The following is a 72,089-nucleotide window of genomic DNA, read 5'->3' on the forward strand; positions in this document are numbered from 1 at the left end:
TGTAAAGAATTAGACGGATGGTCTAATGAATACACGAAATTAGACGCAAGTCTAATAGAATTAGACGTACAGTCTAACTCATCGGAGTTAGACGTGTAAGTCTAATAGACGTGTAAAGAATTCGACGGATGGTCTAATGAATACACGGAATTAGACGTCAGTCTAATAGAATTAGACATACAGTCTAACTCATCGGAGTTAGACGTGTAAGTCTAATAGACGTAAAGAATTAGACGGATGGTCTAATGAATACGCGGAATTAGACGGGTTGTCTAATTAATTGAAAGTTAGACGTGATTCTAACTCCTTCAGACAAGTCTGAGGTAGAACCGGAATTAGACGTGGTAGTCTAACTCAATGGAGTTAGACGTACCGGTCTAATGGTTATTATAATTAGTCGGGTTGTCTAATTAATTGAAAGTTAGACGTGGGTCTAACTCCTTCAGATAAGTCTGAGGTAGAACCGGAATTAGACGTGGTAGTCTAACTCAATGGAGTTAGACGTACCGGTCTAATGGTTATTATAATTAGACGGGTTGTCTAATTAATTAAAAGTTAGACATGGGTCTAACTCCTTCAGATAAGTCTGAGGTAGAACCGGAATTAGACGTGGTAGTCTAACTCAGTGGAGTTAGACGTACCGGTCTAATGGTTATTATAATTAGACGGGTTGTCTAATTAATTGAAAGTTAGACGTGGGTCTAACTCCTTCAGACAAGTCTGATGTAGAACCGGAATTAGACGTGGTAGTCTAACTCAGTGGAGTTAGACGTACCGGTCTAATGGTTATTATAATTAGACGGGTTGTCTAATTAATTGAAAGTTAGACGCGGGTCTAACTCCTTCAGACAAGTCTGAGGTAGAACCGGAATTAGACGTGGTAGTCTAACTTAGTGGAGTTAGACGTACCCGTCTAATGATTATTGAAATTAGACGCGAGTCTAATTATATTAGACCAGGCGGTCTAATAGACGCTTTTCATTAGAAGGAGTTGACTTATTTCATTAGATCCGTCTAACTGAAATACGTCTAATACTCTGTTCAAGCAGTACGCTTGAATCTAGCATTTCTCCTACCCACGTGCTATAGCTGTACCCTACTCCTGCTCCACTTTCCTGTGAAGATTAGTACAACAGTTATATGCATCCAATCAAGGAATGCCACGTAAGAGAATTTTCCTCACATTACCCGTTTTGTAGGTACATCCCTGATGGAATATTCGGCACACTACTAGTTCGGTACGGCCACGATCCTTGTACTCAGAACCTGCTGTGTACAATGAAGGCTTTCCAATAGAAGAGCGTCACGTATCATTCTTGAAGATTCGACCGTTAGCTCCTGATCAGTATTTAACCAACCCTTAGAGCATGGACGAAGCAGAAGCAACCTAGCTAATTTCCGAACAACCAAGCATTCTGATTTTGCAGAGAGAGACTACTCAATCATCTTGCTTACTAAACCCATTCTTGAAGCTTCTTTCTAATTGTACTGTGTGTAAATCAAGAGAGAGAGCTAGAATCAAAACACCATTAGCTGAGTGATATTTTTCATTTTCTTGTAATTGAACAGAAAGTGTTCTGTTCAATATTGAGCTAAGTGTGTGTGTAAACTGTATTTGATTCTCATCATATAGTGAATCCTTCCGGTGGTTGAAAGAAGGGGTGACGTAGGAGAGTTTCTCCGAACATCCATAAACAAACTGTTGTGTTCTTTATTTTCTGTCATCTTTTCATATTTCGTCTTGTGCTTCAAACCCAAGTAAACAATTCCGCCTTGAATCTGTTTCAAGTGTTTACACAAGTTTGCGTAGAATAGAAAGCGAATTAAATCCCTAACAGGATTTCTTTCAAACCGTTTTCATAAGCCTTCATCCTTAGCCAGACCCCGTCTCTAACGATAAAGCCGATCCTATCAATTCAGGTTCCTTTTTCTTTCTAATTGCGAATTTAGGGCTTTTTCTTTCTCATTCATTCTAGGGTTAATCATATGTAGAATTATCTGATTATATAAGACTAAACTGATCTGATTTCTTTGTGAATGGTGTACTTATGGACATCAGATTCACCCCTTGCGCTTGCTGTTACCAAGATCTTTTTTTAGTATATGTTTTTACTGGAATTCTGTATTATAATTTGAAAGTGATTTGTATATAGTTTTTCAATTTCATTTTGTGAGACATTGATATTCAAATCTTCCACATTATTTTTGAAAAATTGCTACTCAATTGTAGGCAACTAGGTGAAGATAAAATTGTATAAGATTATCCATGATAGGAAATAAAGTGATTTTAAGTAATTCATTCTCTTTTTTCTATATGGAGATTGTAACATTGGTATCAATGCTATCGATTCTCTACTTGTAGAGTTTGATGTATTTGTACCAACTACCAACCAATTGTGGTCGCCCACTTTACTGAAAGTCGTTGATCTTTGACAAGCAAAAAATATCAATACGACAAGATACAACCATGGTGGAAACGATGAACAAATTGTGATTACTATGATAAAAGCTCTTCCTTCAATGAAATGTTAGTTGATTATGATGAAGTAAAAGAGACTTTCAAGCAATAAGATTACCAAAACTCTACATTACTTTCCTTTTTCTCAAATGAGAATTTTAGTAAAAACAGTCAACAAAACAGTTAATTGCATATGAATTAAGACAAACAAATACTTGTATTGTGTGGGCCGGGGAATGTATGGAGAGAATCTATTAGGTTACTGGCTGACTAGTCCTAATTAGAGAATGAAAGTCATGAATGAATTGGAAATTAAGCTTTAGTCACCTACTTTTCATTTCTATCCGCCATCAACTTTCTTACATAAATTGTTTTCTTTTTTAAATAGTAAAAGAATTTTATTAATTTATATTTATTGTTTTCTTTCTTGCATAAATTGTTTTCTAGGATCGTCTTCTATTTCGAGTCCTGCTTCTGTCATACCCAGGCAAAAAAATATGTCTATTTGTTGCTTTTATCTTTAAAATAATCTTTTGAACTTTTAGATTTTTTTTCGATCTCTAACTGTTTTCATCTTGACTTGTGTCAAATGTTACTGATATGTTCCAAAGAACTTGAATAATGTTTATTTCAAAAACTATTACTGGTTTGTAATGAGAGTATGATACTTTGATGTCCTCTGCTGCTATCAATTCTATGAAATTTGACAATCTATGATTTAATTAATCTTCTGCTTATCCGAATTGGATCAGATCTCCCTATGTCTGTTTTTTGTTGATTCCTCCTCCTTTTAGGCACTTGGAATTTCAAGTGTTAATGTATTTACATATGTTTGTCTTAGGGAATTTGCTTAAGCTGACATGCCATTTTGGTTATCCTTGTCTTTGATGAAAAAACAAATGGGTTCTTCATATAATTTCATAGATTTCACTACTTTCTAGATGTGATTCTTTAGCAAAATCATAATATAAAATTGTAATATATTGCAATATATATTAAATTAAAAAATATGTTATTAAAAATATATAATTTTATTGCATAATTTTTTGTTTTTTTTAAAATATTTTATAAACGGTGTCCCACTGGGATTCCCCGAAACTGAACGGCGCAGGAATGGTATTAAAAAAAATCCCAAAATAAAAATAGGGCGGGGATAGTAAATGCGTTCTCCGCACCGAACCACCCTATTATTATCCCTACTTTTATAATTAAAAACTAGAGAAGTAGTCAAGCTCAAACTCTAGCATGAGTGAAATGATATTTCAGGCGTCACACCCTAAAGAAATGACGTTGCATGCACAACCGACAAAGTTAGCCAATAAAATTTTCGGATGCAACCCTCTAGGAGTAGAAAAGAAGAAAACAAAATAGTGGTTATGATCCAAAGCTAACCATTTAATTCAACTAATGACCCTCAATAAAAAAGATTCAGAACCAACCAATCAAGACAACAACCCTTGGCCAAAGGGATTAGAGTCGGCAATATATCCTAGAATATGATAGTCCCCGACAAGGGAAATAAAAAAAAATCAATTAATTTATGAAGATTAGATAAAACTAAACGGTGATCCCCATAGTTAATTTCTGAATATTAGTTAACACCCAAACATCTTAGAAATAAGACAGAGCGTATGGGTGAAAGAGTCTATTGTCGACAATAGTGTCTTATACATAAAACAATCTAGCCAATAGCTTAGGTGTGAAAGAGTTTATGTCAAAAATATTATCTTGCAAAACAAGAAAGCATACATCATAGTGTGTGGACCGAAGGTCTGTGTCGAGGATGTGTCTTAGAAATATGACAACTTAGGTTGTGCATTAGGTGCAAAAGAGTCTACCTCGACCAAATCATCTTTCAATTGAAACGACATGTGTTGGGCTACATTAAAATCCCACCCCAATCAATGTTGCACGGATAGAAGGTGTAACATCAGTTAATTTTATGAGATTAGATAACATTAACGGTGACCCCAATGGTTAATTTATGGATGACCATTAACACCCAATCATCTTAGCAATAAGACAAAGCATACGGGCGGATGAGTCTATTATCAATATAAATGTCTTTTAAATAAAACGACTTAAGCAATGTCTTAGGAGTGCATGAGCTTATATCGAAAATATTGTCTTAGAAATAAGACAATGTATGTCATAGTATGTGGGCTGAAAAGTTTGTGTTAATAGAAGTATCTTAAAAAGAAGATAGCCTATGTGGTAACTTAGGTGTGAAAGAGTCTATGTCAAATATCGTCTTAGCAATAAGGACTAAAGGTGTAGCATCGATTAATTTATGAAGATTGGATAACACTAAACGATGATACTGACGATAAATTTATGAATATCAGCATAACACCCAACCGTCTATAAGTAAGACAAAGCGTATGGGAGGAAGATTCTACTATCGACAATAGTGTCTTACACATAAGATAACCTAAGCGATGACTTAGGCGCGAAAGAGTCTATGTCGACAAAAGTATCTTGGAGACGAGACATCATATATCATAATATGTTGACTGAAAAGTTTGTGTCGAGGAAGTGTCTTAGAAATATGACAACTTATACGACGACTTAGGTGCGAAAGAGTGAACATCATCCAAATTGTCATTGAAATAAGACGACCTATACTAGGCTACATTGGAATCTCAATTGTTGACCCTAAAACATACTATAAAGACTGAATGTGTAACATCAATTAATTTTTGAAGATAAGATAACACCGGACGGTGGGTGACCCCAACCGTTAGTTTTTGAATATCAACTAACACCCTACCTTATTAAAAATAAGATAAAGCATACGAGCAAAAGAATTTATTGTCGATAGAAATGTCTTTTGAATAAGACAACTTAAGCGATGACTTAGGAGGTATGAGCCCATGTTGACAAAAAATGTCTTGAAAACAAGACAACGTATGTCAAGTATGTGGACCAAAAGATGTATGTTGGTAGCGGTGTCCTATAAATAGGGTAGCCTAGGTGGCAACTTAGGTATGAAAATCTATATCAACTATCACCTTAGTAATAAGACGACACATGTTGGATTGCATCGAAAATCTCAAGTATTAGTTTATGAAAGTTAGTCAGTGCTGCAACGATAAAAGATATAGCATCAGCTAATTTCTGAAGATTAGATAGACAACAAGGATGGTTAATTTCTGAATATCATATTGTTAGAAATTAAAGTAATAATAATAATAATAATTAAGGAGTCTTTTGTTGTTAAAGAGGCTCTTGGATTGTCCAAGACTCTTGGTCTTATCTAGTAAATGAGACTCTTCATGTCTCATAGTTTAATATCTAAGTTATGTTTACTTTATATTAGTTATGTAATCGTGATCTTATCTAAAATAAGTTCAATAGACAGATTTTCATTAAGGTTATTTTCATTCTCTAAATTTTCTATTCACTTTCTAATATATTTCTTCACGGTTCGATAATCGAAGTCCTGATTGTGACTTTGTTACATGGTATTAGAGCTTTGGTAATATTGTTGAAGAAGATATCGTTGTTATTCGATATGGAAAGTAGTGGTCGTGTAGCTGGACTCGGTTTGGAGTTGTTAAACCCGTCAAACTACCGGATATGGAAAACCTGTATGGAATCGTACCTGGTTGGGGAAGATTTGTGGGACATCGTCGTAGACGATGATGATGTAGCTCCTGAGGATGTTGCTGAAAATGCGGAAGCATTGAAGAAGCGGAAGAGACTCAATGCAAAGACAGAATTTGTGTTGAAGAGGTCAATCTCCCACAATCTGTTCGAACACATCATCGTTTGTGGATCTGCTCGTGAGATCTGGGAAACGCTTGATCGTCTTTTCAATAAGAAGAAAGAGGCTCGTCTCCAGATGCTTGAAAATGAGTTGGAAGCCGCAAAGCAAATCGGATCTATCTCGGAGTTCATTCTTAAGGTAAAGAATATATGCTCAGAAATTTCTTTATTAAACCCAGAAGAGAAAATAAGAGACTCGAATAAAGAGGCATATTGTTCGAGGACTTCGGCCTGAATATACACCATTCATATCCTCGATTCAAGGTTGGGCTCAACACCCTTCACTCGAGGAGTTTGAAAATATCTTGTCATCTCAAGAGTTGTTGGCTGCACAAATGGCTGTAACGAGTATAAAGGAGGAGTCGAACAATGCGTTGTTCGTGAAGAAATCGAGCTGGAAAAAGGGAAAGTCGGAGAAGGAAGAAACAGGTCAGAATTCTTCAAATATTCCTAAAAAGCCCCTTAAGTGTTTCAAGTGTGGCAAGAATGGACACTTCAAGAGAGATTGTCGAGTAAATTTGAATAGAAATCTAGCTGGTTCAAATCTCGGAGAAAAGTCTGATCAACATGTTTAGGAGGACTGGGATAAGGCTTTTCATGTCGATGTGACGACTTCAAAGGAAAAGAAAATAGTGGCTTCTCATGGTAAACAGGAGATCGATCAAAGGTGGATCGTCGATTCAGGGTGCGGATATTATGTTACTAGAGATGATTATGTGTTCTCGTTGAGTCGAGTTCATAATGGGGGCGATGGCATTATCACGATAGATAACTCGGTTCACGAAGTTAAAAAGGAAGGATCGGTTGTCATTAATAACGACAAAGAAGAATATATTACCTTGAAGAATGTCTACCATATTCCAGGAATTCGAAAGAATCTCTTCTCGGTTGCAAATGTTGTAGATGCTGGAAATCTGGTATTGTTCGGTCCACATGATGTGAAGTTCTTAAGGAACGTGAAAGAAATCAAGTCGGATGTGGTTCATACTGAAACTCGGGTAAATGATCTCTTTATCCTTTCAGCTTCAAATTTGTACATAGAAAAGGTGAACGATAAAAGCACCTCTTTTCTATGGCATGCAAGACTTGGGCATGTAAATATGACTAAGATCAGTGTTATGTCTCGAAAGAAACTTGTCGAAGGTCTACCTGAAGATCTGAGAATTGAAGAGGGTAGTGTGTGAAGGATGTCAATATGGGAAGGCTCATCGACTTCCATTCGACAACTTTATATCAAGAATTAAGGGTCATTTGGATCGAATTCATAGTGACTTGATGGGACCAACTCGAACTGCCTCATACTCGGAAAGTAAATATATGTTGTTGTTTGTGGATGATTTCTCCAGATTCACTTGGGTGTACTTCGTGAAAGAGAAGTCCGAAGTGTTCTCTAAATTTCTCGAGTTCAAGGAGACGGTAGAAGGAGAACAAGAAAGGAAATTTGAGTATTGCGGACAGATAATGGTGGAGAATTTTGCTCAAAAGAGTTTGAATTGTTTTGTAGGAAAAATGACATAAAAAGAGAACTCTCCTTCCCTGAGACCCCGCAACAGAATGGGATAGCCGAAAGGAAGATTTGACACCTTATAGAGACTTGTAAGTCGTGGTTGCATATGAAGAATATACCAAAGCACTTATGGGCAAAAGGCATGAGTTGTGCTGCCCATGTCATCAATTGAGTTCTACTTAGCCCAAATGAGTTCAAATCTCCATTCGAGATGCTTTTTGGTTTTAAGCTAAATGTTAAGCATTTTCGAGTTTTTGGATCAACTTGTTATGTCCATATTCTAGACTCGAGAAGGAGTAAATTGGATCCGAAGGCAGTCAATTACGTGTTTGTCAGCTATGACCAGAGAAGGAAAGGGTGACGGTGTATGGATCCATCAACCCACAAATGCACTGTGTCGAGAGATGTTGTTTTGACGAAATTTCTTCGTACTACATGAAGGATGTTGAAGAAACTATTCAGACTGATCTTCTCATTCCCACGTCTACGGGAAGCTCTTGTAGTAGTGATAATAGTGACATGAGGAGCACTAACTTAGCTCAAGATACTTCAGTCGATGAAGGAGCCAAAGGTGAAAGATTACCAAGAAGTCCACATCAGGAAGAATCAAGTCAACAACAGAATGGGGAATCTCGACCAAAAAGGAACATTGTAAGGCCCTGTCGATTCAGGGATGATAATTTTGTAACAACCTTTTCTTGTTTCTTAGAAAACGCAATAGACGACGAGGAACCCACTTCCTATAATGAAGCAAAAAAATGTCAAGGAATGGGTGGCAGCAATGGAGGAGGAAATGCATGCTCTCAAGAAGAATGAGACATGGGACGTTGTTCCAAGCCTCTTGATATTCAAGCAGTCACATGTAAGTGGGTGTATCGAATCAAGCGAATGGCTGATGGAAACATAGATCGATACAAAACTAGATTGGTCGCTCGAGGATTCTCACAGAAGTATGGAGAAGATTACGAGGAGACATTCAGCCCAGTTACGAAGATGACATCAATTCACACTGTGTTGGCCTTAGTAGTAAGTTCTCGATGGAAGTTATGGCAATTAGACGTCAAGAATGCATTTCTGTACGGAGAACTTGATCGCCCAATATATATGGAACAACCACCTGGATTTGAGAAAAAAGATGGTGACCAGTTGGTTTGTAGACTTAAGAAGGCACTATATGGATTAAAGCAAGCCCCACGTGCTTGGTATGGAAATATTACAGAATATCTTCAATTTTGTGGGTATAAAGCTTCAGAATCTGACTCAAGTCTATTTATAAAGAAGAATCATGAACAGATAGTGGTGGTGCTTCTTTATGTGGATGACATAATCTTGACGGGCAGTAACTATGATGAGGTTGCCCGTCTACAAGATTAGCTCTCGCTTCGTTTTGAGATGAAGAAGCTTGGTGAACTTGGAACTTTCCTTGGTCTGCAAATCGAAAATTTCGATAAAGGTTTGTTTGTATCGCAGATCAAATACGCAAAGAAGTTGGTAGAAAATTTGGTATGACTGATGAAAAAAAGAGCTATACTCCTCTCGACGTAAATCCCAGACTTAGTCGAGACGAAGGAACATGTATACCAGATCCTCGTCCTTATCGTGCTCTTGTGGAAAGTCTGATTTATCTGACTATAACAAGGCCTGACATTGCTTATGTAGTTGGAGTGGTGAGTCGATACATACAGGAGCCAAGGAAACCACACCTTGAGGAAGTGAAGAAAATTCTGAAGTATATTAATACCTCACTAGATATTGGTCTACTATATGAGAAAGATGCAAAATTTGTTTTGCAAGGATATGCAGATGCTGACTTTGTTGGAGATCGAGACGATCGAAGGTCCACATCTGAGTTTATTTTTCTTTGTGGAAACACTAGTATATCTTGGAGTAGCAGGTAACAAGGATCTGTATCATTGTCTACAATAGAAGCGGAATATAAAGCATCAGCTCACGCAACACAGGAGTGCATATGGCTTCGTAGACTCTGGGGGATTTTCATGTCAAGTTTGATCAGCTGATTCATATCCATGGAGATAATTTGATTGCTATTAAATTGACTTCAAATCTAGTATTTCATGCGAGGACAAAACACATTGAGTTGGAGCATCACTTTATTCGTGAAAAAGTACTAGAGAGAATCATTGAGATGGTTGTAGTAAGGAGTGAAGACAATGTTGTTGATATCTTCACAAAAGCACTTCCTAAAGGTCCTTTCGAAGATCTACGATCTAAGTTGGGACTAGTTCATCAGACATCACTTTAAGGGGGGTGTTAGAAATAAAAGTAATAATAATAATAATTAAGGAGTCTTTTGTTGTTAAAGAGCATCTTGGATTGTCCAAGACTCTTGGTCTTATCTAGTAAATGAGACTCTTCCTGTCTCATAGTTTAATATCTAAGTTATGTTAACTTTATATAAGTTATGTAATCGTGATCTTATCTAAAACAAGTTCAATAGACAGATTTTCATTAAGGTTATTTTCATTCTCTAAATTTTCTATTCACTTTTTAATATATTTCTTCACGGTTCGATCATCGAAGTCCTGATTGTGATTTCGTTACACATATAACACTCATGCACATATCCTTTCGAGGGGTCTTGTACACATTATCGTGCACAAACCACCAGGTGGTTTAGGCACACAATTTCCCATAATACAGACCTCCATCGAGAGGTTTAGAAGACTTAATCAAATGTATAGGTCTCACCGAAGACTTGGAATATTTTATGGGATATGTCTTAGGATTTAGTAGTGATGGCCAACTGAGTATCAAATAATACTAAAAGGTGATTCTAACGGTTAATTTTAGAAGGTTAGATATACCCAAGATCATACTCAAGCCTCCCAAGAGGTTTTCTAGGTTCGATTTATTTTACATATCTTTTATAATAAATAAATAAATAAAATTAGTCCGAAGAAAGTCATGAGTCGAAGGGGTTTGAGTAGAGTGTCTATATCTCAAACTTGGATGAGCATTTTCCAAAACCGCATGACTTTCTCCAAACTGCATCCAAGAGGGCATTTTAATTTTATAGACACTTATATTTTGCATCTTTTCGTATTTATAAATTTAAAAATCTCGAGTCTATATTAAAAAAGATTTCTTAAAATTGTAAATAGGCTTATCATTTGAGATTTAAAATAAAATAATTAATTCGAGAAATTATGTCAAATCGAATCTTGAATTGGTTAAATACTAAAGACAAAATTAAATAAATAAACTCTAAAAAAAAAGATAAATAAGTATATTGTAATAAATAAATAACTAGATAGATATACTATATTTAATATAATGTTAATTTCGTGTTTTAATATTTATAGAAAAATAAAATATATAAATAAACTCACGGTACAAACGACACAAGTGACGGGGAGTTTTGAGGTAATTTAGGGATTTCGATATTAGAATCCTAGATTAAAATTTAGAAAATGGGAAACCCAAAAGGGGGTTTAAAAAATGCAAGAGAAAAAAAGAGGGGAGATTAGGGCAAAAAGAGAGTGCAAGAATACCTCCAACTCCAAGAAAGTCCTCCATTGAAGGCCAAGCTCCAAGTTCTTGATTTGTGAGAATTTTCAATTGTAAGTGCAAAGCTCAATTCTGGTCCACTATGAAGTTTTTAAGGACCTTTAGGAATCTTTATAAATCATTTATAAGTCCTCATTCGTTGTTGCAATACGAATTATCAATTCATTCACTTTCTACCTATTTGAGTTTTTACTTACCTATTTCTTGTTTGAGTTGTTTCATTTAATCACATAAGTGTGTTCTAGATGTGATAAAATAACATTTTCTCAAGTTAAAATCAAATAATTAGCTTAAACAAGATTCGCTCAATTTCGATTTAAAATCCAAAGTTTTTAGATCATTGTTCTTGGGCACTTGTCCAAGAATTTGTAGGATAAAAATAAATGTATGATAAATTATTTTTCCAATGCTTCCATTGTGGTTATCTAGCTCAAGTTTAATCAAAATACGATGCAGAATGATATTCCTAAAGATTAAATTAATGTTAAATAATTGATAAACTTTAGTGACAAATTATCTGGGTCAACCTCAAAGTCATTTCATCACATATTTTAAATATACAAATTATAAAAAATTGAATTTACAATTGGATTCTATATTAATTTCATTAAACTTGAATGTTTTAATTAATAATACTAATATATATGAAATTAATAATTTATAATCAGAGACATACTAATAGTTTCACGAATACGAATCCAATACAATAATATTCCTTTCGATTCGTTTACAACCTTAGACATACACATTAACTTTATATTTAACCATTATATTATATGTTAACTTAAAATATAATTATAATATAAGCGAACTTTTAAATTATATATATTATTGTATTTGATTCAAATTAAAATCTTAAGTTTTTATTCATATACATAAATAATTTTGTTTAATTTAATATAAATTTTAACTTTTATGTCAAATGCATAATTATAATTCTTTAATTAAACTTTTTAATTAATAAATTTTATCCATATAATATTATAATTAAGTATCATATAGACACTAACTTTTTACCCAGGCTAAACTGGAAAGACTCAACATAAGCAATTAGTTCGTAAAATTGGCCCTTCACGATACATTCTGAATTAATTCAAATACCACTTTCTTTTTTTTTAGAATTCAAATACCACTGTACACGACAACACATGACAGTCGTCATTGAAAAGTAGTGCCCACGCGCCGGGAGCAACGACAGTGCTCAAACAGGTCGAAACCGAGTCAACTCAGACGATTTAACCACGGTCAATGCGGGTCAATCCGATTGTCAATGTGTTCGCCTAGTCAACTACGCAAAAGACATCGAACGTCTATCACCGGTCTTCAACCGGATTTTGGGAAATGAAGAACTAGATGAAGGTGTTCTTTCATTTGGTTTCCAAGAATTTTGAAAGAAACCAGCCAAGCCAAGCCTCACTTTCTTTAAAAATTTGTCGAGAGCACGTTTCTTGATCAAAATTGATGATTCTAATTGGGATGGAAATGTCTGTTCAAACCAAAATCCAAATCAAGATCAAATTTTGCATAAGAATCAAAGGATGTCAACAACGTGAACTCCAAGTTCAAAAGTGACATTCCTTCACTAAAAAATTAATTATGGGAATTGAAGTCCACCGATTTGAGCCTATGAGGTATCAAATGAAAGGTAATATTACACATACAAGAGAATGTCATCGGTCTCAATCCCCAGATTTCGATTAAGGAATCGTGAGTGTCTACACAAGTTAATGCATGGTTACACTTCAAGCATAAGAGCTAATTGAAGGTAGGCTCCACTTACTATGGCCATAACTTTGGCAACAATAGATCAATTTGAGTCCATGACCCACTGTTGGAAGTTTTTACCTCTTATCTTTCATTTGATACTAAGTAGGCCACCTAATTTGGCCTACAATCCATGTAAGGTCGTTCGTAGCTAACTTGGTCTAAGACGAATAATATGCATTTAGTTAAAGACTGAAAGAGTTATAGTCCACTTCGTTTAATGAATTTGATATTGAAAGTGTATCAATTGAGCATACATTTCCAATGGTACAAAATTTAAAGTCCTATTCGGCATAAGTTAATTAGGAGGCTCACTTGAAGTTTAGTGCATGTCCGATTTAAATGAAAAATACTAAGGGTGTGTTTAGTAACCCTAGAATTGACATTGAAATTGGATTGGAGGGTCCAATTCCAATTCTTATGTTTGGTAGACACTTTAATATTAAGAATTGGAATTAGAATTTCAATGGAATTCGATATATTGTAATTTTATAATTCTTAATTTCAACATTTTTAGGTTAGAATTGCAATTCCAATTTTTTTTTACTTATTTAACACGTTTTTAACTCATTTAACAAATATTTTATTCATTTAACATGTGACTCGCTTAATACGTTTTTAGTTTTAACTAGCATGTATCCCGTGCATTTACACGAGTAACAATATAAAAAACGTGAAAAAATATTACGGTAAAATTTTTATGGGCGGGTAAACCCACAATCCGACCCAAATATCAATTTACTCTCACATATATCCAAATTAACCACAGCTCTCGACCAGGCAATCCGGACACTTTAAAAATTAAGCATCATTATATATATATAGATTAGTTAGTTAAAAAGTTGAACTTGTATTGTTAAAATGTCACACGTTTATCAAATTTTGGGTTGAATTTAAAATATAAAGTGTTATTAGCCTAGTTGGTTAAAAAGTTGTAATTGTTTTGTTAGGTTGCAAATTCGAACCATACTTATAGCATTTTTAATTTTATTTTTAACCGTTTTAAGTTTATGGGCGGATCAACCCATACTCCGACCCAAGTATCCATTTACTCTCACATATATCCAAATTAACCACAGCTCTCGACCTGGCAATCCGGACACTTTAAAAATTAAACATCATTATATATATAGAGAGAGAGAGATTAGTTAATTAAAAGGTTGAATTTATATTATTAAAATGTCACGCGTTTATCAAATTTTGGGTTGAATTTAAAATATAAAGTGTTATTAGCCTAGTTGTTAAAATGTTGTACTTGTTTTGTAAGGTTGCAAGTTTGAACCATACCTATAGCATTTTTAATTTTATTTTTAACCGTTTTAAGTTTATGGGCGGGTCAACCCACAATCCGACCCAAGTATCCATTACTCTCACATATATTCAAATTAACCACAGCACAATCCGGACACTTTAAAAATTAAGCATCATTATATATATATATATATATAGATTAGTTAGTTAAAAAGTTGAACTTATATTGTTAAAATGTCACGCGTTTATTAAATTTTGGGTTGAATTTAAAATATAAAGTGTTATTAGCCTAGTTGGTTAAAAGTTTGTACTTGTTTTTGTTAGGTTGTAAGTTTGAACCATACCTATAGCATTTTTAATTTTATTTTTAACCGTTTTAAGTTTATGAGCGGGTCAACCCACAATCCGACCCAAGTATCCATTTACTCTCACATATATTCAAATTAACCACAGCTCTCGACCCGGCAATCCGGACACTCTAAAAATTAAGCGTCATTATATATATATATATAGATAAGTATATAACTCGTTTTGATTAATTTCACACGTTTTTGAAACGTTTAATACATTTTAACACGCTTAACACGTTTAGGCCCGTTTAACACGTTTTTGACATGTTTAACACGTTTATAACACGTTTAACACATTTTTCACATGTTTAACACGTTTTTGGCACGTTTAACAAGTTTTCATATTTTTTACACATCTAACACGTTTAACACGTTTTTCACGTTTTTGACACGTTGAACGCATTTTTGATAAATTTTAACACGTTTAACATATTTTTCACGTTTTTGACACGTTTAACATATTTTTCACGTTTTTGGCACGTTGAACAAATTTTTGACACGTTTAACATGGTTTTCACGTTTTAAACACATTTTTCACGGTTTTGGCACGTTTAACACGTTTTTGACACGTTTAACACGTGTTTGACATGTTTAACATGTTTTCACACATTAAACACGTTTAACATGTTTTTAACACGTTTTTCACACATTTAACATTTTTATATGTTTTTGGCACGTTTAACATATTTTATACTTTTTTGGCACGTTGAACACGTTTTTGATACATTTTGACACGTTTAACATGGTTATCACGTTTTTGACACGTTTAACACGTTTTTTTCACGTTTAACACGTTTTTGGCACGTTTAACATGTTTTTGACGTGTTTAACAAGTTTTTGACATGTTTAACACGTTTTCACACATTAAACATGTTTAACATGATTTTTACACATTTAACACGTTTTCCACACGTTTAACATGTTTAACACATTTAACATGTTTTTGGCACATTTAACATATTTTTGATACGTTTAACACGTTTTTCATGTTTTTGACACGTTTAACACATTTTTCATATTTTTGACATATTTAACACATTCTTGACACGCTTAACACGTTTTGGTACGTTTTTCATGTATTGGCACGTTTAACACGTGTTAAACGTGCCATAAACGTGACAAATGTATTAAATGTGCCAAAACATATTTAATGTGCTAAAAATATGTTAAATGTGCCAAAAATGTGTTAAACTTGTCAAAATGTGTTAAACGCGCCAAAACGTGTTAAACGTGTCAAAAATGTATAAAACGTGTGAAAATTTTGTTAAACATAGTAAAAAGGTGTTAAACGTGCCAAAAATGTGAAAAATGTTAAACGTGTGAAAAAACATGTTAAAGTATCAAAAACGTGCCAAAAACGTGAAAAATGTGTTAAACGTGTCAAAAACGTGAAAACATGTTAAATGTGTCAAAACGTGTTTAATGTGCTAAAAATATGTTAAATGTGCCAAAAATGAGTTATAATTGTCAAAACGTGTTATACGTGCCAAAAACGTGTCAAATTGTTAAAAACGTGTTAAACATTCCAAAAATGTGTAAAACGTGTGAAAAATGTGTTAAATGTGCCAAAACGTGTTTAATGTGTCAAAATGTGAAAAACGTGCCAAAAACGTGTTAAACTTGTCAAAACATGTGAAAATATGTTAAACGTATTAAAAATATCAAAAACGTGTTAAACGTGTCAAAAACGTGAAAAACATATTAAACGTGTGAAAATGTGTTTTAATTGTGAAAACGTGTTAAACATGTCAAAAACGTGTTTAAACGTGCCAAAAACGTGTAAATATGTTAAACGTGTAAAAAACGTGTTGAACGTTTTTAATAAGTCAAAAACGTGTTAAACGTGCAAAAAAAAATGTAAAAACATATTTAAAAGGTTAACATTTTGAACTGATATTTTATTTTTGAATTTAAGAAATTAAAATGTCAAACATATATTTTTATTTTTAATATATTAGGTTAACATGTTAAACTGATATATTTTCAATGAAAATCGAAACTTAAAAAAAAATTGACATTGAGCTATCTTAATTAATTTTGTCAAACTAATATTTTAAAAAAATAAATAATATATTAAACTTATTTCTATTATATTCTATTTTACAAACCTATGAATTGAAATTAATTACAATTCTATAATTTTCCCAAACATATGAATTGAGATTATTTTCCAAAACATATGAATTAAGATTGAATTACAATTCTTTACTTTTCTCAAACATAAGTATTGAATTGTAATTTAATGACAATTCTCATGGAATTGGAATTGAGATTCCAATGCCAATTTCAATTCCAATTCCACTGATGTTTGGATGGGTGGAATTAGAATTGACATTGACATTGAAATTATAATTCCAATATCATGAAAATTGACATTTAATTACAATTCTATTATGTTTAGGAAAATTAGAGAATTTTAATTCAATCTCAATTCTTATGTTTGAAAAATTGAATATATAATAAAAATAATTTTAATATATATTATCTATTTTACTAAAATATTGATTTGACATAACCAATTAGGATAACTCAAGTGTTAAAATATTTTTTAAGTTACAATTTTTATTAAAAAAAATATCGGTTCAACATGTTAACTTCATAATTCTAAAAATAAAATGTATCGGTTCGACATTTTAACTTTCTAAATTCAAAAATAAAATATCGATTTAGTATATTAATTTCTTAAATTAATATATATATATATATATATATATATATATATATATATATATATATATATATATAATCAAAATGTTAACTTACTAAAAAAATACATCGGTAAGATATTTTAACATTTTAAATTAAAAAATATATATTATCAATTGAAAATTTTAATCTTATTTTAAATAATAAAATAATAAGTTACATAAACAAAAATAAAATTTGGAATTACAATTTTGACCTAAAAAGAATGGAATTGACATTTGAAGGTTGAATTCCTAAGTTTGGTAGACCCTTTAAAATTAAGAATTAGGATTGGAATTCTAATGGAATTCAATATAGTGTAATTTTATAGTTCTCAATTCTATTCTTTTTTATGTCGGAATTGTAATTCATTTATTTTTTATATTTTTTCAAACAAAAGAACTTATTATTTTATTATTTAAAACACGGTTAAAATTTTTAATTGTTAATATTCTTTTGGAATTTAGGATGTTAAAATATCGAACCAATGTTTTTTTAGTTTAATAAGTTAAGATTTTGAACTAATATATATATATATATATATATATATATATATATATATATATTAATTTAATAAGTTAATGTGTTGTACTTATATATATATATATTCTTTTTTTTTTTAATTTAGGAATTTAAAATGTCAAAATGATATTTTTATTTTTAATATATAAAGTTAACATGTTAAACCGATATTTTTTTTAATATAAATTAAAATTAAAAAAATCTTTTGAACCTTGAGCTATATTATTTGATGGTGTAAATTCAATATTTTAATAATATATATAATATATATTAAAATTATTTTTTTTATATTTTTTTTACAAACATAGAATTAAGATTGAATTACAATTTTATAGTTTTTCCAAATATAAGAATTGAATTGTTATTCAATGTCAATTTTCATGAAATTGGAATTAAAATTTGATTTTCAATTCCAAATCCATTTGTTTAAACGTATCCTAAATGAAGTCAATTTTCTTCATTTTCAAATGGCATGAACCAAGTTTGTTTACTCTATAAGTTTACAACTTAAGAGTTATAGGCCATGTCTCTAGAAAGCTTCCTGACACCCGAGCGCGTCCTTCATCCTTCCAGATGGGCTCATCTCGGCCCTAAACTTTTTCTTCGATTGATTTTTCATCAAATATTAAGTAAATCATTAGGTCTTTTTTAGTTTATTCTTTCCCTAAACGTTATTTTCTAATTAATTTATACCTCTAAATAATTTTAAAAATACAGTGTGGTCAAAAATATTGTTTTCTTCATAAATAAAAAAATTTCCACAAATTTTTGAACCTATTTGAAAATTTTTCTAACTTGGTGATACCCTAGCTTTGAGTTCCATAACTTCAAAAATCAAAAAATAAATTACTACATGCTCCTACAAATATTCTTGACCAGCATGGAAAATTTCATAATTTTTTGAACACTTTCGAAAAAACAATTCCTTTTTAGTACCACTAAAGAAGCTCTATCATCTCTAAAATCTCCAAAATTTTCAAAACTATTCCTTCATAAGGATCTGCAAATCGCAAATTTGTCTGCACTCTCATTTTTTGTTCGATATATGTTCATGGAAATTAAACGGACTCCTAGAATGATTTCTAGAAAAAAAAATAGGGCTAGCTCTTTTTTAGACACAAATTAAGATAATTACAAGATCAAATGAGTTCTGAACTCAGAATACAAGTGTAACAAATCCTTCAAACATCAATGCCAACTATATCGGAGTAGAGAATGTCCATTGGATGGGTGTGTGGATCATAACTCTAAGGTCTTTTCCCACACGTAGCCAAGCATCGACCCCTTAAACACGAATACTTTACTTTTCTTTCCTTAATTTCTTTCAGAAGCAAATTAAGGTGGCGACTCTCAAGTCAATTAAACCAGTATATTCAAACACACGATCGATTTAAAACCTATACAAGCCAATTTTGAAAGGCTTATGCTAAATAACTCTATTTTTAGTTCATCATCTCACATTTTTTACGAGATTCGAGAAGAATGTCATTCAAGGAGTTCATAACATAATCTAAATGACACGAAAACTCTTTTTTTCTAAAAATAGTACATGAGGTCAAGCTTACCATTTAAAACACATCGTGACTCCCCTAGCGATGTGGTATGAGAACAGGATAGATAATGCATGGGGCTCAAACTAACTGTCGTCGTACATACCGCCTTAAAGATGGGGGCATTCAAAAAAAAAATTACAAATAGATGTAATTATTTTAAAAATTTTAATTTATCATAAAATTTTAATCAATATTTCATAAATTTTAAAAATTACGTTAAGATCTAATTACTTTAAAATTTTAAATGAACCGAAATCACAAACACACAACTTTGTCGAGAAACATTTTGCAAGTAATTAACATATGTGACAATTAGGGATAGTTATGTGGCGCTTCAAGGTGGGGAATGTATTTATCATTTTCGTCCTATTTTATTTCGAGAAGTTTTTTTACTACCATCCCCGCGAGGCACTATTTATACCATATTCTCTAATAATAAAATTATATAAATGTATTTTTTAATTTAATATATATGTGATGTATTAAAATTTTATATTATTAAAAAAAATTAAACTTAAAATTCTTATAAAATATAATAAATAATAAAATATATTTAATTGTGTTTATAATATTCGGGTAAAATTAAGATGAGATCGAAACGGGGACACAAATATAATTAACTACCTATTAAATCGAGAAAAACTGTCTCAAACCGGTAAGCACCGGTTTCAAATTATCATCTTTAATGACAATAAATTTTTGAAAGTTATAGCCTATTGGTTTAGCTAATTAGGCAGAATTCCTCATAATATTTAGCTTATGTGTTATGTTTATACATGCAATATATTTATTTTTTATATTTTACTTTGTATATTTATAATAATATTTAATAAATTAATAATATATATGATGTTATATTTATTTTTAATATTAATTACTTTATTTTTTAATATTTTTTTATAAATTGTCATTAATATATAACTCACTATTTAATTATATATTTATAAAATTAATATTTTTATTTTAAAATTTTTGAATTTTTTATTAACTTTATTTTAAATATTAAAAACTTATGTAAATTAAAAAATAATTTATTTTAAAATAAATTATATGAATATATTAGGATCTATACATTTTTATATTATTTTTTTACTTTTGCTCATATATTATTGTTTTATGCATTATTTTTCATTATCTAATTTTTATTTGTTGTTTAATTTATTCCTTTAAAAAACTTAAAATTTAATTTATTAATTATTTAACCATTATAAAACTAAAAAACATTATATAATATTATTAATTTTTTTTATTCTTGGTGATACTCCTGGATTTTGTGACGTCTAAACTCACTCAAATGTTTCAAATTTATTCTTGGAGGTTGTTTGGTTGAATTTTAAAAAAAATCAATAGAGAGAAAAATTAAATAATGGGAGATGATTTTGAGAAGATAATGATTATTTTTTGTAAAAAGACTTAAAGGATATTGATATATATAAATAAAATATAAAATAATAATTTAAAATAAATAGTATTTTAATATTTTGGTTAATGATTTTGAGTGATGTGATAGATAATAGGGGAGTGAAGTGATATTTGATTTTGAATTAGTTTTTTTAATAACCCATAGCGAACCAGCCTTACTAATAATTTTTAATATTTGCGTATCTAAAAATTATAATTAATTATTTAGAAAATAATATACTATTATTTAAAATAACAAATATAAATAAGGCGAAAAGATATAGATTTAAAATTTGTGGCTTTATATAAATGTTTTTGTGTGTAAAATATATATATATATATATATTTAAATTATATTTATTATTTAATAATTTTAAATAAATTAATTTTATATATAATTAAATAAATAAGAAAAAAATGATAAAAAAAAAATTGTAAAAGAGAATAAAAAAGGTTTAAAAGGTGACGAGGAAGAAAAAAACGTTAAAATTATAAGTTTTAACATTAAAAAAAAAATTAGAAAGAAAATTGTGTTTAAATGCAAGATACGTTTTAATATAATATTTTGCGTTGTTTATTAGTTAAAATTACAATAACATATTACGCAGACACGAATAATCTCAGCTTATAAGTTGAATCAAACAAAATTAAAGACTAAAAATCTATAAATTATACTCAAGGGAAAACTCGAGTGCATAGTCCTCATATGCACTCATCATTTCTTAAAAGGGTCTTTTATCTTCTCATAGGAGGATTAGAGATCTATAATGTCAAATATATATGTATTATTCTTTGAATGATTTTGGTGAATACTCAAACTCATACCAATAAGAACAATAACTTTTGCCTTTTATCATTGAACTGTGAGTCTCCATACAGATTTTTAATTTATTAAAGTTCACATTTACATTTACGAAGATCATCGAACAAATACCTTAAAACCCAACTATAAGTATTAGTTTCATCCTCATGCAATCACTTTGCCCCAACTTGAGAGTTCTCTACAATTTCGAAAGGATTTGGACATTTTCTTTGCGCTTCAATCTCCATTCTAGTTATGTATATAACATTTCTTGTGTGGTATATATGATTTAAAACATTGTTGATTATGATTACGAATTGTCCTATCGTTTTGTCGGTTGTCCATTCAAATTGTATTATTCACTCATGTCATGTTAGTCTAGCCTATGGCCTACATTTGTCCAACCTCTATCGAAAGTGATAAGAATGGTCTAATGGTTTTGATGGGGTTTTTGGTTGTTTTGTTTACATGGTTATGAAGGAGTGAATGCTAGAGTTAGTACTCCACTTGAAGGACCAAATGCTTCCAAATACACATATGATCAATTATTGCAGTCAAATGTAGTACATGATATGATAATTTTGTTTAGGTGACAAGACAAGAAATTGCTTTTTAGGGCCGACAAGTGAAGTGGGATTTAGGGTAAAGGCCACTAAAGATTTTCACGAAAAGACCTTTGAATCTATACAATAATATTATTGTTATATTAGACAAACTCCTAGTCATAATAATTAATTATTCTTAAAGTGTTCCAACTACGAAAGAGTCCTAATCCAACAATCTCTCCCACTGTCGAACTCCTACTTTTTTTAATCACTAGCTTTTCTTAAAGCTTAGAAGACAAAAATAGTTTAAATGAAATTACTATACATGTATGTGTATATAGCATAATAGCCAAATGCATGTCAAACTCTTTTTATGATCTCATATCAATTTAGATTGTTGTTAGTAGAAAATGAACTTGAAACCTTTGTTCTTTTAGGCATAGACTTTTTTATCACATAAGTTATCTTAGTGGATTTTTTTTTTAATTTTTCGGTTTTATTTAGCTTGTTAACATTAAAATTTAAAGGTATTTGAACCATTCATTCAACTTCTAATTTTTCTTTTCAAACTGTTTATCATATATGTTATGTTACCTTTGTTTGAAAGGTCATATTCTCAAAAGTATATTATGTTCCTTAATTTCAAAGCTAATTAGTATAGCAAAATATCATTGGTAATTTTTGAAACATTTCTTAGCAAAACAAAATCATTAATGAATCAATAAATTCAGCATAAACATGTTTACAGAGTTCGAAAAGCTATTTTAAATCCTTTAAAATTCACCTATTGAATAAGTTAAAAAAATGGAAATTGAATCTAATAGACAATGTACAAGCATGTGATGAATATTCGACTAAAGATATTGAAAGGATCGGCTTTATCAATAGAGACGGGGTCTGGTGATTGATGAAGGCTTATGAAAAACTGTTTGAAAGAATCTTGTTAGGGATTTAATTCACTTTCTATTCTACGCAAACCCTTGTAAACATTTGAAACAGAATCAAGTGCGGAAATGTTTACTTGGGTTTGAAGCTTATGATCAAGAATGAGAAGATGACAGAAGTGAACAACACAACAGTTTGTTTATGGGTGTTCGAAGCAAACTCTCTACGTCACCCCTTTTTCCAACCACCGGAAGGATTCACTATGATATGATTTGAATCAAATACAGTTTGCACGAATATCTCACTATTGAACAGAACAGACTCTGTTCAACTTACAATATGATGAAGAATATCACTCAGATAATACAATACTTTGATTCTAACTCTCTCTTGATTAACACACGGTAAAGCAAGAAAGCATCTAATAGTTTCAGTGATCTTGATATCAAAATGATCGATTGAATTCTCTCTCTGCAATTTCGGCAGTTCGTCCATTGTCTTTAAGAATCTTTAAATATGAACGGGTACCAATGGTCGAATCTTCATAATGATATGTGTCACTCTTCCATTGGAACGCCTCCATAGTACACAGCAGACTCTGAATACAAGGATTGTGGCCGTACACAACAGGTAGTGCGCCGAATATTCTTCAGAGATTTGCCTGCAAAAAAAGTAGTGGGAAGGATATTCGCTTACGTGTCATTGGTTGATTGGTTGCATCGGGCTGTCGTACTGATCTTCACTAAAAGTGGAGCAGGAGTAGCGTACAGCTATAGCACGTGGGTAGGCGGGTACTAGCTTCAAGCAACTGCTTAAGCAAGGCATTAGACGTATTTCAATTAGACGACCTCGTCTAATGAAATCAATCATCTCCGTCTAATTATGAGTCCATTAGACTACACGTCTAACTACACGAGTTAGACTGCACGTCTAATTACGGATTCATTAGACTGCACGTCTAACTCCATGAGTTAGACTGCACGTCTAGTTACGGATTCATTAGACTGCACATCTAACTCCACGAGTTAGACTGCACGTTTAATTACGAATTCATTAGACTGTACGTCTAACTCCACGAGTTAGACTGCACGTCTAATTACTCTAGTTAGACTACACGTCTAACACCGCTTAGTTAGACTACACATCTAACTTCGCTAGTTAGACTGCACGTCTAACACCGTGCATCTAATACCAAATCGGTCTAATGAACCTCATTAGAACCAAGTCTAATGAAATCTGATTTCAATACACCTGTATTAAAAACAATTAGACACATATATAATCCATTTATCATTTCATCATCAAAATTCCAATAGTCAAACTATTTCAACACTTAGTCAAAATAATTTGACCAAACAGATATAATTTGGGCAACGAAGTTATAACGAAAGTAATGCCACGATTTTAATGTGATCTGTCACGTGAGCAGGATTGAGAAAAAAAATTATTTTTTTTTTGATAAAATTGTCATGTTCGGTAGATTTTTTTCCCGAACATGGCCATGTGCAGAAGAGAAAAAGAAATATTATTTTTAGGAAAATGATCATGTTCGGGAGATTTTTGTCCCGAACTTAGCCATGTGCATAAGAGATTTTTTTTATTTTTGCAAAATAACAATGTTTGGGAGATTTTTGTCCCGGACATAGCCATGTTCGAGAAATTTTTGTTCTAAACATGACCATATTCGAGATTTTTTTTTTATTTCTCTCATGTACTGTACAAGTGGGCAGACCACCCACGTCAAAATCGTGATCTTACTTTTGTTCGATTAAGTTATATATATACTTCAAATAAAGAGAATTTATTGAGAATTGAAATCAACTTCAAAGAATGGGACATGATACCTCATAACTGAGTTTAGAGAACTTAGATATCAGACCACGATTAATTAGTCACAACCAAACCTTGTTTATGTTATAAAAAGGTATATTATAAAATATTTTAAAAATAATTTTATTTTAAAAAATATTCATGTTTTATGATATAAACGAGGGTGGTTTAAAGATCATTATAAAATACGAGTGTTTAAAATTATCAACTAACCCAACTTAAGATATTATAATAATATAGAAAAAAATTATATAATCCAATCCAAATGTGGTTTATGGCACCACCATGCACTTTGGAATTTAGTTATTAATTTCCTAATGTAAGAAATATATATATATATATATATATATATATATATATATATATATATATATATATATATATATATATATATATATATATATATATATATATATATATATATATATATATATATATATATATTTGTTATTTACATGAATTGATTCAAAATGATACTATACAAGGAAAGTGTGAAAATATTTTGTGAAAATTAATATATATATTTTAGTTTATGAAACCTCCCTTGGTAATTTCAGTTATTAATTTCATGTAATGAAAAATATTAATAATTTAAAATGTTTCAAATAGTCATTAAAAATTATATGTTGGAGATTAAAGAATAGGGAAAATAAAGTAGAATCAATTATAGGAGGGATCAAATGGGGTCATGTATCCGACAATAACAAGGAACATCATCATTAACTTATCTCTAAGGAATTCCCTCCAAATTAAAACTTGTTTTTTTGTACCCAAAAAGCTTCCATCTCCAATTACAGACAAAGATAACTCCAGTCCACCCTTAAGGAAAAACAAAAAGAAAACATAGATGAATTCATTTTGAAAATGTTGACTCCCTTTTGATCGCGCTCTTAATGACCTTTTCGAACTAGGAATCGTTCCATGCAGCGAAAACCGGCAAGTTATTCCCCGATGAAATCCAAGAACCACCCCCATTAGAAACTTTAGCCCCAAAAAGTGAAGAACCACCTTCTTTGACTTGATCCATTGAGCTGCCCAACAAAGACATCGGATTAGTGTTAGTCTCAACCGAATCAAGCCCAATAAGGTCATGCATCATCGCCATGGAAAACGATGCAACAGGATAATTCTCAACATTTTTCCAATCCGATACTGTCCCATTTTCTGGCTTCTGATCACAACTGTTTCGGTTATGGTTATGGTTATGACCAGACGAGTCTTTATTAGTTTTACGAGCAAGTTCTGCTGATAACAAGTCAGGGCTGGCAATTATCTTTTCTACATCGTATTTGGATATGTCGAAATTGGTCACAGCATTCAATCCGCGGAATTTTATTGCAGCGATATCATAAGCCTCGGCTGCTTCCTCTTGAGTGCCTGAAATATTGCAAAATAATATTAAAAATAAAAAACTTTGTTATTTTACTTTTTGTTTTTACCATTTGTATCCACCACCACCACATCTTCAAAGAAACAGCCTTATGGAAAAGGTTCAATAGTGCCATTGGGAAGAATTCAAAAGTAAAAGGGTATTTGTTGTACAGCATTGATCAGCCTTAGTAAAAGGCATCAATCAACAAAATGGTAAAAGCTATTCATTCAAACAACAACAATAATAGTAAAAATTGATTCAAACATTAATAAAACTAGCCAAAAAATGATTGATTTTTAAAGGTTGAGTAAATATAAATGAAATTAGTGTTAACTGATTATGCTTACCAAAAGTTCCAAGGTAAAGATCCTTGTTTCCTGCTACTCGACCAATCCGAGCTTGCCACCTTCCATGTTGATGATGTCTGTAAATTCACCCAACAAATAAATATCAAAATTAATCCCTCTTTGAGTTAATGACAAATTTTAAGGATTTTACTGAAAAATAAACCTTGTCACCCCTCTGTAGATAGAAGCTCCCCTTGAAAAACCACTGCTTTTTCTGAAAAAAAAAATAAGAATAAGAATAATATGATTATTTTGCTTAATGACCCCTTTAAATAACTTAGGGTTCTTAATGAAAATCAAACCTAAAAGAATAAGGGGTTGCTTAATATGAATTCTATACAAGGGTTTGTGAGATCAGAATTGTTTGGGTTAATCATACTGGTTTGATGATAATATAAGATTATTTGAATCAATTTGTCAAAATTACATTATTATATGATATTTTAGAAGTGTTATAATACTCTATAATTAAAATGAAAAAAATTATAAGTTGGTGAGTTGATAAGATGTTAAATTATTTTCATTTAATCCCATATGAAACAAGCCTACAACTTTATCAACCAATCATCATTTTTTTTATCATCAAAATACCTTCTATTTCTGTCATTTATACATAGTCTTGAACATTTGAGCTTATTAGATATTATACTAAAACAATAACTAAAGAATTTATTATTTTACTAAAACTTTTCAAGACCTTGTTTGATGGGGGATTATATATGAATACCTTCTCAAATGTGCAACATATTCTTGACGGGTCATGTTCTTCATATCCTCAAGCTCTTGAGTGTAGTTCTCCAACTTAATAAGAATTATAAATAAATGTTAATTTTAGAACAAAAATCTTAACCAAATAATAATAAATATACCGGAAAGTTGATATGGGTTGAGGGTCCCCAATACTTAAGAGCAGCAAGATCATAAGCTCTTGAAGCTTTCTCTTCCATATCATAACCACCAAGATAAACTGATGAACAAGATGAAGAAGAAAACCATGTCAATAATAATTATTTGAATGAAATCAAACATTAATCATATTTACAAACAATACTAATTAACCTTGTCTCCCTTTTCTAGTCTGTCCTTCCTTCTTACAGCTGTTGTCCCATAAATGTGCTTCATATCTCCCTGTCCATCTATGCCTGTAATTGTTTTTCAAAACCCTTTCAGCTTTAGGGTTTAGGGTTATTTGATTTTAACACTTTCTGTTTGTTTCATATGGAGTATTATTAAGAGTTTTTATAGCTCAATCAAAAATACCAAAATATTTTAAAATATTAAATACAAATTATATTTTCCAAATACCTTGTAACACCTCTGAACTGAGAAGTTCTCTGGCCAAAAGTATCAATGGACTTCCTATGAACAGGTTGTTTATGAACAACTTTAGAGGAAGAAGAAGATGTTCTCTTCTTATTACATTGATCAATAACTGCAATGGACTCCATCACTGTAGGAGGAGGAGCTGGAATAGTTACGCAGCTTGATTCATGAGAACCAGGACTCATTGACAAACTCAAAGACTGCAAATCTCCATTATCATTAATACACATGTTCATTTGATTCTCCAAATCAAAAACTTGTTGATGTTCTTCATCTGAAACTACCCAGTTTCTGAAACCAACATCAGCTAAATGGGAATGCTGTTCATGTTTAGTATTGGTATGCCCTGCATCTTGATCTTGTTCATATAAAACATTACAGGCCATTAATGAAGAATGATAGAATCTGTTGTTCTCTTCTTCTTGTTCTTGTTGATGTTTTTGGTTCTGTTCTTGAAGAAGAAAGTTAAGGGCTTTTGGTTCATTATTGTAGTAAATATTACTGTCTAAACTTAGAGCCATTTCCATTGCTTCTCTATCATGATGAGATCCTCCTCCCAAGAAATCTTCTAGCTTTGGTACTGATCCATTTTCCACCAACCCTTTAAGAATGTTCATAAACCCAGATCAAATATTAAAAAAAAAAATCAAAATAGAATAGTTGATATATTCATACCTTGATGTTGGGATCTCGAGAGAGCTTCCATGATACAGAGAGAACCGTCGGATTTGAGAGGCATAACGGTTAAATGATCGGGAACTCCATAGTAAGGTGTAGGAAGAACAGAATCAACTTCCATTTTCAAATGGGATGAAAGAGAGAAGCCAAGCCAGTTGTTGTTATCATTCATTGACTTCATGATTCTCTGCAGTGAAAATGGATCTTGGGGGTGGGTTTAAAAGATGAGTCAATGATTGGTAAGAAAATGAACTTGTTTTGTAGTAATCATTTTCATCATACCTCTGTTCTTCCTCTTTTCAAAGAAACTTCAAAATCATCATCTTTCTCTTTCTCTCTCTTTTTAAGAAGGAGAAGAACACTTGAAAATCAACTGGTCACTTTAAACTATAACAAAGGGAATGATATATTCCAGTGTGCAATGCTGGCAACATCCCTGCATTAGAATTTTGAACTCCATAGGGATCTGTGTTTCTCAAATACTACACTTCTGCTTTTTTTTTTTATTATTATTATCACAACTAGTTTGATGTAGGTTTATTTGAAAGAAAAAAATGTTTTGATGTAAAAACAATTTGTGTTTGTTTGATTATTTGGCACGGACTGGAACTTAAATGAGTTGGTAAAGTAGTTTTGACGTATAATCTGAATTAAGTACATAAAACAAAAACAATCTCTATTTTTTCTTTTATTTTTCTAAAAATTGATGATTTACAAAGAAAATGTGACTTATCCGGGGAGTGTAGTGTGAGGGCAAGGACTTTGTTTTCTATATCACATATGATTTTATGTTCATATCACTTAAATGAATTGAAATATTTTCATATTTCGTCATATTTTATGGTTATTTGGCGACATGTACTATAGTCTACAAGTTAATATTGATAAATTTGTTATATATATATTTTTTGTTGAGGAAAACAATTAGGATGGCTAATATTTTGGATTTTGAAAATGGTGTCTTTACATCCTTGTACATTGAAATGTCATATGCTGCTAAAACTCGTTTTAATGTCTCTTGAAACCCAATCATCTCTAGGATGGAACGTAAATTATTTATTTATTTCATTAAGGTAGTTAAAGTGGTAAGAGTGGTTCTAAGAGAGCAAAGTTCACGAGTTTGGTTCTCATTTAGAACGTTTTAAATGAAAATGAAAGTCGTGATTATGGATGTCTTGATGTTTTCCTAAATTAAAAAATATATTATTTATTTTAAAAATAAATTAGAATGTAAGTTATATATTAAAAAAATGATCTCTTAAAATGGAGTCGTTTGATTCTCATCAAGATTGTTTTGACTTTTATGTCAATTTATATGATGTCTTTATTTGTTTTCCTCAAGTGTTTGGTGGTCAATTTTGAGAAAATATTTTGTAAATTCTTCTAGGAATTGTCTAATTCTTGTTTGGTCATTTTGTAAGTTGGAATATGGTCGAGCGATACAAGGATCGGATGGCCCGGGTATTCGAGATATTATTTATTTTAGCAAATTATTTTCTCAAGATGGTGTAGTGCATTTGAATCAGAGCATGATAATTGTAAGCACTAAAAGTCTACATCCCAATTTATAATATTAAAATAACTATTTTGACTTATTTTTAAATAAATAAAATCAAAACAATTAACCTAATGGCCAAATACCAATTAAAACAATTAATTATTGTGATAATTAAAGTCTAATTAATTAAAGAAAATGGTCAAAATAATAAAAAAAAAAATTATTTGAGATAATGTTATACTCATTTATTTTAAAATAATTTTAGAAAATTAAGGGACAAAAATAAATAATTTAAAATGATTTGTTGTATCAATTTTATCTAAAACAATTATTTATTTAACCCTAAAAATAAAAAATAAAAAAATTGGTAAAATATTTTCCATATTTATTTTAATATTTTGTGTAATTAAAAAGATCAAAATAAAAGTCAAAAGGGTAAAAGAAAATTCAATTTCAAACAAACCCTTAAGAATTTTAAAATAAAAATTAAATTAGTAATCGGGAGTCGACGAAATTATGTTGAATGGCTACAACCAAAACCACAGTCATCGGATGAGCGCTTGAATTCCATCCAGCACCTAGGAAGCAGTCGTGTACCCGTTGTAGTGGAAGGAAGCGTGTGTTCGGGCTATAGGGGATTAACTAATGCGGGCGTTAACTCCGTCTCTCAAAACGCTGACAGAATGCTAGCATTTGACGGATCACAGATGGAACACCCCGCAAACGTTGAATGCGCACAAAACGACGTTGTTTTGACCTCTGATCGTCTTCTTCATCGCGACGCCGCGAGAATAAGGATGAAAATCCATCTTCTCTTTTTGGAACTCCTTTGTTAGTCCACTTTTTCGGCTCATTTAAAGTCTGAAATCATCACCCTACGATGGTGATCATTTCTACCTATCAAAATAGGGATGATTCATCCCTATTTCGACGACTTAAGCCAAGAACAACCAAAAGCCATTAATGGCTTTTGGCCGATTAAAGCCACTAAAAGCCTCCACCGACTTAGGACAATTATAAATAGACCCCATGAGTCGTTCCCAAACCAGAGAATGCAATCTCCACTTTAAAATCATGATTTCATATAAATCCGCCATTCAAGCTCAAAGCTTCTAGATTTTTTGAAAATCCGTTTGAGGCCTTAAATCTTGGATTTGTGCATCCCAAAAGCTTCCCTAAGGGTCAAGGAGTGTTCTACAATTCTTAGTAAGGTTATAATCACCTTCTAATTCATATTTATAGTGTGAACATGAAATTTTTATTTTTCAAATTGCATAAGCTTGTATGCTTATTGTTTATGGTGTTTTATGGATGGAAATCGAATCCTAAGACCATTTAGAAACTATCTGAATAAGATAGAACCGATCAATCGATCTAAATAATAAAAACCCAAATTTGAATTTTAAAAATAAAAATAAAAGGGTTTGTTGTTCTTAGGTTAATTTTGTTTAATCACAGCCCAGAAAACATCCCAATATAATTGTAATGATGTTGGACAACTGTTTGGATCATTTTTTATCCTTCCCGATTATGTTTGATCGAAATTAAAATTTTCAAAATAAATTGAAAATTTTGAGTTCTTGAATAGGTCAAAACGCACTGACAATGTTCTTTTTTTGTACCAATCAAGTATATGTAGAATAAGGAAACTATTGGATAGCTCCTTACACTTCAAGACAACTTTAAAATCAAAAACCCGATTTTTTATCACAATTTTTTTGAACAAATTGATCATTATCTAGGTCGATTGACCTTGAGATGATGATCAACATGTTCCTATGAGTTTTATGAAGCTACCCAAGCTCTTAGATCAAAGAATAAGAGCTAAAAAAATGAATTTAAAAACATGCACTTTGGTGTTCTTGAGGATCGGGGCTTGTTAGTCTATGACTAAGGATCATTGGTCCACACTGAAATCTAGGACCGAGAAATTCAAACCTAGGACCGAGATATATGACCGATGTTCTTAAGCTAGGACTGGAGGTCCGACCGATGTTCTTGAGCTAGGACTGAGAGATCCAACTAAGGATTCTCACCTAGGACCAAGAGGTCCGACGTAGGACCTATAGGTCCGACTTAGGACCTATAGGTCCGGCCTTGGGGCCGAGAATCTCAAAACCTAGGACTAAGAGGTCCGACCTTAGGACCGAGAATCCCAAACCCTAGGACCGAGATGTCTGACCTTGGGACCGAGAGCTCCCGCACCTAGGACCGAGAGACTTAGCTAAGAGCTAGCATAAGACCGAGAGGTTTATACACCTCGACCGAGAAACTTAGCCCTAAGCTACGATGACCGATATGTTTATACACCTAAATCGGTAAGATCAGTCAAGGACCAATAGTCCTTAACACCTCATCCGAGGGACTTTGGCACCTAGATCGAAGATCCTCGAGCCTCGACTTAAAGGCTCCCCACACCTCGACCGAGATTCTTTTGACCTCGACCGATAAAAATGAATCTCAGGCTTAGAACTCCAGTCCTAAGGCCTGTTTGGTTCCACTTTTTAAAATCCAAAATTATTTTTGTAATTTTGGGACTCTAAATCATTTTCTTAAAATCCCGAAAAAATAGAAAATACTTTTAAAATATTTTTGGGATATTTCCACAAAAATATTTCGACAAATGTTTATTTGGCTTTTATTTCTAAACCCTAACGCCTTTAAAAATGGCTGATATTTTTCAGGTATTTCTTCTCTAGTTATTATTAACCACATGTACCAACATTATAAATATTGTTGTTTTAATATTTTAAATAACGCTAAAACCTAGAAGCATGACTATGATCGTATGATAATTGGTTAAAATTCAAACGTTATACAACTAATTTTTAAAAGTCAACTTTATATGTAAAGACTATTTTTCTATAAACGGGTACGAAAGATGAAATGTGGAAGCCTTTCTAGAGTAACACCAAACTATGAACTAAAAAAACTCTAGTCAATACGTTTTTCTACGTATGCCAACGTTTATTGATTTTCAAAAATCAATTGACGAATTTGTTTTAAAATAAATAATCATTTAAATTCATTATGTTTAATTAATTTAAACTAACGGATTTTTTAAAAATCAAATTGTGATTTAAGTATCATAAATCCCCAGATTATTTAAAATTAAACACCGAAATTAATTATTTTAATTAATTTCAAAAAAGTTGTTAAGAATCAATGAAATCATTTAAAAATAATGTTTTATTTTAAAATAAAATTCATGACACGCAAACTGATGTTGAAATCTCGAAGCTTAAGCTTTTCACGGGAACCCTATGCAAAGAGGTTTTTCCGGGGGTTATAGCTTTTTGGCGACTCTGTTAGGGATTAAATTTTTAACTCAAAAACATAAACTTGGCTTTTGAAATGTTTGTATCACGTTTTCAATTTAATAAGCTTGTCTTAAAAGGTACAACACCTTAAAAGACGCATAAGTTGTATCCTATTTAAATCCTTTATGTGTAAGGAGTACATCACCCTCTTCTTACTTACAAAAAAGTAATCGACCGGGATCGGTACTTCTACACCTATGTGAAAAGATTGTCAATGTGGAATGACAACTTGTTACAAACCGAGTGATGTTGCGAGATAAAAAACTAGAATGCACAGGATCGACCCCACTCTCTGGCGACCAGTCATCCAATATGACGCAAGCATTGTGGAGATGGGGGAAATTCCCAATTGAGTAGATATTCCCTGGTTTATGGCGACGGTTTTACCCACTCCACTATCGGTGAATGAAACTCTCTTATGATTCCCTTTAGAACAAAAAAACCTGGTTATTATCACTAAGTTGATTGTTTGTCGTGCCCAGACAACCTAAAGACCTCGTCACAACAACCATTTGTGTGACTACTATATATGTATTATGTGTATGCATGTATAGTCTATGTGAGCATTCTGAACATGTTCCTTCTTTTCAAAATAGATGCATGTTTGTAAATGTTTTGAATTTACAATCATAGATGATGTCCATGCTAACAGATGTCGTGTTGGTTCTCTAGATTGATAACTTTCACGCAAATGAGTGGAACTATCGATCTTATGACCTCATTCCTATCATGAGGTTCATAAATGTCAATGTAAACTCCACATTCATGATGGAAATGCAACGAAAGTGGAATTCTGTGAAATATGCTTATTTCCTCGGAGAGAGGTCTATGTGCCCAACCATAGAGGAATTATGAGCTATCCTAAGACAGACAATAAGAATGCTCTACATTTGAAGTCATTTGTGGAATCAATATCCTTAGGAAAGCTCTTGCAAGAGGAGTGCGGATACTCCAAAGTCACATCCGATACTTTCCTCGCAAGGACGTACATAAATTTGCAGACTTGGATTAAGATGGAAATAAGGAATGGAGAAATTCTTTTAACTTTAGGATCATCCATGATAACAATGACGATCCTACTGGCTCATTTCTTCTTAACACCAGCGAGGTAAACCCTCCTTAAGAATCATTGAGGTAGCACACCATATGCGAAGGGAAACAATGACCCCTCTGGTGTTATTCTGGCAGAAACACTATAGGCCTGAACAACTCATGAATATCTTCCACCATGAGCAAAAGGGGCTCACCCTTAATTCTCTATATCTGGTTACTTGATAAGCTCAAACGCTTGTCGCCAGTACTTCATGATGGAATCATGTCCCTTTCTATTCAATAACGAAGAATGAAGGAAGCTCTACATGGACTTCATGTACAGAGTAATGATGAAATCTGGGAGATCCTTCTACGGTACCCCATCAAGAAAATAACATTCATGATGGATGACAAACCATTGATCATACTTATGGGTCTGGAAAGGTTCATATACTATTACACTCATAGAATATTTAAGCATTTTGGTTACAATTTCATAGAAACTGTCTTTGTTGTGGATCGAAAAATCGACTGCATGACCTATGCATGACACCTAAAAAATGGCATGACGCATTCCAAATGAATATCATGCCAAAGAGAAGGAAGTACCTGATGTTGGAATTAAACTAATTCTATTAATTAAATGGAAATGATATTTGGGCTAATAAAATTCACATGAAATTCAAATGTGAATTAAAGTGAAATTAATCCAAATGAAATTCACATGAAATTTAAATGTGAATTAAAGTGAAATTAATCCAAATGAAATTCACATGAAATTAAAATGTGAATTAAAGTGAAATTAATCCAAATGAAATTCACATGAAATTCAAATGTGAATTAAGGTGAAATTTCATCCAAATGAAATTCACATCAAATTCATTGTGCATTAAATTTGTTAATTGTTACAATTAACATAAATGTCTTGAATGAGGTAATTAACAAATGGTGTTAATTGCCATTGTAACTACAAAATTTTTATTGTAGGATGTAACTTGCAAAGATGATGAAAAGGCAAGCAATGATAACCGTTTGATGAATGGATGATGGATTAGTGACCGTTGGATTAAAGAATTGATTATGAGTTTAATTTTCAACTATAAATATCCCTTCACATTGTATTCCTCTCCACAAATTATCTTATCACTTCTCACTCTAGAATTCAAAAGTCTTTTCTTGTTCTTGTGAGTATTCTTGTGAGTGTTCTTCGAGTTTCTTGACTCGATCATTTCTGTGCGAAACCCGGTGATTGTGATTCAGGTACTTTTGTTTAGTTCGCTGTTGTAGTGGTTTTTCTGTGCTAAATCATTGCAGGTTCCGTTATACCCTGGGAAACAGCCACCGACGAAACTCTCCAGCACAAACAGGAGACGGTGAAACTGTTTTAAGGGAACTGTGATTTCACAGGCCTCGGAGCAAACGAGAAGACTTTTCTTCATCTTATTACATAATCTGTTGTATCTGTTTTATTATCATTGTATTATTTTCATATATTATTTACGTGTAATTTTTACGAGATAAGATTACCAACAATCTTAAAACAGTCTCAAGTATTACTTATCTCAGATTCTCACACGTTTCTGGTTTAGTTTCAGAAATGACTACCGAAACACCTACTTATAACATGAGGATGCCGGTTCCAGCTAACCATCTGGATAAGCCAGAAAAGTTTGATGGTTCAAACTTTAAGAGATGGCAACAGAAGATGTTCTTCTACCTCATGACCCTGAGTCTTGCGCGATTCCTCACGGAGGATCCTCCCACTCCCAAAATTGATGAGCCAAACGTGGCTTCATCTTCGGATGCAAACGTGCATCCGAAAGTTGATGTGCAAGCGGCTTCGGCCATTGATGCTTGGCACCATTCAAATTTCTTATGTAGAAATTATGTGTTGAATGGTTTGTTAGATTCATTGTACAATGTGTACAGTGAAAAGAATACGGCCAAAGAACTATGGCAATCTCTTGAACGTAAGTACAAAACAGAAGATGCGGGCGCAAAAAAGTTTATGGTCGGTCGATTTTTGGCCTACAAAATGGTAGATTCAAGACCGGTCATTAAACAAGTTCAAGAGATCCAAGTTATTTTGCATGAAATTCATGCTGAGGGCATGAATTTGGGAGAAACTTTCCAAGTGGCTGCTATTATTGACAAGTTACCACCGTCTTGGAACGATTTCAAGAACTACCTTAAGCACAATCGAAAGGAGATGAACGTAGAAGAATTGGTGATTCGTCTACGCATTGAAGAAGAAAATAAAAGTGCCTCAAAGAAATACTTTAGTCAACATGTGGCTAAAGAAAATGTGGTTGAGCATGGTAAAGACAAGAAGAAACACAATTCTTTTGTCAAAAACCGGAGCCTTAATCTTAAAGGAGGAATCTCTAAGAAGTTCACGGGCAAGTGTTTCAATTGCAATGGCATGGGCCATAGACCTTCAGATTGCAAGAAGCCGAGAAGAGTTCGAGAGGCTAACTTGTCTCAAGGATTATCGGACATGGATCTATGTGCGATGATATCTGAGGTTAACTTGGTGGGGTCTAATCCACGAGAGTGGTGGGTTGACACAGGAGCTACAAGACATGTTTGCTCCAACAAAGAAGTATTTTCAAGCCTCGAAGAAGTGAAGAATGGTGAAAAGCTGTTCATGGGGAATTCTGCCACTTCTAACATACAAGGTAAAGGAAAAGTGGTGTTAAGGTTGTCTTCAGGGAAAGATTTAACATTGACTAATGTGTTGTATGTTCCGGAGATTCGGAAAAAAAATTCATATCCGGATCTCTTCTAAGTAAGCATGGTTTTAGAATTGTGATTGAGTCGGATAAAATTATTTTATCCAAAGGTGGAATGTTTGTAGGTAGAGGTTATGCTACTGATGGGCTTTTTAAGCTAAATGTAATGGCAGTTAAGCCAAGTATGAATGAAAAGAATAAGTCTTCTATTTATTTGTTGGAGTCTCCATTTTATGGCATTGTAGACTAGGTCATATTAATTATGATTCGATGCATCGATTAATAAAACTGAATAGTATACCTACATTCGAAATTAATAAGAAACACAAGTGTGAAATTTGTGTTGAAGCGAAATTGACGAGATCATCCTTTCGAAACTTTGAAAGAAGTAATAGACCACTTGATTTAATTCATAAAGATGTGTGTGATTTAAAAGAACACCAACACGCGGTGGAGGAAAATACTTCATTACTTTTATTGATGATAACACAAAATATTGTTATGTGTATATTCTTAAAAGCAAAGATGAAGCCATGGATAAATTTACTCTTTATAAAAACGAGGTTTAAAACCAACTTGGTAAAAAGATCAAGGTGTTAAGAAGTGATAGAGGAGGTGAATATGAATCACCTTTTGCCGAGTTATGTGCTCAACATGGTATAATCCATGAGACGACATCACCTTATTCTCCTCAGCAAAACGGTACAGCTGAGAGGAAAAATAGAACATTAAAAGAAATGATGAATTCACTTCTATTAAGTTCTGGTCTACCACAGAACATGTGGGGAAAAGCTATTTTGACAGCTAATTACCTTTTAAATAAGGTTCCACGAAAGAAACTAGATAAGAGTCCATATGAATTATGGCATGAAAGAAAACCATCATATGAATATTTACGAATGTGGGGGTGTCTATTTAAGGTAGCCGTACCATTACCTAAAAAGGTGAAAGTTGGACCAAAACTGTTGATTGTATATTTATTGGATATGCACATAACAGTAGTGCTTATCATTTTCTTGTGTTTAAATCGGACATTCCGGATATTCATAAGAATACGATAATGGAATCTAGAAATACATCGGTCTTTGAACATGTACTTCCATATAAGTCTAATGAAGAACAACGTTCTCCAAAAAGATTTCTTGAACTAGATGAACAAGAAAAGGAGAATGAAGTTGAGGTTGAACTTAGACGAAGTAAACGAGCTAGAACCGAAAAATCATTTGGTCCAGATTTTATTACTTTCATGATGGAAAGTGAACCTCAAACGTATAATGAGGCAATTAACTCGTCTGAAGGGCCTCAATGGAAAGAGGCAATTAATAGTGAGATATAATCTATCTTACAAAACCATACATGGGAACTAGTGGATCTGCCTCCGGGAAATAAACCACTAGGTTGCCGATGGATTTTCAAAAGGAAAATGAAAGTTGATGGATCAATTGATAAATATAAGGCAAGACTGGTGGTAAAAGGATATCGCCAACGAGAAGGTCTTGATTATTTTGATACATATTCTCTAGTTACGAGAATAACTTCTATTCGATTGATTCTTGCGATTGCTTCTTTGCGCAATCTAGAAGTTCATCAAATGGACGTAAAAACAGCTTTCTTAAATGGAGACTTGGAAGAAGAAATTTACATAGATCAACTTTAAGGCTTTTCTTCTTAAGGGAAAGAAAATAAAGTTTGTAAATTGGTTAAGTCATTGTATGACTTAAAATAAGCTCCAAAACAATGCCATGAGAAATTTCATCATGCTATGATCTCAAGTGGATTTAAGATCAATGAATGTGATAAATGTATTTATATTAAAGACACAACAAATGGTTACGTCATTTTATGTCTTTATGTAGATGACATACTTATCATTGGAAATAATGATAAAATGGTTAAATCCACTAAAGATATGTTAAACTCAAAATTTGACATGAAAGATATGGGATTGGCTGATGTGATTCTTGGAATCAAAGTGATTAGAACATCGGAAGGGATAGTTCTAAGTCAATCTCATTATGTGGATAAGATCCTTGAAAAATTTAACAAGGATGACTCTACATTGGCTAAGACTCCGATAGATACGAGTCAACATCTATCTAAAAATCGCGGAGAGAGTGTTTCTAAATAAGAATATTCTCGAATAATTGGGAGTCTAATGTACTTAATGAGTTGTACAAGACCATATATAGCCTATGCAGTAAGCAAACTAAGTAGATACACGAGTAATCCGGGTAATAATCATTGGAAAACCATTGTACGATTACTTAGGCATTTAAGAAATACTCGTGATTATGGTCTACACTACACGAGACATCCTCCTATTATCGAAGGGTACACTGATGCTAATTGGATTTCAGATATGAAAGACTCTAAGTCAACAAGTGGATATGTATTTACACTTAGAGGTGCACCTATATCTTGGAAATCTTCTAAACAAACTATTATTGCTAGATCCACGATGGAATTTGAATTTATAGCTCTTGACAAATGTGGTGAAGAAGCTGAATGGCTACGTCTATTCTTAGAAGATATTCCAATATTCTATTCATTGTGATAGTCAATCTGCGATTGGACGAGCTAAGAGTCATATGTATAATGGTAAGTCTAGACATATACGTCGTAGACATAATACCATTAGACAATTACTCTCTACTGGAATTATCTCAATTGATTACGTAAAATCAAAAGATAATATTGCGGATCCGCTAACCAAAGGGTTAAACAGAGAGTTGGTGTTAAAGTCCTCACAAGGAATGGGACTTAAGCCTACAATAAGTTAGTATGAAGGGAAACCCAACCTATGATGACTGGAGATCCCAAGAACTAGGTTCAATGGGACAACCTAATTGTACTAAACTTGGTAGATTGCTATGGGTAAAAAATCCTACGATAAAATAACATTTCAGGAAAGGATAAGCACACATACTTTTAATGATTCTTTATGAATAAAGAGATCAACTATGTGAGAGAGAAGTGGGGCCGCTTCGAAAGAATTGCACGGCTCAATTCTAGACCCTCTCACTGAATCAGGCGAGTGTTCATGGCCAAAACGAACACAATCATGAGAACTGACATGTATCAGGAAGAATTTTATGTGAAAGTGTGTAATCGTTTACACAAAAGGCAGAATATTTCAAGGACATCGAGTCTACTAATCGGCTAGTAAAGTTATATACTTTCATAAGGGAAGGTTCAAAGGGTTACACCTACCTATCCTATGTAGAATTCAACTGTTGAACCTTTCACCGGGTTAATCTTTCAATTTCCATTAATGTAGGGGATTGTTGGATTAAACTAATTCCATTAATTAAATGGAAATGATATTTGGGCTAATGAAATTAACATGAAATTCAAATGTAAATTAAAGTGAAATTAATCCAAATGAAATTCACATGAAATTAAAATGTGAATTAAAGTGAAATTAATCCAAATGAAATTCACATGAAATTCAAATGTGAATTAAGGTGAAATTTCATCCAAATGAAATTCACATCAAATTCATTGTGAATTAAATTTGTTAATTGTTAGAATTAACATAAATGTCTTGAATGAGGCAATTAACAAATGGTGTTAATTGCCATTGTAACTACAAAATATTTATTGTAGGATGTAACTTGCAAAGATGATGAAAAGGCAAGCAATGATAACCGTTGGATGAATGGATGATGGATTAGTGACCGTTGGATTAAAGAATTGATTATGAGTTTAATTTTCAACTATAAATATCCCTTCACATTGTATTCCTCTCCACACATTATCTTATCACTTCTCACTCTAGAATTCAAAAGTCTTTCCTTGTTCTTGTGAGTATTCTTGTGAGTGTTCTTGTGAGTGTTCTTCGAGTTTCTTGACTCGATCATTTCTGTGCAAAACTCGGTGATTGTAATTCAGGTACTTTTGTTTAGTTCGCTGTTGTAGTGGTTTTTCTGTGCTAAACCATTGCAGGTTCCGTTGTACCCTGGGAAGCAGCCACCGACGAAACTCTCCAGCACAAACAGGAGACGGTGAAACTGTTTTAAGGGAATTGTGATTTCACAAGCCTCGGAGCAAACGAGAAGACTTTTCTTCATCTTATTACATAATCTGTTGTATCTGTTTTATTATCATTGTATTATTTTCATATATTATTTACGTGTAATTTTTACGAGATAAGATTACCAACACTTGAATCTCATTCTCCAACAATATGAGGAGGTTCAAGAAAATGAAGAGGAAGAAATTGCTAGTGTGGGAACAGGTTACAGCTGAACTTAAAGCATGTGACCTCCATCAACTCTTTTTCTCTTTTAGACTTTATTTGTAAAATATCAACAAGAGAGTCATGTATGTAACAAACTAAGGGAGTATGTGAATACAACAACTCTATGTTTGTTTATCGAATCACAAAAAAGAGATGCTCATTCTCTAGGATTCTTTTTATATGCATATGCATTGCATTTGTACTTTGTTACATCTACAAACCCTCACATATTTCTCTTCGCAACAGTCCACAATTACGACAAGACAACATTGCCCCTAGAAAGATATATCCAAAAATCGGACATTTTATACGCCACCAAATGGCCAAAGAACCCTCCGTATCTGAAAAGGTCTCTATGACCGAATTCATGGAAATGAAAGAAACTCTGTAACATGTAACAGAGCAACTCGCATTGATCACAACTTCTTTAGTTAATTGGTAAATTTCGTTTACATCCTAGAACATACTTTATTCTCCTCTATTTCTTAACTAGGAAATCCCGGTTATGTTCACTCCCATTAACCCCCGTTCTACTGGTCAAAAACCTCATGAAGAAGTCTCTCTCTACGAAGACTCTGAAGAGGATATTGACTTAACTACACTGGTACAACATGAGGAAGTAATCAACCCCTTAGAGGAAAAACAAATTCCAGCGGTTGATCAATACTGTTAACGGAATATGAACGTCAGATAGCTCAAGTTCAAGCCATTCAGGTAGAGATGCAAGCCCAGCTAAACAAATTAGCTAAGGGCAAAAGCGTTGAAGAATATCATGACTTGAAAGATGTTATGAAAGTTGTCGAACGAGTAGTTATCCCTGTAGGAATCAAACTTCTAGCACTATCTAAGTATATAGGAAAAAGCAATACATCTATCTTTTACAAAATGTACGCTTCTATAATGACCTCATTGCGACATGGAGAACCAATTGTTCTCCACTTATTCCCCTAGTATCTTGATGACGCTACTCTAAGTTGGTATCATCAACAAAAGATAATCTATATAGAGAGTATAGAAGAACTAGATGCAGCATTCATAGAACGCTTCTTAATGCATCTCAACCTTGAACGACCAGAAAAGAGGTTGAAGAAAATCAAACAGAGAGAAAATGAGATATTCTCCAAGTTCATCAAAAGAAAATTGATATGATTTAATAAAATGCTAACACACGATATTCTGTTGGATTTACCGTCAAAAACTCCCAAACTATGAAGAAATTGCTAAAGACTAGAAATAACGTCAATGACGCTATCGGGAAAGAGGGAAAAATAGTCAAAGTTACCCCACTCCCAAGTCGTTTCCCAAAAAGGAAAAGACATAAGTATATCAGGTAACCACTACCTAGAAGGAGCAATCGCCTAAAAAGGTGAGCCCAAGTAAATCTCCACAGGCCAATTAGGTACAACCACCCCTACAAAGGGCACACCTCCAAAAGCACCTAAACTTCCCAGAGTCTTTGATGACCTAGGAATGCCTTTAAGTAAAGTAATGAAGATTCTTCTAGAAAAGAATCTCATCAAACCTCTTTCCCCAAGAACAGATAAATCATTCTTAGGAAAATATGAAAATTCTTGGTGCGACTACCACCAAGCAAAGGGCCACGCTACTGACATTTATAGTTCCCTCAAACACCTCTTCTAGGACTTGATCAATCAAAACGTGATCACCAATTCGGAAATAGTAAAGAATTCGCTACCAGATCATGAAGTCAATATGCTCATCACTAACGAAACATCCTTTGACTCCAATGTGTTACTAGACCTGATCCATAATACTGAACCAGAGATCAACATGATTGATTCTTAGCCCAAAGAGAAGTTTAAAGCCCGCTCCGGTGAGACTTCTGAATGGTGGACATAAAAAACGACTGCCCATATCTACGCCCCGATAGACATCGCGGTAACACGTAGTGGAATGGATTTCCAACCTAATTTCATGAAATCTACACTAGAAAACATGACATCCACCTCATAGCTTCTTGTAGGAACTAAAAGAGAAGATGAGCCTAGAGCTCTTAACCTAGGAGACAGTCTCCTCAATCAACTAAAAATGACAAATGTTAGCATTTCCATTTGAGAAATCTTGATGTACTCTATCGAGCATAAGAAAGCAATCATCAATGAGTAAGCCAGGCCAATGTCCTTGCCAACACCACCCCTGAAGAACTAATAGGAATCATATCCGCTAGTTCAGAACACAACATGATTGGTTTGGAAGACAATGATATTCCATCAGCCAAACCAAATCAAGACAAAGCCCTCTACATTTCTGTGCAAATGGAAGAAAAGATTGTTCTGATGGTCTTAATAGACAATGGATCTGCTCTCAACATATATCCTTAGAGGACTCTTAAGAAGATATTTGTATCCCGAGACAAGATCATACCATCCGACCTGTATGTTAGAGATTTTTATAGCTCTCGCTGTGAGATAATAGGTTGCTTCAAGTGCACCGTCTGTGTGGCCGACATCCTTTTCTAGATTGACTTTTGTGTCATCAACATACATCCTTCTTATAACTTGATAAGACCATGACTTCATCAAGACAAGATTTTAGCCTCCACCCTACACCAAAAGCTTAGTTTCATCGCCATCGATCAAATTATCACAATCAACGACACAGCTAACACTACATCAGTCATAGGGTCTACCCACACTAACACCCCTGAGGTTGAACTAAGTGGGTTTGAGATATGTTCAATCCTCTAAGAAGTCATCCAAACATTCTGATTTTAGTAAATTTAGCCTCCCCTCAATCAGAATGATGCGTCAAATGGGATACTTCTCGGGCATGGGGTTAGGCCCAAATGCCTAAGGCATGACATCATTCATGCAATCATGTTGTAACTTGGATCAACACGGTCTAGGATACATCATTATAGGATTCAAAGAAATCCGAAAGGAAATGATATCCAAACGAAAAATAGTTGTTCCACCAATCTTGAATGGATAGTTCATCTGCGAGGGACAAAACATCATACGCTTTGACTTCCCCGAACCCTTTACCAATCCAGATTTATAAAGATGTTTTCCAGGTCTCGAAATCTTTTCAAATTGTCCTCATAACCCTAATCCTTCTTTTTGTGTTATTATGAAAAAAATGGACTATTGGCGCGACACCCTCCAAAACTTGGCTCGGATTCCCAACATAGCTGCTTCAGCTCAAGAATCTAGCTGTCTCGGTACTCAAAAATCGACTCCCTTTCATCCATCGATACTATGATCGATGAAAGTAGAACTCTTTCTCCTCTCATGTGTAGAGAGATATTAAATACTATACATTGTAAGAAAGCTAAGAATAATGATCTTTTTGGATCATCTTTTCTTACATGTAATAAATCCCTCAATGTAGCACAAGAAGTAAAACTTTGAATCTATTAGTAATAATGATCTTTCCGTTTACTCTAACTTAAACTTCGAAACTAAACACTTCTTAGAAACTGAGGATGAGATTGTCTCTGCAGCAGAAAATACAATTGAAATCAATCTAAAGACGGTCGACGATCCTCATATTGTACTGATCAGCCAAATTTTACACCCCCAAGAACGTTTGGAAATTGTTGCGCTACTGAAAGCCAACAAATACGTCATCGCCTGGTCATACAAGGATATGTTAGGCATTGATGCAAACATCACACGACATCACATTCCTTTATATCCTACGGCTAAGCTAGTGAAGCAAAATCTCAGACGGATGAAAGAGGAAGTAGTGCACAAAATCCGGGAAGAATTCTGAAAGAAAATCGAAGCTAGATTTCTCGAAGTAGTAGAATATTCTACCTGGATTGCCAATGTAGTCCCCATCCTGAAGAAAGATGGAAAACTATGTGTGTGTATATTACCGGGATCCAAACAAGACCAGCCCTAAAGATCATTTCTCGCAACCATACATCGACATATTGGGCGATCATGCCGCCGATCATGAATTGTTATCATTCATGGACAGATTTTCAAGATACAACTAAATCTTGATGGTCCCATAAGACAAGAAAAAGTCCACGTTTATAACAGAGGTTGAAACCTTTTGTTATAGGGTCATACATTTTGTTCTTAAGAACGCGGGAGCCACCTATCAAATGGTAGCCACCATGATCCTTCAATACATGATCCACAAAGAGGTGGAAGTATATGTCGATGACATGATTGTCAAATCAAAGGATCTAGAGGGACATGTCCTAAACCTCAAAATATCCTGCAATGAATTAGGAAATATCAGCTACGATTTAACCCAAAGAAGTGTACCTTCAGAGTCACAGCTAGTAAAGTGTTAGGCTTCTTAATCACACAAAGGGGCATCGAAGCCGATCCTTTTAAGATTGAAGCAATCACGGCTATGTCGGTTCCTCGAAACAAAAGAGAGGTCCGTAGATTTTTGGATAAAAATCCAATACATTAGTCGATTCATCAACAATCTTACTATGATATGCGATCCGTTGTTTAAGCTACTACAAAAAATAAAGAATTCATATGGGATGAAGACTATTAACAAGTATTTGACAGAATCAATGATTACTTAAAATCCCCTCCCATATGCCGTCCATAGCCAACATTCCTCTCATTATATACCTTATTGTAATAGACACAGCCATGGAAAGCCTGTTTGCTCAAGAAAATGAGGATAAACTTAAACGGTTGTGTACTACATCAATAAAAGGATGACTGTGTGTGAACTCAATTACACTCCAATTGATAAAATCTGTTGAGCTTTGGCATGGGTCAACGAAAGGTTGAGACACTACATGTAAGCCTAACCTATCAAGTTGGTATCAATATTGGACCTGATCCACTTCTTATTCCAATGAATTCTTTTGTCACCAAGTCTAGCCAAATGGATAATGATGTTATCCGAATAGGACATAATCTACATGGTACAAAAATCTATCAAAGGAATCATTGTTGTAGAATTCCTTCCTGACCATCCCATCATTGTTTAGTTAGAAGACGAACTCAAATTCCTCAACGAGGGAATTATGATTATAACATAAGACACATGGAAACTGATGTTTGACGGATCTTCCGAAAAGTAGGGTTATAGAATTGAGATTTTTGTTAGTTGACCCGAAAGGTACCCAATATCTATAAAACTCGAATATCCCGTCACCAATAATGAGGCCGAATATGAGGCATGCCTCTCAAGTTTCATGTTGGCATATGAAAAAGGAGCAACCAAGCTAGAAGTCGTAGGTGACTCTAATATGGTTATATCCAAAGCCAATGGGACGTGCCAAGTGAAAGGGGAAAACTTGAAACCCTACCACGCTCACTTGACTAAACTCATGAACAAATTCAATCAAGTATCATTTGTTCATGCTCTAAGAAGCCAAAACTGCTTTGCGGATTCCATGGCTACTTTGCCAGCTATAAATTTAATTCTCGACGAAAATAAAGTCAAACCTCTAAAAGTCCGACAAGAGCAACGACCTACTTTTGAATTAGGAGAAGTCACATTCTTTGAGAATGATGATAAATTCTAGTATGATACTCTTTAGAAGTACATTGAGTATGTAGAATATCCTTCCCATTTCCGAGCTAAGGAACGTCATGTCTCACCAGTATTCCACCAACTACGCTTGGATTGCCAACAAATTTTATCGTCGATCTTTCGGTGGTCAAAACATGCTTTGTATAGATAATCTTGAATCCAAGAGGATCATAGAAGAAGTACATGTAGGGACATGTGGTTTACACGTGAATGGAATGACTTTAACCAAGAAAATACTCCGTCTAAGATATTATTGGCAAAACCTCAAACAAGAATATGTGAACTATGTGAGGATTTATCATCAGTGTCAAATATATGCTAACCTGAAGCATACACCTGCCTCGCTCCTCTACAACATGATATCCCCTTGGTCCTTTTCTACATGGGGAATAACCATAATTGGGAAAATCTATCCTCACGCATCAAATAGAAACGAATTCATACTTGTCGCTATAGACTACTTCACCAAATGGGTTGATGTGGTCTCTTACAAGGTCTTGAAATCATCTCAAGTGCCAAAGTTCATCCGAACTAGCATCATTGCTAGATATGGATTTCCTGATGCCCTACTTTCAAACAATGGTCGACACTATCAAGGAAAAATATTGCAAGTGCTCGACGAGTTCAAGATCGAGCATCACAAATCATCGCCCCATAGACCCCCAAACAAATGGTTTGGTCGAAGCGGCAAACAAAAATGTGATTAAGAACATCAAGAAGATGACCAACACGTATAAGGACTAGCATGAGAAGTTGTTATACGCTTTGTGGGGATATCGTACAATTGCTCGAACTTCGACGGACGAAACTCCCTACTCTTTGATTTACGACATGGATGTTGTACAACCCATCGAAATCAAGATTCCTATTCTAAGAATATTCTTAGAAAACCATATCATAGAAGAAGACTAGCTTAAATCTTGATATGACCAACTAACGTTAATGGAGGATAGAAGGTTAAACGCTTTGTATAAAACCCAAGCCTACCAAACACTCATGTCAGACACCTTCATTACGAAGGTAAAACCTAGAAACCTAAAAGAAGGTGATCTAGTTCTCAAACGAACTCGAGAACTCCTAGATCCCAAGGGCAAGTTTAGACCCCAATTAGAATAACCATTCCTACTTAAGAAAATCCTCTTTAGAGGATTTCTCCTCCTATCTAACCTAGAAGGCGAAGAGTTCATTGCGCCAAGAAATCTTAATGCGATTAAAAGATATTTTGTATAATATCAAGTATCGTATAATGGTTTAAAGCTCGACCTTGAAAGAAGCTTATCTCAACAAAATCAAATCCCAAGTTTTGTATAACTTACAACATGGACAAAGGACTTATGTCTAAACTACGGAGACCTAATAATTCCATGTACAAAAAATAAAGGAGAAAAGATACATAGGAAACTTGCATGTATATAGGCTCGGTCTCAATTACATTAATAAAATCCCCTAGTCCCTTCCTCAAAAGTGAAAGAAAATCTTTTGAGAAAGGAAGAAAACATTGATCCCATCTTAGAGCCGATATTTTAGATTTTAGAAATAAGTAGGGGCAAATCCAAGTGCATCGCTTCTTTTCGAGTGATATTCTCATAAATAAAATCGAGGATTTCACAGTAAACTTGATTCAAGAGATATCGGTCATAAGCTCTTTTTCGTTTGTAGACGATTATCCTGAGAGAAGCCCTTATCGAAGGTTTTTAAAGAAAAAGAACCTGAATAAACCCCATAAAAGCGAGGCCTATAGCCCTAGATTGAGAAACGACAACTCAACATTACTTTTGTTAAACAATGAGAGGTTTGAAACTCATACTTTGGGAAGAAAAACCAAAAAAATAAAAATGCCAAATAGAGAACCGCAATAAACTCTGAAAATATTTAAAACAATTGAAAAATATTCCTATGTTGGTTGAGGTACTGAAATCATCATTCGTGCTCACTCAAAATCTAGTCTTGATTGATACGACAATAGTAGAATGTACTGATTTACCAGATATATTCCGAGAACAAAAAAAATGACTCAAGTGGTTGAGGTATTGAAATTATCATTTATTGCCTACCCAAGATTTGAATCTTGATTTGAATCTTGATTGCATATGGCAAAGACAAGAATATATCAATTCTACTAGATATACCCGTGAGCCAACAAAAGAAAAGGAGAAAGAGAAATGGCATATGAAACCCAAAGCAGAAAGTTGAAAGCCTTTCCCAAATGTTTTTGCGATGAGTTGAACTTTCAAGAAATGCGGTTTAGGGTTGAGCAACCAAAATAAGTTACACTCTTTTATCAAAAGGTCAAGGTGTTGATTGCCTTCCTCGAGGGTCATGGATAATCGTTTGTACACGAATTTAAATTTATAGCCGATATCTCGAAAGTTGGGGAAAAATAAATCTTATTCCTTGATGAAAGAAAATATCACAAGAGGACAGAAAAGATATTCAAAGCCTAGCCCCGAATACATTTAGAATCCAAAAACGTCATGATTTATTCCAAATGATCAAGGTTCATTCCAATCTCGAAAAAGAAAAGAGATAAATAAGGATAGGAACCGGGGAAACAAAAAAATGTTTTTTTATCCAAAAACATAAGTCATTTGTCCATAAATGATGCTCGAAACCGTGGACTGACGGGTTTCAACCAGATGTGAAGGACACATCGAAAAAGAAAAAGGAAACAAGAATTCTGTTGAAATATTTCCTTAAAAGGCATAGAGTCGCGACTGATATTGCAAAAGTAAAATAAGCAAAATTCGAGTCTCTAAAACCTTATATGTTGATAGGTGCGATAGATCGTTTTGATTCTGCTAAAAACCCTAGTTTTTATTAGGTATCTAAACTTTATTTGTTGATAGGTAATATAGATCGTTCATACACGATTCCATTTTAAGACTTGTTTGTTAACAAGCATAAAGATCATTTGTAAGATGATCCATTAACTATTTTGTCTGTCGACAAGGAATTGAGATTATTTGTACATAATCTAGTAAAAAACCCCTAATTGTTGTCAGGTATCCCAAGCCATATATATTGATAGGTGTGATAGATCGTTTTTATACAATTCCGCTAAAAATCCTAATTGTAGTTGGGTATTTTAAACCCTATATGTGGATAGGTACAAGAGATTGTTCGTACACGATTCCGTTTTAAGCTTTGTTTGTTAAGAAGCATAGAGATCATTTATAAGGTCTCCAAAACCATATATGTTGATAGGTGCGATAAATCGTGTTTATACAATTCCTCTAAAAACCCTAGTTATTGATAGGTATCTAAACCCTATCTATTGATGGGTACGAGAGATCGTTCGTACACGATTCCATTGTAAGACTTATTTGTTAACAAGCATAAAGATCATTTGTATGATGATCCATTAATAATATTGTTCGTCGACAAGGACATGAGGTCATACGTACATGATTAAGTGAAAATCCTATTTATAAATAGGTCGAGACGTCGTTCATACATGACTCTGTGACTAAATCCTATTTATAGATAGGTCTAGACGACATTCATAGACAATTTCTCCTGTAAACCCTATTTGTCAATATGTCGAGATATCATTTGTATATGGTTCCATTAGAAATTTTATCTGTTGATCGATGCACTAATCGTTCATACACGATTCTGCATGTAAACCCTATTTATAATAGGTCGAGATATCGTTTATATATGATTTTTCTAAAATCCTATCACTCAATAGATATCTCTTCCCGCAACTTCAATAAAATCAAAATATTATCAAACCAAACCATGTCATCCAAACAGGTAATCCAAACTCTATCCCTCAATAGATCCTTAAACAAAATCATATCGCTCGAATAAGTATTTCAAGCCCTGTCATCCAAACAGGTAATTCAAGCTCTATCATTCGCATAGGAACTCAAGCAAACCCTATCTCTTGATAGGTATTCATTCAAAATCATATTTCTCAATAAGTACATCTCCCAAATCATAAAAGTGCACAACATTGTTTGTCAAGAATCATAATGATCATTTGTACATGATCCTAATCAAACCCTATCGCTCGATAGGTAATCAAACTCTGCCATTCGAACAGGTACCTCAAAATTCTATCTCTCAATAGTATTCAATCCTTGTTTTTTAGCAAGCACATCAATCATTCGTACATGTTCCTGCCCAAACTCTATCACAAAACCCTATACCTCAATAGGTTCTCGCACAAAACCATATCCCTCAATAGGTAACCAAATCACATCTCTTGATAAGATACTAAAGAAAACCATATCTCTCAATACTTAGACAAAAACCCTATCACATGAATAAGTATTCAAACCCTACATTCGAATAGATATCTAAACCATATTGCTCGATAGGTATTTAAGCCTTGTTTTTGAACAAGCACAACAATTATTTGTATATAATCATATTCAAATCCTATCTTTCGATAGGTAATCCAACAAAGTCCTATTAGAAATCCTATCTTCTGATAGGTACTCTAATGAAGTTTCGTTCTCTGATATAGTCCTGTTCCGATCCCGTTCTCTGATAAATGTTCTATTCCCAATGCACAATGACACGAAAGCCTACTATATATTGACAATACCATGATCATATTTACATGATCGTACGATAGCAAGATCCATAAGAAAGTTTGTTGACTTCCTCACCAAAACTTATCTATTCATGAGTCTCATGATCATATGTTTATGATCACCTTAAAAATGTTACTTGTTAATAACCTACATGAAAGTTTCTAAAACTTCCATGTTCCTTTTATAATCTCTGATAAATAACTTTAGCCATTTATACATAACTAAAACATGAATAATTTGTTGATATTCATACTAGATAGGAATTGATGTTTCAATACCTATGATTATTTTTCCCATAGGTTTTATGGGTACTTTGTTAAGTTCGGTAAAATAGGATTTCCAAGAGTTATCCTTGTTAGGGTAATCATCAAAAAAATATCCCTACAACAACGCTTGGAAGCACCTTGACGGACTACTATACACAGTATCACCAAGTCACTCAAATAATTAGCACGATGCATGTTCCATCTTTCTAAACCCCCTCCTTATAAATTGAACTAGATAACCTAGTGTTAGATGTCATACTAGAATAAACGTTTTCAAAAACTAGTTTGTTGTATTCAAACTCGATTCGAGAGGATACATCCCAATTTATAATTAAAATAATTATTTTGACTTATTTTTAAATAAATAGAATCAAAATAATTAACCTCATGGCAAAAAACTAATTAAAATATTAATTAGGCTAATTATTGTGATAATTAAAGCGTAATTAATTAAGGAAAATGGTCATAATAATAAAAATAAAATTATTTGAAATAAATGTTTTACGCATTTATTTTAAAATAATTTTAGAATAAATTCTTGTATCCATTTCATCTAAAATAATTATTTATTTAACCCTAAAAAATTACAAAAAAAAATTTAAATAAAGTTTTAAAATATTTTCCATATTTATTTTAATATTTTGTGTATTTAATAAGATCAAAATTAAAGCCAAATGGGTAAAAGAAAAATCAATTTCAAACAAACTCTTTTAAAATAAAAATTAAATCAGTAATCAGGTGTACCCGAAATTCTGTTGAATGGGTATAACCAAAACCACATCCATCGAATGAGAGTTGGATTTTCATTCAGCGCCCAGGAAGCAGTCGCGTACCCATTGTAGCGAAAAGAAGCGCATACCCAGGCAGTAGAGGATCAGCTAACGCGTACGTTAGCTCCGTCTCTCCAAAGGCTGACGGAACGCCGACATTTGACGAATCACTAATGCAACTCCCCGCGAATGCTGAACGCGCACAAAACGATGTCGTTTTGGCTTCCGATCGTCTTCATCATCGCGATGCCGCTAGGATAAGGATAAAGATCCATCTTCTCTTTTTGAAACTCCTTTGTTAGTCCACCATTTCAGCTCATTTAAAGCCTGAAATGATCACCCTATGATGGTGATCATTTCTACCTATCAAAATAGGGATGATTCATCCCTATTCCGGTGACTTAAACCAAGAACAACCAAAAGTCATTAATGGCTTTTGGACGATTGAAGCCACTAGAAGCCTCCACCGACTCAGGCAGCTATAAATAGACCCCATGAGTCATTCCCAAACCAGAGAATCCAATCTCCACTCTCAAATCATGATTTCACAGAAATCTGCCATTGCAAAAATCCATTTGATGCCTTAAAGCTTGGATCAGTGCATCCTAAAAGCTTCCCTAAGGATCAAAAAGTGTTCGTCAATCCTTGGTAAGGTTTTAATCACCCTCTAATTTATATTTACAGTTTGAATTTGAAATTTTATATTTCAAATTGCATAAACTTGTATACTTGATGTTTATGGTATTTTATGGATGGATACGGATCCTAGGATCATTTAGAAACTATTTGGATAAGATAGAACCGATCAATCGATATAAATTACAAAAACCCAAATTTGAATTTTTCAAGGAAAAAAAACAGGTTTGTTGTTCTTGGGTTAATTTTGTTGAATCACAACCCAAAAAACCTCTTAACATGATTGTAATGATGTTGGGTAACTGTTTGGATCATGTTTGATCCATGCCGATCATGTTTGATCAAAATCAAAATTTCAAAATAAATTAATTTTTTTGAGTTTTTGAATTGGTCAAAACGAATAGTGATTATTATTTTTTGGTACCAATCAAGTATGTAGTATAAAGAAGCTATGAAATAGCTCCTTATACTTCAAAACAACTTTAAAATCAAAAACTCAATTTTTTATCACAAATAGTTTTGAATAAATTGATCATCATTCAGGTCGATTGATACATTGAAATGATGATCAACATGTTCCTAGGAGCTTTATGAAGCTACCCAAGCTCTTAGATCGAAGAATCAAAGCTAAAAATGAATTAAAAAACCCGCACTTTGGTGTTCTTGAGGACCGAGGCTTGTTAGTCTAGAATCGAGGATCTTCGGTCCTAACCGAAACCTAGGACCAAGAAATTCGAACCTAGGACCGATGTTCTTTAGTTATGATTAAGAGGTTCGATAGATGTTCTTGAGCTAGGATCGAGAGATCCGATCAAGGATTCTCACCTAGGACCAAGATGTCCGGCTTAGGACCGAGAGGTCTGACCTTGGGACCGAGAATCCCAAACCCTACGACCAAGAGCTCACGCACCCAAGACCGAGGAACTTAGCCCATAGATAGCCTAGGACCGAGAGGTTTATACACCTCGACTGAAAAACTTAGGCCCAGACTAACCTATGACCAATAGGTTTATTCACCTAAACTAGTAAGATCAACTAAGGACCGAGAATGGTTTGAGGAAGTTGTTTTTTAAGGTTTTGTTTGTGTTTTTTTTTTCAAAAAAACCCTTGTTTGATTAAAAGTAGGAAAAAATTGTTTTTATTTATTTTTGACCAAAATACCCTTTATTTCTTTATATTTTTATTTAATAATTAATTTATATTAAAAAAAAGTATAAGATATATAATTTTAATATTTTAAAACATAAATAAATGAATTAGATCAATAATGTGATGGTTAGGTTTCGTAATAAAAATTGAGTTTTATCTCATTAACAACACGTTCATTGAACAAGTCCTTACACAACTAATATAATGAGTCCGCCGTAGGTGTGATGTAACATATGTTGCATAAGACACGTTACAAAAATGACCTTACAATATATATATTTCTTACAGACACTAAGTTTATAAAAATAATAATTAAGTTATATTTTTTCCTTTCATTTTTTTAACTGTAAATTATTATAAATTTCTATATTATTTTAAAAATAAAAAATTACATAAGATCCCAACTATATCCAAACTTTGGATCAAACCGAAACAATCTAAGAACCGGTTAATTTGAATAGAGGTTTTTTTTAATAGTAAAAAAATAAAATAATAATTATTAATAATTTTAAGAAAGTGATAATTTTTAAAGTATTAAAATATATATGTATAATAAAAAATAATAATTTAAAATAAATAATATTTTAATATTTTAATTATAAATATAAGGAAATGATATTTAATTTTATTTGATATAGGCTATATATTAGCTATTGAAAAAAAAAGAAGAAGGTGAAGGGTTAAAATAAAATCGAATCAAACATTCCCCCATATACAAAATATAAAATGGAAGGTGGATAGATAGAAGTATAAAGTATAGGGTTTTCTCTCTCTCTCTCAAATATAGATAGGTATAGGTACAATATTGAAGAGTCAAATTTGAAAGATTGAAATCTAGTGGTTGGTCAGTGGGCAATGGGCGGTCAGAGATAAATGAGCTCAGCTTTTATTTTTATTTATTTAAATAGATATGCATGCAGAGAGAGAGAGAGAGAGAGAGAGAGATTTGTGTGTGTGTGTCTACTACTGGTCTGACTGTCTAGAGAGGAATAGATTTGACGAAAGAGAAAAAGAGCTGCTGGCCGGCCCTGGTCTGGTCTCTCTGAGGTCTGGTCTGGCGTGGCCATGACCCATCCGTCACTTCTTCTTCTTCTTTATGGCGCTTCCGGTACAGGCCAGCCAGCCAACTTTCTTCTGCAACTCTCTTTAAACACCACCATTACTACTCTATATACTATTCGAGTTTCTTTCCACAGAAACCCTAATCAATTCAAATGACTCCCCCCATTTTATCCCATTACCACTTTCCTTATACAAACAAACCCAAATTTCAAGCCTTTTTTTTTTTAAATTTATTTCGGGAACTTTTTTTCAAAATATCTTCTAAATTTAGAAGGAGTTCGAGATATTTAAATCATTCAAATTGTTCTGACATGTTTTACTTATCATTTCTCCATCTTATCAATTCATTGACCATTATTTAATTAATTAAATAAAATATATTATATTTTAAATTATTATTATTTATTTTATATATTAATAATTTTTTATTTCTTCAAAATCAATCATTATTTTTATTTTCTTTTAAGTTAAAAATAACTTATCCTAGCAAGCTTAGGCATTGTTCGAATTGGGGTTTTTTAAAAACTTAGAGGGAGAAAAAAATAATGATTAGTGATGATTTTGAGGAAGTGATGATTATTTTAGGTAAAAAGACTTAAAGGGTATTGATATATGTAAATAAACTAAAAAATAATAATTTAAAATAGAGGGTATTTTGGTATTTTGGTTAATGAAATGAGTGATGTGATTGTTGAGAAGTGATTGATTTGAAAATTGGTTTTGGTTGAATTTTTTTAAAAACCCAAAGAGAACAAGGCCTTCGGATTTGTTGGGTTCTAGTTTTTAAAAAACTTAATGAAGAGTAATAATGGTTTTGAGTATTTTTTTTTTATAAATAAAACTTTGAAATATTAATATATAATAATAAAATAAAATTAATAATTTAAAATATAAGATATTTTAATATTTTAATCAAGAAATTTAATATTGAGAATAGATGAGATAAACAATGGAATTATTTAAATAAATCAAACAGCATATTTCATATTGGTTATGGTTTTTTAGGTATTTTTTTTTATTGAAGAGAAAGTAGATTAATTGAGTTTTTAATTTTTTAAATTATTATAAAGTTTTTTATATATATTTTAATAAATAAAATTAGTGATTTAATTGTTAAAATAATAATGATATGATATTAAAAAAATGTATTAAAAGAATGGATAGAATTTTAAAACAAAATTTAAATATTCATATCAAAAGACCTTCTAGAGTTGGAGTGGGGATGTGTTTATAAAAATTGCATTATTAAATTTTTTTAAATATATTTTGTGACATTATTTATACAATGTCATAAATCTCTCCGTAAAAATTTAAACAAAATTTTAATTTTATATAAATATTTTAAATAAAAAATATTATTCAAAATTTTGAATTAATTTTAATTTACAAAATTAAATTTAAATTCAAATATAAATATTTACTTATATTTTTAAATTTATTAAGTATATAAAGTTTGAAAACATATAAACTGAAATATAATTCAGGTAGAGTTTAGAAAAAAACCAAAAAAAAATTTAGATCAATTTATCAAGTAAATTAAAATTTTACTTTGGTCTAATCTTTTTTATTATTATATATTTATTTAAAAATAAAAATATTAAAAAATATCAAACTAGTTCATATAATTTTTTTTATATTTATAATAATTATTTAGTACCAAAATTTAGTAAGAATTAGTATTTATCAAAAATAGAAAAATAAATAAATTAAATATAATTAACTAATTAAAAATAAATAAATTAACATAATAAATAATTGACAAATATAAAATATCTAAAATTAATATATATATATATATATATATATAAATAATTAAAAAAGATACATGGTGATAAAATTATTGTATATAGGGTCTTAATTTATTTTTTATAATAATAAATTATTATTATAATAAATAATTGGACAAATAATAAAAAATAATTAAATTAAAATAATAATTAAATAAAAAATATGTACTAATAAAAATTTGTTCATATAATAATCTAATTTATTGTCTTTAATAATAAATTATTTAAAATTATTCAAAATTAATATATATATATATATATAATTTAATAAAAAACAATTTTTTCATGTAACTTAATTTTTTTTTGTATATTAATAAATAAGCATTATATACATTTCTCAATAAATTTAAAACTTAATATATTTAATTAAATATATATTTAATTTTTAATTTAAATATTATATTAATTTATTTTACAGTTTTTATTTGTATTTTTAACAAATATTTGTATTTATTTATTTTATTTAAGTCTTTTTAATTAATATATATATATATATATATATATATATTTTGATTTTTTTCTTTTTCTTTATAAATTTTTTATAAATTCTAAAATATTATTTTAAATATATAATATCTTATTTTGTTTATTTATAATAATAAATAAATAAAAATTAAATATTGTAAACATAAAATATACCCTACTCTAATTTTATAAATAATATTATTTAATTATAATAATATTTTAATTTTTTAAAATTCAAACTAACTAAAAGAAATTAAAGATTAAATCATTAATTATTTTGATAATTAAACTCTAAATTAATTAAAAGTTCAAAAATTAATTTAATATTAAAATATTTATTTATTTTAGCTAAAGTAAACCTCAAAGAATTTAAATTATTTAATTATGATTTTAAACATAAATTATATATAATTTATGGTTTCAAACAATTAAATTCCCCAAAAATAATAAAAATAAAAATAATGAACATAATTTTTATTATGTTCCAAAAATATTTTTTGTGAAATTTTTTATGAAGAAAAACGTAAGAAATGGATTAAAACTGATTTTAAATAACCCTTTTATTAAAAGTATAAAGTAATAATCTTGTATAACCGAAATTATGTTTAACTATTGTAATAGGATTTTAGGTTATCAGATCAACGCTTGATTTTTATCTAGTGCCCAGGAACACACCACGCACCCCGTTGTAGTAGAAGCACACGTGCGCCCGGTCAACACAAAATTAACTAACGGGACATCAACCTCGTTGGCTGAAAATGCCCAGATGCAGACGAAACGTGACAGAATGCTGAAACGCTGCATTTCGGTTAAACGAAATGACGTCCTTTTGACCCGACTTCTTCGTCGATGCATGGGATCGCCGGAAACGCGATTGACGCCAGCGATTCTTCCAGAAGGGTTATCTCCTTGATGATCGATCTTATCCTTCCATTTTTTCTCCCATGTGCTCGTTTTATCCTCGTCATCATTTTCCTTAGGCTGCGAAGTCAAGACGTATCTTCTAACTAGGTTGCCGAAGTTGAATTAGAAACGAAAAATAACAACTTCGATATCCAAATCGAAGTTGAATTCGACTTTGATTGACCGACCTAGCTGAGTATAAATACTCTTAGGTCCTCCTCTTCCAATCTATCAAACAAAAATCACATCTTACATACCAATTAAAGAATCAAGATTCCTATAAGAAATGGATTTTTGTAAAATCCTCTTCGGCAATCAAAACTTTGATCTAGGCTTCGGGAAAGTTTCCTACACATCATTAAAGTGTTCTCCAAGTGTTGGTAAGCTTCCAAATCCTCGATATTTTGATTTATGATTAAAAATTGAATGTATTCAAGTTTGATCGGTTTGATCGATTCTATGGTTCAATTTTGTATTTTCTTTGTTTAGAATCATTCCTTAGATGATGTATGAACTTTATATTAAAAGATATTTGATCAAATCAACTTAAAACGAAAAAAGAGAAAAATCGGTTTGAAAATTTGTATTTTTTTAATTTGATGTTCTTGAGATTTTAGGCTTAAATTTTGATTCAAATAGTTGCTACAAACATGTTAGGATGATTTTCAAATCATTATATCAACATCCCGATCATGTTTGATCAAAATGAAAAAAAAAAATGGATTTGAATTTTGATTTCAAAAGTTGTTATGATGTTCTTGTTTTGGTTGTGTTCGATTATGTTCATCATTTCAAAGTTGTTGGAACAAGAATTAGGCCATGAGATGACCTAATTCAAAAGATCCCCAATTTTGACTTAAAAACGGTTTTGAGAAATTAATTTTTGTAGAGATCGATTAATCGTGATTAGGGTTAGGGCTTTTAATCCGCACAATCATATGAGTTGTGTTGGGAAAAAGTAAAAACAAAGTAAAAAAAAGAGTTAATTAAGTGAGAAGTAATTAACTTAGAAATAAACAAAAATCTGAAACATTAAACAACGGAATTCTGATTATGTTTAGAACAGAATTTTGATGATGTTTAGTTGTGAATAAAACTAGATGTTTAAAAAGAATAAAGCTAAGTTGTCTATTTATTTTTGTGCAGGTGCATTAGACTATGCTAACTTAGACATGGTCTAAGTAGGCTAATTAGGCGAACTTAGACGTGGTAGTCTAACTCCATTAGACTTGGTCTAATGAGATGCGAAGTGAGACGTGGTAGCCTAACTCCATTAGACTTGGTCTAATGGGATGCGAAGTTAGATGTGGTAGTCTAACTCTATTAGACTTGGTCTAATGGGATGCGTAGTTAGACGAGGACGTCTAACTCCATTAGACTTGGTCTAATGGGATGCGTAGTTAGACAAGGACATCTAACTCCATTAGACTTGATCTAATTGGATGCGTATTTAGACGAAGACGTCTAACTTCATTAGACTTGGTCTAATGGGATGCGTAGTTAGACGAGGACGTCTAATTCTATTAGACTTGGTCTAATGGGATGCGTAGTTAGACGAGGACGTCTAACTCCATTATACTTGGTCTAATGGGACGCGCAGTTAGACGAGGACTTCTAACTCCATTAGACTTGGTCTAATGGGACGCGCAGTTAGATGAGGACGTCTAACTCCATTAGACTTGGTCTAATGGGACGCGCAGTTAGACGAGGATGTCTAACTTCACTAGACTTAGTCTAATGGGATGCGCAGTTAGACGAGGACTTCTAACTCTATTAGACTTGGTCTAATGGAACGCGTAGTTAGACGAGGACGTCTAACTCTATTAGACTTGGTCTAATGGAACGCGCAGTTAGATGAGAATGTCTAACTCCCTTAGACTTGGTCTAATGGAGCACATCTAATGCCTTGCTTTAGTAGCCGTCTGAAGAAAGCATACGTCTAACCACGATCAACTAGCTGTGTGCTACTCCTTCTCCACTCACTTTTGTGCAGTCTGGCAAGCCAGCTAATTGTATCAAATGAACGAATGCCATGTACGCAAATGTCCTTCCAACAGTTTGTCCAATACAAGACAATATTAGGAGGATATTCGGCGCACTACCAGTTCGGTACGACCACGATCCATTTTCTTAGAGTTTACTAATTTCTGATATTAGGGAAGGCCTTCAAACGGACACTTGTCACGTGTCCACAAAGAAAATTTGACCATTGGTGTCCTTCTACTACTAATAGATGCTCAAGGACAACAGACGAATCACCTTAACGAATTAACTTGTTAGTTTACTAAATTCACAAGCTTACTCTTACACTTACTGATTTCTTACATTCTTCAAGTTCAAGAGAGAGAAATAATTAATTACTATCTAGTTGTGAGAATATTGTTGAGAATATTGTAAGTTGAACAGAGGTTGTTTTGTTCAACAGAGAGTTAGCTAGTTCAATAAGCTGTATTTGATTCAAAGTATTTAGTGGATATCCTTCCAGTTGTGGAAGAAGGGGTGGCGTATGAGAGTTTGCTCCGAACATTCATAAACAACTCCATGTGTTATTTACTTTCTGTCATTCATCTTCCATTGGTTCAAAACTTCAAATCTGACGAACATTTCCACACTTGAATCCGTTTCAAAAGTTTGAAGGATTTGTGAAGAATATAAACAGATATTAATCCCTCACGGGATTATTATCGAATCGTTTATCATAAGCTATTAACAATAGTTAGACCCTAGTTTCTATTGTTAGCACCGATCCATTCAAGTGGTATCAGATCCTGGATTTCTATTCTCAAGCACCAATGTGAACCTATTCATGACTAAAGATGCCAGTTCCCCAAGATTCCTATGTTTTCGAAAGAAAACTACATCGTGTGGAAGAAGAGAGTTTGTTCTCATCTTGCTTCCATAGATGATGACAGGTGGAGTGTCGTCACAGAAGGTCCCCTCAAGATAGAGAAAGACAGATCTGAGTGGACTAATGAAGACAAGAGGAAGAACAACCTCGACAACTTGGCCATGGATATCTTATACAGATTTCTTGACGATAACATGTTTAACTACATCATATCTTGCGAGTCTGCTAAAGAAGTTTGGGAAAGACTCACTCAACTCTGTGAAGGCAACGAGCAAACCAAAGAAAACAAGATTATGGTTGTCACCCAGCAGTTTGACAACTTTAAGATGCGTCCTAGAGAGTTGATGTCTGAAATTGATGCAAGATTCAACAAAATTGTCACCACTCTCTCTATTCTGGGAAAGACCTACATCAATAGAGAGATTGCTATAAAGGTCATGCGTGCTTTTACCAGAGAGTGAGACATCAAGACTATGACGATGAGGGAGTCCAAAGACCTCAATAAGATGGAGCTCTTCGACTTGCTTGCCGATTTGAAGGCCTATGAGTTCGAGTTGAACTCCAGGATTGAAGAGGAGCACCCCACATCCACCATCATAACCAAGACTTTGGTGACTTCTGAGGAGCCACCAATTTCCATTGAAGTAAAGACGGTTACACAGCAGCTCAACATCGACGCGATGGCTCTTTTCGTGAAGAATTTCGGCAAATTCATGAAGAAGAGCAATTCTAACTTAAACTCTTCAAATAATAACAATGATGATAAATCTAAGGCTAACGTGAAATGTTTTAACTGTGGTATACTAGGTCATTACAAATCAGAATGCAGGAAGCCAAAACGTGATGAGAAGAAGAAAGACAACAAAAATGAGCTGAAGGCCCTCATGGCGGCTGACAGTAAGGCTAAGTGGATGCAAAGCGACTCAGATGACTCATCATCCAGTGATAGTGATGATGAAGAGGTTGCTTGCTTCATGGCAAGAGAAGAGGAAGACTCTTAGGAATCTGAGGTATTTGATTTCTCTTCAAAAGAGTTTCGCAAGATGACTTAGTTACTGCACTCAACTACATGGTCATGAAGTACAAAAAGTTAACTAAATCTCAAAATGTAATAAGGTCAAAATCTGAAATCGATAAACCTATCTTATCTCAAAATATTGATTCAAAAGTTTTTGAAAACAACATTGTTGAAATCTTATCTAAAAATGAGAAACTTAAAGAAAAAGTTCAAACAATGTTTTCTGAAAATCAACGTTTAACTTATATTGTCAGTTCTTGAACAAGGTCTAAAGAAGCTGTCAAATATCAGATCATTTTGTTAAGGCCTACCGGATGCAAATCCAGTTTAGGATATGACAAAGCTATCCCAGATGTCCAGTGAAAAGTTAAACTCAACAATAGACAAGTTTAAACCAATAAGCTTTGTCAAAGGGAGTTTAACTGATAATGGAACTGATCCAAGCTATAAGGATCTAACTTTAAAGGATGAGATTATTTATGTTCCGCCAACTATAAGCTGGTTGAAACCTAGAAAGGAATCATCTAGCAAGTTTGACATATCAAAACCTGACAAGAAGTCAATGAGTTTTAAACAAAAATCATCCTCTAAAGTTAAGGGATCAGCTACTAGCAGGAAGACGTCTGCTAAGCCTAAATCATACGCACTAATCACAACACAAAATGGGAAGTCCATCAGAATAACTCAAATATGGATTTCTAAGGGACTGATTGACCGAGGACACAAGTGATGTGGGTACCAAAAGTTGTAAATACATTTTTGTGTAGGTGATACAGGACATCTGCATGGAGGAAACTTGGAGCACACTCTTTTGAGAACATTCTCCAACAGATCAACAAGTGGCACATTTGCAACTCCTATGGACTAAGTTTTTCTACCTTCAAATTATTTTTGGGTCTTGAGGACCTCAATTTATTTATTTTCTTTAAATATGCATAAATTGACGAGGAAATTTAATGCTTAAATTGTTCATATAGATGCACGCAGACGAAAGCTTTAATCGGTCTAATAGACGAGGTTGTCTAAAAGAAAAGCAAGTACTTAGACGTATACTTGCTTAGGCATCCTATGCTTCTGTGTTGGATATTTGTCTTGGTTTAAAACCTACGCAGGTTAGACGTCTAAAAAACAAGCGTAGTTAGACACTCACGTCTAACTAGACACACGTCTAACACGTGTTGTTCAAGCGTAATTAGACGTCCACATCTAATAGACGTCTAGACGTCTATAAAATAAACGTCTAGACGTCTATAAAATAAACGTGATTAGATGCTTGCGTCTAATAGACGTCCATCAAACATAATGCCAGAATGTTAAAGCAAGTTAGACGTCTAACTACGTGTGTAGTTAGACGCTTTATCTTCGGGCTAATTGATGATAGCTGTCAATATGCGCTGTCATCCAATCTTTCCCGCCCAAACATTAAAACCGTCATTTTCCAATTTGAATAACTTGAAGACACATGTCTTTCAATGTTAAAGAAAATGACTTATATACCCTTAAATATTAAGATGTTTTTGGTAAAAACTCAGTTAATAATGACTACTTTTGGAAAAAGGCGTCTAAAATTAATTGATGAGTTTCTTTCTCAAAAAGTGACGGTTAAACATGTGACTGTACGAATTCTATTTAAAGACATTTTGTATGTGTTCTAGGTTCTTACGCTTCATATTTTCTTACAACCCTAGTTTTCTCTCTACCTTCTCTCTAAAAAACTTTGATTATTTCCATACTAATCCATTTCCTAATCTCAAAATGGTTGACAAGAAGCTTATCTCTCTTGCTCACAACAACCTGCAGGTAGATTTTTATTATGTTTACTCTTTCGATTAATAGGATGTCTTGGATATGTTTCGTTCTCTTGAGTGCTCTAGCCTTAGGAAATATCTCAGCGGTCCTTATGTTTTCTATGAAAAGGAGGTCCGTGAGTTTTTCAAGACAACGAATGTGGTTGGAGATTCGATAACGGCGACGATGAACGAAAAGTCTATCTCCTTCGATGAATCTATATATGTTGAGTTCTTTGAATTTCCATTAGAAGGTCACACCTTTGATAAAGCGCTTCCAGCCAGAACTATTTCAGAAATGCAGATCGACTTCTCAAACGATGGGAGTTCTATCAAATTAAACGGGAAGAAGAAGGCCCTGAAGCCACATTTTATTCTTCTAAACGATATTGTGGAAAAGGCTCTTCAGGGCAGGGAATGTTTGTTTGACCTGTATAGTCAAGACCGTATCGATTACATGTTGGCCATATCAAAAGGTATGTCGATCAACTAGGCATCCACTTTATTTTCTAATCTTTGTCATTTGGTTTATTCAAGGAACAAGTAGAGTGCGGGCTTCTCAGATCCAACTCGACTGGTTCATGGAGTATTTGGGTGTTCCTATGGGTGAGGATGAGGCTATTAACCCTAGTTGCATTTTCACTAACTTCTCCGTGAAGAGCACCCTTATAAGATTGAAGTTCTCGAAGGAATTAAATTCTGGCTCATCTAGCCAACAGATGGGTGGCCAGTCGGTCACTCGGTCTAAGCGCCAAGCTACATCCATCTATTCTACGAGGCTAAAAGAGCCAAATCTGTCATGGAGTCTGTGGCTAGCACAAATATCCAAAAGAGTACATCGAAGAAGGATTCTGGAGCAGTTGACTCCATTACAGAAAGGGCAAGACAAGGATTTCCTCACCTTACCATAATTCCAATATCGTCTCTTTCGCCCTCCCCCAGCCCGATGAAGAAGTAGGCTAGATCTTCTAGTCCTATTGTTGATCAGTCTAAGGCATCTAAGGCGTTCTAGGAGTCTAAGGCGTCTAAGGCATCTAAGGCGTCTAAGAAGTCTACCAAGGTAACTTCTTCTATTCCTCCGGCCGTAGTGCCTAGTATTGATACTCCTGTATTGGAACAAACTGAAGGACCGACTGTTGAGCCAGTTGGTAAAATATTGAATGCTTTGACAGGGATCTATCGTTGTCCTTCCAGAAAAATCAGTAGTTGTTGAGGCTACTAATAAAGACAATATTATTGATGAAATAGAGTAGGTAATTGCTTCAACTCCTACTGTTGTTATATCCTCTAAACAAGTTCTCATTCAGCCGAATATTGAGCCAGGTGTAAACAAAATTGTTGAAGTTCAACCCGTTACTAAGGGAACGGGAAGAGTGTATGTACTTCCAAAAGGGGTCATTCCGAAGGCTATGTCCCCTTATGAAATTATGAGAGTATTTAGGGGGGCTCCTGGCATAAACATCAGATAACCTTTTCCCACTCCCAAACCATCCATAGTTCCTGGAAAGGGAAAAAGCATTGCTAAAGAAATTCCGAAAAAGGTTTCATAGGACAGTTTCATTGTTAATTTTATCATGGAGCAAGTTGAAGTGAAAGCAGCTGAGAAGATTGAAATCTTCGATACCTAGCTGAATCACAGGTTAGTCACTCAATTGGATGAAATTATCTCGGAAGGCAAAATTGAGAAAGAATAGAAGAAACTGATTAAGATGAAGAAGAGAGTCATGAAATGGCAAAGACAATTGAGGTCTCTAAAGCCCTCAAAAGAAAGGATCTCGTGGTGGCGAATATTATGGGTCTTGCTCTCTTTCCCATGCTTGAGGCAAGAAAGACTAATTTTAACCTGCTTGATAGGGATGCTCTTGTTGAGCAGAATGCTTTAAAGCGACTCGACTTGATTATGAAAAACTATTGCTTAATAGTCCTTCAACACGTTCACTACACCGAGTCTTCCGGATTGAATTTGTTTGATGATATGTCTTCTAGTCAAGAAGAGCCGATGCAGATATTTGAAGGTGATTAGACTATTTCCGAAGAAGAGGAGCAGGCTGCTGCCCAACTTATTGAGTTGGCCAATGTATCATTTGAAGAAAATCAATTAATGGTCCAGCATATTGTTGAACAGACTCCGGTCTTGGTTCAATCCAAAATCAACTTAGAAGAAGAAGATGTTGTTGTTGAAGCCATTCAGATGCCCAGTCCACAGAAGGAGACATCTGAAGTGGCTCTTCCCATTCTTGAAACAGAAAAATCTCCAGTGGTTGAGGAAGAATCAACAAATTTAGCTGATCAGTCACCTGGATCAGAGGCTAAGGGGAACCCTTAAAGGAAGTAGATTTTTGAGAAGATTCCTTCTACTGAGGGGGAACAATATAATAAAGATGAGTCATCCTCATCTTCAGAAGAAGCACTTGTGGAAGAAAATTTGATTCCTTCTCCTCATTTTCATCGATCATCCCCCATCAGTAGAAAGACATATATTGTTGACAACGTCGCTAATCTATCTCTTCACTCTAAAGATATTTCAGAGCGTATTAATCAGGTATGTGCCGATATTTTAAATGAATAAGATCAGTATAAGGATACATCAAAGGATCCCTCTTCCCCTCCCAAAGATAAAGAACCAGAGCGCTCTTTACAAGTAAATGTTCACGTGAGCCCCATTCGTACTGCTCCAGCTTGTTCCCAAGCCGTATCTTCGGCTGCTCGATCTTCTGAAGAAGCTTCTCCTGGAGAAGCAAACTTTTGTAATTCCATATTGGATGCGATAAATTCTATGCATCAGAATATGCTGGACATATCATCTAGATTGGCTCATCTTGAGAAGGGGTCTACTTAAAGTAAAGAATATGTGCCTTCAATTCTTGCTACCCAAAGAGAAATGTAGAAAATCCTGAAGCAAAATACATATGAAGTAAACATCTTGAATACTCAGCACAAGAAGTTTGAAAAGAATTTATTTAATCGACAATCGGAGCATCATGCTAAAACCAAGACTTTCACCCTGTAGCTTCACCAAGATATTACATCAGTAATGGAACTTATTCGGACATAAATGATGGAAATGTCAAACACAATGATTAGAGAAGAGGCTGAGCGACTGGAGCAGGCTGACACAGTTGCAAGGCAATTTCAAGCTAGAGAAGAAGTTGAAGCTGCTGCTGAGAAGGAAAGAGCTCTTGTTGCTTCAGAACCTGATAATGTTAAAAAAGGGGGAAGGAAGTACAAGAGGGGGGTTCACGTCTGCTAGAGAAAGTAGAGGAACTCGATCAAAATCAAAGAAAAAAACAGTTATTGCAGCTGCTGAAGATGACGAAGACGGTTGTGCACCAGCAAAGAGAGGTCTAGGTCGTGGAGGCGATAGAGGTGGTGGCAGTAGAGGCCGAGCGATCACTCGATTCCATAACATCCTAACTGGTGAATCAATGCCTGAAAGCGATGCAGATCCAATAGTGAAAAGGGAAGGACCTTAATTATTTCTCTCCATTTCTCGTACTTTTAAACTTATACTTGAATACTTTGGTGAACTACTTTGATTTCAATTTTATTTTGATGGGTGTTTATTATGCTTTATTAAGGTTGAATAGTTTTAACATCATAAAAATGGGGAAATTATTGGGACAAAATAAAAACAAAGTAAAGAAAATAGTTAATTAAGTGAGAAGTAATTAACTTAGAAATAAACAAAAATCTATGAAACATTAAACAACGGAATTCTAATTATGTTTAGAACAAAATTTTGATGATATTTAGTTGTGAATAAAGTTAGATGTTTAAACAAAATAAAGCTAAGTTATTTATTTGTTTTTCTACAAGTGCATTAGACTATGCTAACTTAGACGTGGTCTAAGCATGCTAATTAGGCGAAGTTAGACGTGATAGTCTAACTTCATTAGACTTGGTCTAATGGGATGCGAAGTTAAACGTGGTAGTCTAACTCCATTAGACTTGGTCTAATGGGATGTGAAGTTAGACGTGGTAGTCTAACTCCATTAGACTTGGTCTAATGGGATGCGTAGTTAGACGAGGACGTCTAACTCCATTAGACTTAGTCTAATGGGATGCGTAGTTAGACGAGGACGTCTAACTCCATTAGACTTGGTATAATGGGACACGTAGTTAGACGAGTACGTCTAACTCCATTAGACTTGGTCTAATGGGATGCATAGTTAGACGATGACATCTAAATCTATTAGACTTGGTCTAATGGGACGCGTAGTTATACGAGGACGTCTAACTCCATTAGACTTGGTCTAATGGGATGCGTAATTAGACGATGACGTCTAACTCCATTAGACTTGGTCTAATGGGACACATAGTTAGACAAGGGCGTCTAACTCCATTATACTTTGTCTAATGGAACGCGCAGTTAGACTAGGACTTCTAACTCCCTTGGACTTGGTCTAATGGATTGCTTCAGCAGCCGTCTGAAGAAAGCATACGTCTAACCATGATCAACTAGATGTCTGTTACTCCTGCTCCACTCACTTTTATGCAGTCTGACAAGCCAACTAATTATATCAAATGAACGAATGCCACGTACGCAAATGTCCTTCAAACGGTTTGTCTAGTACAAGACAATATCAGGAGGATATTCGGCGCACTACCAGTTCGGTACGGCCATAATCCATTTGCTTATAGTCTGTTAATTTCTGATATTATGGGAGGCCTTCTAACGGACACTTGCCCCGTGTCCAAAAAGAATATTCAACCGTTGGTGTCCTTCTACTACAAATAGATGCTCAAGGACAACGTACGAATCACCTTAACGAATTACCTTGCTAGTTTACTGAATTCACAAGTTACTCTTGCACTTACTGATTTTTTACATTCTTCAAGTTCAAGAGAGAAAAAAAATCCAATTACTGTATAGCTATGAGAATATTGTAAGTTAAAATAAGGTTGTTATGTTCAACAGAGAGTTAGTTAGTTCAGTAAGTTGTATTTGATTCAAAGTATTTAGTGGATATCCTTCTGGTTGTGGAAGAAGGGGTGACGTAGGAGGGTTTGCTCTGAATATCCATAAACAACTCCCTGTGTTCTTTACTTTCTATTATTCATCTTCTATTGGTTCAAAGCTTCAAATCTGACGAACATTTCCGCACTTGAATCCGTTTCAAGAGTTCGAAGGATTTGTGAAGAATAGAAACTGATATTAATCCCTCACAGGATTATTATCGAATCGTTTATCATAAGTTGTTAACAATAGTCAGACCCTAGTCTCTATTGCTAGCACCGATCCTATCAATTTGATTGCAACTTACAAATCATGATTTCATGATCTATATCAAAAGATATAAGACCTTCAATTTTTGACCAATTCAAGAACACTCGATCTTCTTGGACTAAGACAATGACCGAGGTGCTTAGTTTGGGACCGAGAAACAAACTGAGAATTCTAGGTCCTGACCGAGACTGAGGATCGAGAAAATTGACCTAGGACCAAGATCAAAGACCAATGTTCTTAAGTGAGGACCGAGACCTAGGACTAGTGTTTTTAAACAATGACTGAGGACTCTAGCCAATGTTTCTAACAAAGGACCGAGATGTCTAACCTAGGACCGAGACTCTCAGGTCCACGACCGATAAAACTAGACTTGGTATTGAGCCTCCCAGGCCTAGGACCGAACAAATTAAGTTTAGGATTGAGCCTCATTAATCCTAAGACTGAGCAGTCCGAGTTTAGGACCGAGCCTCCTAAATCCCAAGACTAAGCCCTCTGGATCTATGGACCCATGCTCCCGGGCCCTAATCCAGACCACCCAAGTCTAGACTAAGCCCGTCTGAGCCCAGATTGGTATCACTAAACCCAGACCATAGGACTCCGGTCCTAAGGCCTGTTTGGTTCCCCTTTTCAAAATCTATTTTTTTTTTATTTTGGAACCCCAATTCATTTTCAAATAATCTCGAAAGGTTAAAAAATGATATTTAAATATTTTTGGGATATTTTCCAAACAAATATTTTGCCAAAATCCCCGTTTGGAATATATTTTTAAATTCTATAAATATTTTGATATTTTTTAGTCTTTTTACTTAGTCTTATCAACGCAATCGTAGGTATGCCCTTTTAAATATTTAAGTAGGATTATTTATGTAATCTAAACCTATCATTGTTTAGGACCCCAGACTACTAATTAAATGAAATAAATGTTATAAATAAATGTTGTAATAACCTGACTTTTATTAAAAAAAATTGTCATTTGACGGGCGCAGAAGACATAGCGCGAAAGTCTTTCCCTAGCGTAACCAAAAACCTAACCCCTTATAGAAACTTTGGTATAAAGTACATTTATACACGTACCTTTTACTAATTTTTCTAAAATCATTTGGCGACTGTGTTTTTAAATATATAAATTTTTAAATTAATTATCCTTGATTAATTTAAACTGGGTTTTAATTAAATTATTATTTGATCCTCAGATTATTAAAATTTGAATAAACTTAATTATTTTTATATGATCAAATTTTAAAGCTCCTAAGTATTTTCAAAAACTTTTACAATAATGTTTTCTTTTAAAAAGATGTCTGACACGTAAACTAAAGTTGAAACACATCGAAGCTCGAGCAACCCTGTGATTCCCCTATATTGTCACGTGTCATCCAAACACGTGCTAAGCTATAAGGGGACCATATATCGGGGGTTACAACTTTCTTGGCGACTCTTTTGGGGACCAAATTTTAATTTATAAAATAAACAAACCTCTGGATATATAAATTTTTATTTATAACATTTAAAGAACCTTCACAATAATCCACCTTATGGGGTCCATCACCCCAAAAGGTACCTAGGATCTATCCTCATAATTGCTAGAAATGCAAAATGGGAATATCATCCGGGATTACGTGAAGAAGTACCAGAAAAGAATGATGTACTTCTACAAATTACCTTAAGACCGATAATACCAGTCTGTGACCAGTGATGCTGCAAAAGGAAAAACTAGGAACCCGAAATAAATCCCCCTTCCGGCTTTAATACATTCGTCAAGATGCGACCTTAGCGACGGTGGGGAGAGATTCCAACCCAAACCTCGACTAAGCCTTATCACACAAAACATGGTTACTTTACCTAACCGTTGTTTGACGTACCCAAACAACAAAGCCTCGACAAGTCAACATGTACGTACTTATTTATTATACATGCATACATCTATAATAGATAAAATAAACATCTATAAGCATATTTGATTTATCAAAATCAAACGACATATTTGTCAAACAACAAGATATGTTGCTCTAGAGCCACAATTTCTACGAAACAGAATGGTACTACCGAGTTTACAGTCTAAGTACCGCTCTCGAATACACTCACTTCCGAATCCATCATAACTTCATGATGGAAATGCAGAGAAAATAGGATCCGGTGCATAGGGCCTTCATCCTACGTGATCGTCAAATCTGTCAAACGATTGAAGAATTCAAGGCTAGCATGATGATCAATAACAAGAACATCATAAGTCTCAAGTCCTACACGGAGTCCATGTCCCTCTAACGCCTTATCCACGAAGAATTTGGGTATACAAAGACCACGACATACAAGATTATGGAAAGACCATACATGGACCTTCCATGCTAGGTAAATCTTGCCACTTAGATCGGAAAAATCCCACTAAACTTCAATACCTCCCTACTCACCATGACAATTATGATGGCTCACTTTCTTCTCGCCCCGACAGGAAACCGTCCGCCATCCTCCAAGATATTGGAAGTGGCTTATAACTTAAGAGGAGGAAATAAGGATCCAACTAGAATCATCCTAGATGAAACATTTCTAGGTTTAAATGAATCATATTCACGTACTATCTCCAATCATTCTCTACATATGGCTCTTAAAAAAGATGGAACGTATACCTCCTCCACTTCCTGGCAATGTAATGAGTGTTGCCCTCTAATGCCGACGCATTAGAAGTCCCAAGCCAGAAATACTCGTTAATGATAATGATTCCATATGTGAGCTTTTACCCTAGTATGGTATTAAGAAAATT

The 72,089-nt window shown here is 33.3% G+C and overlaps 3 protein-coding genes across 3 annotated transcripts; 2 read left to right on the forward strand and 1 right to left on the reverse strand.

Moving 5' to 3' along the window:
• The first annotated feature begins 9,238 nt into the window (after positions 1–9,238).
• Positions 9,239–9,631, forward strand: LOC124930155 (secreted RxLR effector protein 161-like). Its single transcript, XM_047470517.1, has one exon. It carries the CDS (start codon positions 9,239–9,241, stop codon positions 9,629–9,631), a length of 393 nt encoding a protein of 130 aa, XP_047326473.1.
• A 15,859-nt stretch (positions 9,632–25,490) lies between these two features.
• LOC124931779 (AP2-like ethylene-responsive transcription factor ANT) lies at positions 25,491–28,868 on the reverse strand. The gene is made up of 9 exons (XM_047472332.1): positions 28,852–28,868; positions 28,567–28,773; positions 27,874–28,492; positions 27,628–27,710; positions 27,438–27,535; positions 27,296–27,369; positions 26,732–26,782; positions 26,569–26,645; positions 25,491–26,226 (listed from the first exon to the last, which is right to left on the reverse strand). The coding sequence occupies exons 2-9, from the start codon at positions 28,748–28,750 to the stop codon at positions 25,757–25,759; spliced, it is 1,656 nt and encodes a 551-aa protein (XP_047328288.1). The 5' UTR covers positions 28,751–28,773; positions 28,852–28,868; the 3' UTR covers positions 25,491–25,756.
• An 18,063-nt stretch (positions 28,869–46,931) lies between these two features.
• On the forward strand, positions 46,932–47,579 carry LOC124930156. Its single transcript, XM_047470518.1, has one exon. The coding sequence runs from the start codon at positions 46,932–46,934 to the stop codon at positions 47,577–47,579; it is 648 nt and encodes a 215-aa protein (XP_047326474.1).
• The last annotated feature ends 24,510 nt before the right edge of the window (positions 47,580–72,089 follow it).

The sequence above is a fragment of the Impatiens glandulifera genome, chromosome 3 (assembly GCF_907164915.1).
Source record: "Impatiens glandulifera chromosome 3, dImpGla2.1, whole genome shotgun sequence".
NCBI classification, from domain to species: Eukaryota; Viridiplantae; Streptophyta; class Magnoliopsida; order Ericales; family Balsaminaceae; genus Impatiens; species Impatiens glandulifera.

Bases quoted from the DNA above. Each gene is read 5' to 3' on its own strand.
- LOC124931779 (XM_047472332.1), bottom strand. From the start codon at position 28,750: ATGAAGTCAATGAATGATAACAACAACTGGCTTGGCTTCTCTCTTTCA. The intron at 27,536-27,627 runs GTTAATTAGTAT...CTTGTTCATCAG, and splicing joins GACTAGAAAAGGGAGACAAG to TTTATCTTGGTGGTTATGAT. The intron at 26,783-27,295 runs GTATTCATATAT...TTTTTTTTTCAG, and splicing joins TATGTTGCACATTTGAGAAG to AAAAAGCAGTGGTTTTTCAA.
- LOC124930156 (XM_047470518.1), top strand. From the start codon at position 46,932: ATGTCTCACCAGTATTCCACCAACTACGCTTGGATTGCCAACAAATTT.
- LOC124930155 (XM_047470517.1), top strand. From the start codon at position 9,239: ATGACTGATGAAAAAAAGAGCTATACTCCTCTCGACGTAAATCCCAGA.